Source organism: Pelophylax lessonae, assembly GCF_965119305.1.
Source record: "Pelophylax lessonae genome assembly, chromosome: 7".
Lineage (NCBI taxonomy): Eukaryota > Metazoa > Chordata > Amphibia > Anura > Ranidae > Pelophylax > Pelophylax lessonae.
The window spans coordinates 103,785,846-103,846,793 of NC_138774.1; the positions used below are offsets into that span (position 1 = coordinate 103,785,846).

At 45.2% G+C, this 60,948-nt stretch overlaps 1 protein-coding gene across 1 annotated transcript; it reads right to left on the minus strand.

Annotated features, from left to right (window-relative positions):
* Positions 1-11,920: 11,920 nt before the first annotated feature.
* Positions 11,921-52,888, minus strand: LOC309560694 (oocyte zinc finger protein XlCOF7.1-like). The gene is made up of 7 exons (XM_082264318.1): positions 52,836-52,888; positions 40,443-40,528; positions 35,305-35,364; positions 23,971-24,118; positions 20,558-20,668; positions 13,739-13,834; positions 11,921-13,639 (listed from the first exon to the last, which is right to left on the minus strand). Exons 2-7 carry the CDS (start codon positions 40,524-40,526, stop codon positions 12,912-12,914), a joined length of 1,227 nt encoding a protein of 408 aa, XP_082120444.1. The 5' UTR covers positions 40,527-40,528; positions 52,836-52,888; the 3' UTR covers positions 11,921-12,911.
* Between the last annotated feature and the right edge of the window lie 8,060 nt (positions 52,889-60,948).

Genomic DNA, 60,948 nt, shown 5'->3' on the forward strand with positions numbered 1-60,948 from the left:
CAAAAAGATTTCTGCTGCACTTAAGGTTCCTAAGAGCACAGTGGCCTCCATAATCCTAAAATGGAAGACGTTTGGGAAGACCAAAACCCTTCCTAGAGCTGGCCGTCCAGCCAAACTGAGCTATCGGGGGAGAAGAGCCTTGGTGAGAGAGGTAAAGAAGAACCCAAAGATCACTGTGGCTGAGCTCCAGAGATGCAGTCAGGAGATGGGAGAAAGTTGTAGAAAGTCAACCATCACTGCAGCCCTCCACCAGTCGGGGCTTTATGGCAGAGTGGCCCGACGGAAGCCTCTCCTCAGTGTAAGACACATGAAAGCCTGCATGGAGTTTGCTAAAAAACACCTGAAGGACTCCAAGATGGTGAGAAATAAGATTCTCTGGTCTGATGAGACCAAAATAGAACTTTTTGGCCTTAATTCTAAGCGGTATATGTGGAGAAAACCAGGCACTGCTCATCACCTGTCCAATACAGTCCCAACAGTGAAGCATGGTGGTGGCAGCATCATGCTGTGGGGGTGTTTTTCAGCTGCAGGGACAGGACGACTGGTTGCAATCGAGGGAAAGATGAATGCGGCCAAGTACAGGGATATCCTGGACAAAAACCTTCTCCAGAGTGCTCTGGACCTCAGACTGGGCCGAAGGTTTACCTTCCAACAAGACAATGACCCTAAGCACACAGCTAAAATAACGAAGGAGTGGCTTCACAACAACTCCGTGACTGTTCTTGAATGGCCCAGCCAGAGCCCTGACTTAAACCCAATTGAGCATCTCTGGAGAGACCTAAAAATGGCTGTCCACCAACGTTTACCAACCAACCTGACAGAACTGGAGAGGATCTGCAAGGAGGAATGGCAGAGGATCCCCAAATCCAGGTGTGAAAGACTTGTTGCATCTTTCCCAAAAAGACTCCTGGCTGTATTAGATCAAAAGGGGGCTTCTACTAAATACTGAGCAAAGGGTCTGAATACTTAGGACCATGTGATATTTCAGTTTTTCTTTTTTAATAAATCTGCAACAATGTCAATAATTCTGTGTTTTTCTGTCAGTATGGGGTGCTATGTGTACATTCATGAGGAAGAAGAATGAACCTAAATGATTTTAGCAAATGGCTGCAATATAACAAAGAGTGAAAAATTTAAGGGGGTCTGAATACTTTCCGTACCCCACTGTACATTTGCCAAACATAATTTCACCTAGCAAAAAAATTGATTTTTAATTCATACTTACCTGTAAAATCCATTTCTTGAAGTACATCACGTGACACAGAGCCATAAATCATAACATATGGGTTATATAACCACGTATAGGTGAAGGACACTGGCAACCAATCAGAATTGATGACCCCCTATATAACCCCTCCCATACAGGAAGTACCCCATTTTGTAGCAAGCAATAAAGACCCCATAGAATAGGGGTGGGACCTCTGTGTCCCATGATGTACTTCAAGAAATGGATTTTACAGGTAAGTATGAATTAAAAATCCATTTTTCTTTTCGTTCATCACGGGACACAGAGCCATAAATCATAACATATGGGAAGTCCCAAAGCAATGCATCTGAGGGGAGGGGGACACCAAAAATCCTGCCACCTGACCCCAAAAGAAGGATTACACCACCGCCTGCAGAACACTGCGGCCAAAGGCAGACTCCTCCTGGGTCACAACATCCACTGTGTAGAAACGAGTGAACGTATGTATCGACGACCAGGTCGCGGCCTTGCAAATCATCCACACACCGATCCTGTGTGAGGAGGAGATTGGTAACAGCTAGTTACTGATTACAGTCCACACCTAAACAGACTGATTGCACCCCCCCCCCCCCAATAAAGAGGATCTGCCACTAGCCCATTAAAGTACCTGTCACTAGCCCATCCCAGTACCTGTCACCAGCCCATCAGATTGCCCGAGTACCTGTCACCAGCCCCTCAGGTACTCTGATGACAGGTACTCAGGGCTGGAGACAGGTACTCGGGTACTCGGATGACAGGTACTCGGATGACAGGTACTCGGATGACAGGTACTCTGGTACTCTGACTTCCTGTCATAAGAGTACTTGAGTACCTGTCATCCGAGTACCCAAAGTACCTGTCACCAGCCCATCCGAGTACCTCTTTGTATCCCATAAGAGTACCCAAGTACCTGTCTCCAGCCCAGAATACCCGAGTACCTGTCTCCAGCCCAGAGTACCCAAGTACCTGTCTCTAGCTCAGAGTGCCCAAGTACCTGTCTCCAGCCCATCAGAGTACCCAAGTACCTCTCTGCAGCCCATCAGAGTACCCAAGTACCTGTTATCTGAGTACCCGAGTACCTGTCACCAGCCCATCAGAGTACCTGAGTAACTGTCTCCAGCCCATCAGGGAATCTGAGTACCTATCTGCAGCCCAATAGAGTACCTGTCTCCTGCCCAAAGTATCCGGGTACCTGTCTCCAGCCCATCGGAGTACCCGAATACCTCTCTGCAGCCCATTATAGTACCCAAGTACCTCTCTGTTGCCCATCAGAGTACCCGAGTACCTGTCTCCAGCCCAGAGTACCCGAGTACCTGTCTCCAGCCCAGAGTGCCCAAGTACCTATCTGCAGCCCACCAGATTACCCAAGTACCTGTCTCTAACCCATCAGAATACCCAAGTACCTCTCTGAAGCCCATCAGTGTACCCGAGTACCTTTCTGAAGCCCATCAGTGTACCAGAGTACCTGTCTGCAGCCCATCAGAGTACCTGAGTACCTATTTGCAGCCCATGCCTCCTAGATTATGTGTTGGGGTATTTGCTTTCCAAAACGGGGTCATTTTGTGAGGGTTTCCATTGTCCTTGTGCTCCAGGGCCTTCAAAAGTGTGATTGGTTTTAAAGAAATTATGTGTAATTTATGCTCCTAGAACATCTGACGGTGCTCCTTGCATTTTGGGTCTCTGTATGTGGTTATGCTGTGACAAAGTCTCACATATGTGGTATCGCCATACTCAGGAGGAGTAGCATAATGTATTTTGGGGTGTAATTTTTGTAATGTACATGCTTTGTGTTAAAAATATCTTATAAATTGACAACTTTGTGTAAAAGAAAAAAAACTTTTAATTTTATTTCCACATTTTCCAAAAACTTGTGGAAAAAAATGACATGTTCAAAAGACTCATTATGCCTCATAGAATATATGTTGGGGTGTTTTATTTCCAAAATTGGGTCATTTTGTGGGTAATTCCATTGTCCTGGTGCTCTAGGGCCTTCAAAAGTGTGATAGGTCGTTAGGAAATTATATGTCTAATTTATGCTCGTAGAACACCTGACGGTGCTCCTTGCACGTTGGGCCTCTGTGTGTGGCCAGGCTGTGGAAAGGTTTAACACGTGGTATCGCCATACTCAGGAGGAGTAGCAGAATGTATTTTGCAGCATATACTGTGTGTGAGAAATAACCTGTTATTATGAAAATTTTGTGTAACAAAAAAAAAAAAAAATAATCATTTCCTAATTTTCCAAAGAATTGTGGAAAAAAATTACAACTTCAAAAAACTCACCATGCCTCTTACTAAATACCCTGGAATGTCTACTTTTCAAAAAGGGGTAATTTGGGGGGTACTTGTACTGTCCTGACATTTCAGGGCCTCAATAAAGGAGATAGTTGGTACATCAGGTGTGATTAGGTGTGATCAATTTTCAATGATTGGCACCATAGCTTGTAGACTCTATAACTTTCACACAGACTAAATAATATCCACTAATTTGGGTTATTTTCTACCAAAGATATGTAGCAGTATAAATTTTGGCCCAAATTTATAAAAATAAGTTACTTAATTGCAAAATTTTATCATAGGAACTAAAACAAAATGTTTTTTTTTTTCTTCAAAATTTTCGCTCTTTTTTCACTTATATCGCAAAAAATAAAAAACCCAGTGGTGATTAAATACCACCAAAAGAAAGCTCTATTTGTGTGAAAAAAATGATAAAAATGTAATTGGGTACAGCGTTGCATGACTGAGTAGCTATCATTCAAAGTGTGAGAGCGCTGAAAGCTAAAAATTGGTCTGGGCAGGAAGGGGGTGTAACTGCCCTGTATGGAAGTGGTTAAACACCTGGGCATTATCCACAGGACAGGTTAAACTCTAGTTAATCGAAGAAATGGCTGAATCCACAGAGATAATTTTCCATCTCTTAGTACACTTTTCCTCCATAGGATATAACCATGAAAACCAAACAAAAAATCCTATCAGGATGATCCCAATCATTATACTTCTTGCACCAAGAGCGGAAGTATGGGAAATGTCCAAAGACTCTGAGGAGGTTGCAATGAGCCTAGTGAGGAAAAAGAGGCTCCATTTGTCTCTAGTAAGAGACTGAATAAACAATCTCTGGGATTAAGAGGCTGATAGAGACTCCTCTGACTCTGACTTCACGTAATGAAAACTTCAGCTTGACCCTCCATAGGGTCACCATCAGCTACATCTTCCACATCCTCTGCCCAATCCTGAACCGATTCAGGGGGTGGCTTATGAGAGGGGGATCTATCCTGTTTCTTTCCTCCATGTGGTGCTGCAATCATATCAGCAAACCTACCCTCCAGGCTGGCTAATGCCGACACCAAATCGTCCTTAGTGACATAGGCTGTGGCAGAAGTACACAGAGTAGCTACTATGCCTGACAACCGTAATGGCTCAGATTGGCTAGATGCCTCTGGCTTCTCAGGAGGAGTAGATACAGTGGAAGCATGACTAGGACCTTCAAGGCCTGACGGTTGCATTATAGTGCCTTTTACAGATGTGCTCCCTCCAGCCCTATTTCGGGCAGATATTGCATAATAGCAAGAGAAACTTGAGATACTAACTCTAAGTGTACTCAAGGCTTGTGCCAAGCTTATACAGCCTAATGCACACAGCACTGATTATCCTAAGATACAGGACCTGTTTGTGCCAGTAACATACACCGCACAGTGACTCACGCAACCCAGCTGCTGCTGCTCCGTGCCCCCTTCAGCCTCTGACAGAGGCAAGCGTGTTGGAAACAGCTCCTTTAAAATCGCGCCTCTTTATGCTGAATAGCGCATGTGCGGCATGGTATGTGGCATCCACGTGCACGCCATTGTGTTCGAACCCCCCCTCCATGCAGCGTATGCCTGTCATAAAAAGCAAAAATTCCCACGCGTGAACGAACCCTCGCCACAGACACGCCAGGAAGCAAACATGCGGACGCATATGCGCCAAGGCGAAAACAGCAAACACATGGGGTGAGAGCAGCTTAGGCTGAATCTTGTTTGTCACAGCTGAAACCCTTTTAGGTGATCAGCTCTGGGTAAGAAACAGTGTAAAAACAACATGCTTTAATCATACTTTTGCATAAACCTGCTACAACAGATGTAATTATAAGCAGAAACACATTTGGCACAAGTCTCTGTAATCTTATTAAAAGGGAACAGTGCATAACATTTTTCAATTTGCAATATTTACCTTTTAAGGTTTGTTTGCTGTGTAAATATTTAAAATGGACTCACCAGTCCCGCCGCAGGAATCTGCTATAAGCAAGAATCCAATCATCACCCATCACAGCGAGCTTTGTCTTGGAGACCTTCAAGGACTGAGTACCCTATATAAGAGGGACCAAGGCCTTGGACCTGTAGAGCACCCTGCATGGAGTACCTTTGGTATTCCAAGGGTCCGGATCCCCGGGTCCAGTGCCTAAAATGGACAGCATTAGAGGCAAAACCTTGTATCTGCTCCCTGAGGCTCAGGTACCATCTTTTTAGTCCATTGACTGTTTTAGATGGTTCTAATAGCTAACCCCTTAGATCCAGTGATCTCTGATCGGGGTATGTAGCATAATCTTCTTTCTTCTTCTTTAAAACATAACAAACATGTGGAGCGACTCTACACAGCGACCTTCACCTTTAGACACTGGCGAAAAAACTGAGGTACTTCCTGTGTGGGAGGGGTTATATAGGGGGTCATCAATTCTGATTGGTTGCCAGTGTCCTTCACCTATAGGTGGCTATATAACCCATATGTTATGATTTATGGCTCTGTGTCCCATGATGTACGAAAAGAAAATACATTTAGTGACATTTAGAAACATCTGTTCTTGCATTAGAAAATATATTTTTCTTTTAAAATAAAAAACATGTTACAAGCAGCCCTGATCCCCTTTATCTGGGGTCCCCCGCCGGCACTCCTAACTCCACCTCTTTGGCAAGTGCCTCCATCGAAAATCACTTCCTATGGGGGCACTCATGAAAGTTCGAAGCCAAGCCGAGCTGCTGCGTCTATAGACACAGACAGTGTGGCTCAGCTTCCCCCCCAAACAGAATTTGATTGACAGCAGTGAGAACCATTGTCTACCGCTGCTATCAATCTGCCCTGTAAGGGGGGAGACAGACACTGCTACAGGGCACTGCGCTGGATCAAGATTGGACTTAGACAAGAAAAAGGGGAGTGGGGGGATTCTGTGGCACCTTTTTTACCTTAACCACCAAAAGATCCACCCCCAGCCCCCCTTAATGAGCATTTTTTGCTTTTTGGCACTGCATTACTTTAATCGACAATTGCATGTTCATGCAAAACTGTACCCAAATAACATTTAGGTCATTGTTTCCCCACAAAGAACTTTCCTTTGGTGGTATTTAATAACCTCTGTGTGTTTTATTTCTTCCGGTATAAACAAAAAAAAAAAAAGACAGAAAAAAAAAAAAACCCAATATTTTTTACATTCTGCTATAAATCATACCCAATAAAAAAATGTAGAAAATCAAATTTCTTCATAAATTTAGGCCAATATGTATTCTCCTACATATTTTTGGTAAAAAAATAATAATTCTAATAAGCATATATTGATTGGTTTCCACGAATGTTATAGCATCTACATGGTATATATACTGGGATTTTTATATATATATATATATTTTTTATACTAGTATTGTTGGTGACTAGCGCCTTATAGTGGGACTGTGATAGTATGGCAGGCAATCTGACGCTTTGTGGGAACCAGTAACACTAATACAGTGATCAATGCTAAAGCAATATACACGGCCACTGTACTAATGACACTGGCTGGGAAAGGGCGATCAAAGGGTTAAATGTGTGGCTAACAGTGCTTTGTGCATTCACTGTGAGGTGCTTTCATTAAGGGATATGTAGGTTTTTGTTTCCCTGTGCTCTGTATGGTTTACAGCCCATTCAGACTGGCGCAATCCGACTTCGAGGGGCGACCTGTGAAGTCGCGGTGCACAGCGTGCACCGTGACTTCGGCGCGACTTGCAGGGACTTCACATAATGGAAGTCTATGCAAGTCGCTCCCAGGTCGCCCCAAAGTAGTACAGGACCCTTTTTCTAAGTCGGAGCAACTTGTGTCGCTCCTATTAGAACGGGTCCTGTGCTAATCAATGGCGAGCGACCGAGCGCGACTTGTCAGGCTGACAAGTCGCCTGACAAGTCGCGCTAGTCTGAATGGACCCTTACATTCACAGCTCTATCCTGTCATCCTCTTCGCCGTTCAGCAGGTGCCGGCGGGCAATCGTGATGTTGATCAGCTTGTGCCCTGACTAATGACAGCGCAGCCGGTGCAGTAGCACTTGCGTACTTGGCCCCTACCCATAATTACTGGATCACGTATGTAGTAAGTAATCCAGCACAGAAGAGCCACTTTTCTGCTAAATGAGGCAGTCGGCAAGTGATTAATGTAGAGAATGCATTAAGATGAAAAGCCTTTAGAACAGTGATGGCGAACCTTAGCACCCCAGATGTTTTGGAACTACATTTCCCATGCACTCTGCAGTGTAGTTGAGCATCATGGGAATTGTAGTTCCAAAACATCTGGGGTCCCAAGGTTCGCCATCACTGCTTTAGAACCGCAGTGTAGTTGAGCATCATGGGAATTGTAGTTCCAAAACATCTGGGGTGCCAAGATTCGCCATCACTGCTTTAGAACCACTAAGGAGTATAAGGTCAATCTTTTAAGCAGACTATATCAATTAGTGGAATAAAAAAAAAAACAAAAAAAAAAAAACAAAAAAAAAAAAACAAGAGCCTATCTTCTTAAAGAAACGGTTTAATCTGGGAAACCAATACTGATGCACTAGCTAACGCAGTTAGACCACAAAATGAATGAAACATACAAAAAAATGTGTTTATAAACAGGAAAGAAACTTAAAAGACATCTGCTCATACTTGAATTTGCTCCTAAAATTATCATGATCCTCTTTCTACATAAAAATCATAAAATCATAAAATCAATATGATCCTGTAGCTTTATTGGGATTATTTCTTGCATGACTTGGCCTATGGATAACATATATTGATGAAATTCCTACACAGATAACATACTTTGAATGGGTCTACACTAGGTTGTGATAAAATCAAAGGACAAGGAGAGCTGCACCACATAGCAAACTACAGCCACTGGGGAAGAGGTAGTGGATAAATAAAACAAATCACTAAGGCCCTGTTCACACCTGAGCGTTTTTCAGCTTGTATAACGCTCATCTCTGAAGTCTCAAAACGCCCAACAAGCAAAATCCCATTCATTTCAAAGGCCCCGTTCACATATGAGCATTTTGTCATCTGAAGCAAAACGCCTGAAGTTCAAAAAAGCACATGAGCTTATTTTTTGGCAGATTACAAGCGTTTTTGTTAGATGTCAATGCCTGCCCCCAAATACCTGCAAAAAACGCCTTAAAAAAGCCTGAAAAACGCCTGAAAATGATACACTCAGGTGTAAATGGAGCCTTAAAGCATAACTCCAGCCAAAAAAAAACCAAAAAAGTAAAATGAATAATCCATTAAAAAGATAAAATAACAAAACAAGCTTTTGCTGCAATGTTCACCTTCTACAGTACTCATTTCTGTCCCTAGCTGTCGTGGCCTGATGACCAGCGTCATTCAACTCACTTCCCCTGAGCCCAGGTCAATCTGGACCTGCCCCAGTCTGACTTACACTGCAAAAAGACAGTGGCAAAAAGACTGTGTACTATTCAGGTGCAGTTGCACTCTGCAAGGCCATCTCATCTTCTCCAGAGAATAACCACTTGGCCTCTGGAAAATTTTACCCCTTCATGACGAGGCCATTTTTTGCTATTTAGCACTGCGCTACTTGAACTGGTAATTACATGGTTATGCAACACTGTACGAAAAATAGGATTTTTGTACTCACCGTTAAATCCTTTTCTCTAAGTTCATTGACAGACACAGCTCCATATTCTTTACCATTAGGTTATGCTGCCTTTTTAGGAGTAGGACTAGGGAGACAACATGAAAGCTTGGCCCGTGGGCCATCCTCAGTCGGCATAATCCCCCTCTCTGCTTAGAGATACTCAGTTTTGTTACAAGCAGTAACAGAAGCATAAAAACTCTGTAAAGGGGTGGATGCTTTGTCTGACAATTAACTCAGAGAAAAGGATTTTACAGTGAGTACAAAAATCCTATTTTCTCTTTCGTTCTATGACAGACACAGCTCTAAATTCCGTACCATAGGGACATCCCAAAGCAGTGCCAAACATAAGGGGTGGGAATAACAAACCTAAGGCTAAACACAAGCCAATCCAGGTAATAGTAGCTCAGTTAGAACAACAGGAGCCCAACCTGAAATACACTCTCAAGAAGGAAAAACAGATCCTCTAAATTGCAGCCTGCAAAACTTTGCGGCCAAAGGAGGCATCTTCAGATGCCAAAACATCCTCTTTGAAAAAGTATGCATCGACGACCAAGTGGCTGCCGTGCACACCTACACCACTGAGGCCTGATGAAGGAAGGCCCAAGATGCACTAAGTGCCCGAGTATAATGTGCCGTCACAGGGAAAGGCGAAACCTGACTCTTAAGCGAATAAGCCTGTGTCACGGTCTGTCTGATCCATCTGGAAATGGTAGCAGAGGAAGCCCCTTCCGCGGCCCGTCCGTAATCACAAAGAGCGAGTCTGACCTCCGAAAGGACTCAGTGGCTGCCAAATAGACCTGAATAGCTTTAACAACATCCAGATTATGTAAGCCAAATTACCTGGGATGAGCGGGCTGGGGACACAAGGACGGTAGCACAATGTCCTCATTCAAAGGGAAATCAGAGCCAACCTTCGGGTAGGAATGACGGCCATGGTCCCAGGACCACCTTATCCCTGTGAACCACCAGAAAGGGAGAACGACAAAACAAAGCCGCCAACTCCGACACCCTGGTAGCAGAGGTGATAGCCACCAAAAAAAAACACCTTTTGTGACAGTGTAAGAAAAGGGATCTCCCGTATGTTTTCAAAGGGAGGTTTTTGAAGAACTGACAGAACCAGGTTCAAATCCCATGGTGGCAGAGGAGAACGTACAGGAGTAAAATGAGGAACCCCTTAAATGGTATGTATGCACCAATGAATTGGAAGCCAAAGCTCTTTGATAAAAGTAAATCAGATGGTACTGGTTCCATGGAGCCACCAGAACGTCTGTGGAGTCTGCCAGAGGACCCCACAACCTGGCCACGAACCTCGGCACCTTTCTGTTGAGCCGAGACGCCACTCGGGGGGTGCCCCACTGCAGACAATGCTGATGAAACACTTCCATATGTAAAACTGAGTATCTCTAAGCAGAAAGGGGGGATTACGTCAGCTGAGAGCGGCCCACGGGGCGTAGCCAAGCATTTATGTTGTCTGCCTAGTCCTACTCCTGCAGAGGGCAGCATAACCGATTATACAGAATATGGAGCTCTGTCTGTCAATGACCGAAACATGTTCGTTTCGTCAGTTCAGTCACGTTTCTTCTTTACATCAGTTTTTCATCCATTTTTAGATCAGTTTTTTACATCTGCCAGCTAGAGTCCTTAACTACTTGAGTCACGGAGCTATTTTTTCATGCAAAAACTGACCATTTGTTTACAACCATTTTTTGTCTGGTCCGTTTTTTCAAACATAAGAAGAATAGGGCTTTAATCCATTCCAAAAAAACAGATGTTGACAGAAGCAGATGTAAATGGATGATCATCAGATGGATGAAAAACGGTCCACATGTGTGAAAGGGACCCAAGTCAAATCCACATACACTAGTTGCAGTAGTAAAACAAATGTAATAATTTATTAAATATCAAATTGCATTACTATGGGGTTGATTTACTAAAACTGGAGAGTGCAAAATCTGGTGCAGCTGCAATAGAAACCAAGCAGCTGTGGATAGAAACCAATCAGCTTCCCGTTTTTTTTTTTTTTTGTCAAAGCCTAATCGAACAAGCTGATTAGCTACCATGGACAACTGCACCAGATTTTGCACTCTCCAGTTTTGGTAAATCCACCTCTATGTCATTTTCTATCTGCCTGGGGTTCAGCTTCATCAGCCCCCCCCCCCTCAGAAACTTCTCTAGCTGTGTTTAGTTCTCTAGCTGTGCTGGGAACTCAGCCTGCTCTCCTCCAATAATCAGACATGTCCTGACACCCCCTCCCCCTCGCACAGCCTTTCACTGGGAAGTTCAGTGTACAGCTGCTTCTCCTTCCCCAGCTCTTATGCAGCTGAGAATAGAAGGTACAGAGGAAATGTAATCACTTAGAAAAAAAAGGGGAAAAAAAAAAGGTATTTATGTTTTTTTATATCTATACAAAAGTTATATACAAATGTTTTGCCTTTCATTTCTATTTAAAACTGAATGGGTTGTTTTACAATGTTATTGTTTACAATCACTAATAAAGTGAGCAGTGCAGTAAAATTCAGCTACCCCAACTGTTGTTAGGTGTAAAATGGACCTGTAAATAAAGTTATATTATACCTAACTTACCCCATCCTCCACATTGTTAAACACAATGTCGCTTTCCTTACGGGATGATACTTGGGGAATGCATAGCAGGTGAAACCCAGTGAGAAGTCACTGCAAGACTATCTTCATGCAATATTTTGGCTGCTCTAATCAGTATCTGGCTGGAAAGAGTATGAGATATTCTTTGCCTAGGTACCAGGCGGAAGACAGGAGAAAGGCAAGTATAAACCCTTTTTTCCTTGCAGGTACATTTTACACCCACTAATAGTTGTGGATTTGTAAAGAGGGAGGGGGCCTGAATAGCAGAAGCAGAACTTGCATTTTACTTCAATGTACATTTTACATATAGGTGAGTATGTAAGAACATACAAACTACACGGGATGCCCTTGGCTCAATACAGGACTTGGGGTTGCAAAGTTATGATGCTAAAGACTAAGATGCCATGTTAACTATATCATTTAAGAAAGTGACTTTGTGCTGCTCATGGAATAGGAAATTACCTAAACTAGTTGCTTCAGTCTGGTTTCGATACTCATACTCCATTTTCACTGGTGAAAATCAAATATCTGTCACAAATGTCTTCGCGCATCACCAATGATAGAAATCATTATTGAAGCCCTAATTGTAGGTTAGAAACTGTCTTGGGACTTACTTCCAATATTACATTTTGGAAGAGACATCTATGATTTTTACAAACAGGCGTATTTCAGTTCCCTTCAATTGTCTACTTTCCACAGACTATAAAGTGATGCGTGTTTTCTGTAAATCTCTAAAAAGAACTATGTTCTTAATTACTTCTGAGATTTCTGCATTGCTCCCTGGATATTAAGAAACTACAGCAGCCTACAGAAAACTGCAAACTTGCAGTCTGTAAATGTTCAAGTCCACATTGTGATCAGATTCAGAACCACCTATTATCTCATACAGCTCTCTTGTGCTTTGGATTGCAGAGGTTGCAGCTATGACTCTCAGGTCATCATTAGTATAGTAGGACATCTTCCCAAGACCACAATCTTTTCTTCTCTTTAAATCAAATGTTTCTCTGTCAACACTTCCCACGCTGCAAAAAGCTTAAGCTGCACCAGAAACTATTGTCTTCTGTGGTATGCATGACAGCAGCATATAATGCATTTCAGTATATGCTCCATCCATTTGTCATTATGCAATCAGTGACTTGGAGACCAGTCTCCTCAATAACACTCCAGAGTGGAATAGGAAACACTCTACATTCATGTATGTGTTCTCTGATGTCTAAGCAGGTGAGATCTGTAATCAAACTGTTTGCCACACTGAATACACTTGTGAGGCTTTACCCCTGTGTGTTTCCGCTGATGTACGAGAAGACGGGACCTATAGTTAAAGTCCTTCCCACACTCCTCGCATTTATGGGGCTTTTCTCCATTGTGAGTTCTTAGGTGTACTACAAGACGGGATCTGTACTCAAACTCTCTGCCACACTGGTGGCATCTATGAGGCCTCTCAACTGAATGCTTCTTCATATGCTCTGCAAGGAATGGCTCAGAGATGAAACATTTGCCACATTCTCCACATATAAAAGGTGTGGCTGGTTCTTGAGGTAAGGTAAGACACGGTTTGTATGTCAAGTCATTGTCAAATTCATCAAGCTGGTCTTCATTGGGTATTGCTTCAAATTCGAAATGTTCTGCTTTGGAATGCAGGTCTTGCTTCCTACTTTTTCTTCTTATAAGATGCATATTGTCCCATGTTGTATTATTATCATGGAGAAAACTTTCAACTAGAGGGAATGGTTTAGGTTCATGCTGATTAGGCAAAGGATCAGGCATGACATTAACAACATCGTAAGAATCATTAGGGAAGTTACTGATAAAGTTTTCCTCCTGGAACTCCTCAGTAATGTAAGTTCTTTCAACTGGAGCTTCATCGCGAACAAGCACAGATTGAGATACCTCTACTGTTCTCACCAACACTGAATCGTCTGTGCAAAAAATAAATGGAGTATTAGACAATGACAGCTGCCATCAAAAAAGGTATTTCACTCATAGATTCCCTTTATGCATTAAAGAACAATACTCACCCGTGACATCAATGACTGTCTCCGGTTTATCCACTAAATGTCCACTTTCATGAATCTCATCCACCTGTTCAGTTCTAGCTGCAGAATCAGTGTCACCTGCACAAAATTATCATCATTACTGCCACATTTTCCAAATTTGTACACAACTAGCCAGTTCTAAGTAGGGTTTTTTATTGATGGATCGAGGGCAAGTCATCCTAGGAGGGCAAAAGACATACAGCCAGGGCAGGAAATTTAGAGAGTAACTTCACTTTTTTGGGGTGAAAACATTTCCCTCTAGTTTATCTATATACATTGCAAGGATTTTAACAAACTTTGTTGCAGATTCCTTTGTTCTAAAGAAACTGCTGTTTTCTTGTCTGTGTCCATGTGCAAAGTAAATGTGAATGGGAGTGACTTTATTATTATCAATCAGCTGTCAATCAGGGTTCTAATAAAGAAAGTGGCAGGGTCTGAATCCCTTTAGAGGTGATTTACCTTTTGGAATCTCAACAAAAATGGGATTTGACCGTAAAATCTATTTCTCTGATGTTCATTGACGGACACAGCTCCTGATCTTCTTAACCATTGGTTATACTGCCCCCTACAGTAGTAGGACCCTAGGCAGAAAAAAAAAAAAAAAAACGGACTACGCTTATGGGCAGTATGGGTACTCAGTTTTGTTACAAGCAGTGTCAGAAGATTTACAACTCAACAGAGGTGCAGTGTCCATCAATGAACATCAGAGAAATAGATTTTACAGTAAGTCAAAAATCCCATTTTCTCTTTCGATCGTTGACGGACACAGCTTCTGATCGTCTTAACTATTGGGACGCCCCAAACCAGTGTCAAACATGAGGGGTGGGAACAGCAAGAAAATATTCCTAAGGCTGAACAATAGCAAACCAGGTAATCGGAGCTCAACCAAGAAACAACTGGAGCCTACCTGAAAAACATTACACCCTCAAAGAGGACCAAATCTTCTAAACAGCAGCCTGCTAAATCTTGCGGCCAAATAAAGCATCCACAGATGCCAACACATCCACACATTAGAGTGGGTCTTTACAGGAAAAGAAGGAACCTGACCCTTAATTGAGTAGACCTGAGTCACCGTCTGTTTGATCCATCTGGAAATGGTTGCAAAGGAAGCGGACAGTCCTTTCCGAGGCCCATCTGTGAGCACAAATAATAAGTCACACTTCCTAAAAGACTCCGTAGCTGCCAGGTACACCCGAATGGCCCAAACTACATCCAGGGCACGCAAAGCAATTTCCTTGATATGTTTTGGCCTGGGACACAATGTCTTTGTTCAAATGAAAATCAGAGACAACCTTTGGATGGAACGACGGACAGGAGCGAAGCACCACCTTTATCTCTGTGAACCACCAAGTAAGGTGAACAACAAGATATCGCAACCAATTCCGACACCCTGCACGCAGATAAAAGAAAAGGAATTGGCAGCACTCTAGGTTGAGTCAAAATCCAGATTTATTGACTGGACATCCAAATTATGACAATCGTGACAAGGTAGACGCGTTTCACACACTGACTGTGTGCTTAATCACTGTCTGTTCAATTGCATCACCCTGCACGCAGAGGTGATCTCCACCAAAAATGCCACCTTCTGGGACAGCACAAGCACGGGAATCTCGCAAAGATTTTCAAAGGGAGGCTTCTAAAGAACTGAGAGCACCAAGTTGAGGTCCAAGGTGGTAACGGAGACCGCACTGTAGGAGCCAAGTGTCGAACCCCCTGAAGAAAGGTACGCACCAGGGAATGCGTGGCCAAAGGTCATTGAAAAAAGACCGCCAAGGCCGACACCTGGCCTCTGATGGTACTCAAAGCCAATTTCTGCTCAACCCCCCCCGCTGAAGGAAGCCCAAGTCCTGAGCCACGAGAAAGAGCGAGGGTGAACCCCCAGAGACTCAAACCATGAAATGTACATTTTCCACATAGATCTTCCTAGAGGTACACTTCCTGGCTTTCAACAGCGTTGGAATCACCTGACACAGATAAACCCATCCTTCAGCACCTGGCTTTCAACAGCCTAGCTGTCAAAGCCAGCAGCTGTAAAGCAGGATGGAAGATTGGCCCTTGGGACAGCAGATCCTCGAGAGGACCAGCCGCACCAAGTCGGCGTACCAAGACCGGCAATGCCAGTCCGGAGCCACAAAAATTACCGGAATCCCTGCTGCCTTGATCCTGCGCAAGAGTCTCAGCAGAAGCTTGAGAGGAGGGAAGGCATAATTCAGACGATACTGGCCCAACAGGGCCACCAGCATGTCTGTGGCATACGCCAGAAGATCCCGTGAAGGTGTCACAAACTTCTGCACTTCTATTTTAAGCTGGGACGCCAAAAGATCCACCTCGGGGGTGCCCCACCGGAGACACAACTGATGAACACCTCTGCTCTGGATGAAGGGACCACTCCCCTTGATCCAACGCCTCCCGACTGGGATAATCCGCCTGCCAGTTTTCCACCCCCAGAATGTGTACGGCGGAGAGGCCTGGAACAAAACGTTCTCCCCACCGTAGAATGCCGGCTACTTCCAGAGCCACCAAGACACTTCTTGTGCCCCTCTGGAGATTGACATAAGGCAGGGCCGTGGCGTTGTCCCATTTAATCTGCACTGGACACCCCTGAAGATGATCCATCCAATAATCCAGGCATAGTCGGATCGCACGGGGTTCCAGGACATTGATCGGTAGTCTGGACTCTTCCAGTGTCCAGACCCTATGAGCAGAGTACCAGCCTAGAACGCCTCCCCACCAAGACAGGCTGGCATCCGTGGTGACCACTGTCCAATACAAGGGGAGAAAGGAATTGCCCCGAAGCGCCGGAGAACAAAGCCACCAGATCAGGGACCCTCTTGTTCCCTAGCTCAGCCGGATCTAATTGTCCAGAGACTGCAAACACTCCAGAATCTCCCTTTGCAGGGACCTCATATGGATCTGTGCAAATGGAACCACCTCGAAGGTAGAGACAGCAGAAGATGAATTGCAGCCTGCAGTTTCTGGAGTCTGTCTAGAGGAAGGAACACTCTGGCTAGAGCAGAGTCCAGAGTCAGACCCAGATAGTCCAGTTTTGTGGAAGGAACCAGAGCAGGCTTCTGAAAATTCAGAATCCACTTGAACTCCCTCAGAGTCTGTATAGTGATGGTCACGTTGTCCATCAGAGCAGTAGGAGACTCCGCTCGCAGGAGAAGGTCATCCAGGTAGCCCAGTACTGCGATCCCCCGCTGACATAACAATGCTAGCACAGGACCAACACTTTTGTGAAGACCCAAGGAGTGGAGGCGAGAACAAAGAGTAATACCACAAACTGATAATGCCCCTCTCCCACGGAAAAGCATAGGAAGCGCTGGTGACCGACACATATTGGAATGTGTAAGTAAGCGTCCTTGATGTCGATAGGGGCAAGGAAATTCCCCTGATGCAGGGATGCCACCACCGTGCGAATGGACTCTATTCTGAACTTCTGTACCCGCACAAAGCAGTTCAGTGCCTTGAGGTCCAGGAATGGACGCACCTTGACCTCCTTCCTTGGAACTGTAAACAGGTTTGAAAAAAACCCCTGTAAACGTTCCGAAGTCTGAATCGGAACAATCACCCCTTGAAGTACCGGGTCTTGCACCACCCCAAAGAGAGCCTGTAAGCTGTCTGGGGACAGGCACACGTTGGAAGGAAAGAACCTTTCTGGAGGGTAGGGACTAAACTAGATCTTGTAGCCGGACCGTATTACTTTGTGGACCCACTTGTCTTGTACCAAGGAAGTTCACGGGTCCAGAAACAAGCAAAGATGTCCCGCCACCTCAGATACGGGAGAGGGCGCACCTTCATACTGAAGAAGCCTTGTCCGCGGGTCTGGAGAAGCCCAGTCTCGACTTGCCAGACCAAGGTCACTTGGATCCTCCTGAGGAGGCCTTGAAAGGCTTTGATCTCTTGTCATGCGACCCTGAGGGATAAAAAAACTTCTTGTGAGCCGAGGACAGGCCGCGTCTATGACAAGGATCCTTGCCCTTACTAGCCTGCAGAAGAAAAGTACTCTTCCCCCCATGTGAGACCCCTAATTATGTCATCCAGGGTAGCTCCAAACAGAAAATCTCCTTGAAAAGAAAGATCAGTTAAGGCCTTTTTAGAAGTATGGCCCGCAGTTTCAACATCTGAGCCAAAAAACACGCCTAAGGACCGCTGCCGAAAAAGATAGCCTAGCAAGTAGGGGAGCGGCATCCAAAGAGCCATCACAGACAAACTGCAGCCCCTGGACCAACTGGTCCGCTAGCTCAGCAAAGGCAGGGGGAAGCTTCTCCCCCTCCTGGTCATGGTGTAAAAGTTTAGCTCACTCGGTCAGAGTTTGCAACACAGGGGCAATAGTGAATACCGGTCCAAGTACCGAGCCAGCCATCGTGTACATATTGCGGGCCACAGACTCCGCCTTCCTGTCAGCCGGATCCTTGAAGGCCAGAGATTCTTCAACCAGAATCTTGGTTGCCTTGTTCAATTTGGAAACTGGAGGGCCCACCACCGGTGGAACAGTCCACTTGAGAAGGGGCTCCTCAAAGGGGTACCGCATAGAAAATCGCTTAGGGACCACAAGAGGACGTTTTGGCCGTCCCCACTCTTTTGCGACAACTCTGTCAAAATAGGAGGGGAAGGGAAACAACTTTGCCGCTCTAGATGGCTTGTGAGTGCCAAAGGGAACCGGTGTCTCCGCCGCAGCATCCTCCATTTTTGAAGTCTCACGCACAGACACAATCAGTGCGTCCACCAGTGTCTTCTCGTGTGTGACTACCGGTGTAGAGAAATTATCCTCACTATCTGAGAATTCAGAGTGCACGGTCTCAGACACCGCAGGGTGAGCCATGTAATCCGCGGTTGAATCAGATTTAGGATCTAAGGAGACAGATGAGGCAGGGGGGCGCTGTTTGCTAGCCTGCCACCCAAAAAACACATCCACCTGGGACACAAAGAACTCCAGGACTGCCGTAAGTACATCAATAGATGGGTGGGACCCAGAGGGCCCCGCAGCCTCTGAGAGGAGGTCAGGTGGGAAAACATGCTCCCAGGACTCCATGCGTCAATAGGGGGACCTCCACACAAAAGTTCAAACTGCTAAGGGACACCCCCACTGCGCTGGCAGCTTTACCCGGTTGCCAGCAACAGAGCACCCCACGATCCTGCAGCAGAGAGGGAGAGGACCCCACCAGACTCACCACCCCACAGAACAAGCCAGGCAGCACCAGGATAATCTTCACTCCACGTGCGGCGTCCAGGGAAGGAATAGATGGCCTATATGGACCACCATGCACAGAAGAGGGGGGTGCCTAATGGGAAGGAGGAGAACCCCGGGGGCCGACCGTCCCATGGAGGGGCCCACGTCCACCCCAAACCCATCCAGGGGGGAGAGGGTGGGACAGTTACCAACCCAGATAGAACCTCCTCTCTATTGAAATGGGGGGCAGTCGGCCAGGAGGAACCCTGCGACGCAGGCCAAAAACCCGGTCGTATGTGACCTCACGATGCATTTAACTCGCAAGCCAGCCTTAATCCGGTGGGGTTATGTCGCGGCTGACCTAGTGCAGAGCTGAGGTCTGCACACAATAGTTGGCCAGACTGGATTATCTACATTATCCAGCCCGTCACCCAGTCCGGCAGCTGACTGTAGATCTCGCAGGAAAAATTTAAAAAATCTATCTAAAGCAAAAATAATTGCCAGGACCAAAGATCCCAAATTAGGTCCCTATTCCTGATTAGGCAGAAAAAAAAAAACCTATAGCAGAGAGGGGGAGTATACCCCCTGGGACTGCCCACAAGTGTAGTCAGTCTTTTTTCTGCCTAGTGTACTACTCCTGTAGGGGGCAGTATAACCAATGGTTAAGAAGATCAGGAGCTGTGTTCACCAATGAACGAAAGAGAAATTACATTTTTGTTGCAGAGGATGCCCAAAATCTAACTTGTATCTTAGGGCAAACTTGTGGGAAAATCAGTAGGTCAATCACACAAGCAGGGAATAACATTTCTAGGGGGGCTTTCCATAACCTCATCTGTGTACAGAATGGCTCCTGGTTACCATTTTGCATTGCATTTTACAGAAAATTACAGCACTGCAGAGTGAAAAGGAAAGGTAATTTTTAATATCATTCAAATACAATATGACTTGTGTAGCAGTTTTATATACTTTATTCATTTATTTGCTATTTTTCCAACAAAAGTGGAAAAACCCTTTAAAACATGCATGTGCACTACAAAATGCACCCAGCCTGGAAGACGCTGCCAATCCACTTTAGCACAAGACAGACGTTACCTAAAGCCCTGATGCCTTACCTAAAGCTCTGATGCCCAATATCTGAAATCATAGCATAATACACACTAAAAAGTTAAGACATCCAGCAGGTTTAACACCAAGGTCAACAACTAAGTCAAGGAGCTTAATCAATTAGCTCTTGCGCTTCCACTCTCACTTTCTTTAGTAAAGGTTGCCCCTAGCCCCCAATACTGTAGTAACATGGCCGCCCTCCTGTGTGAACTACAGGTAGCTATGCTTTTATTCAATCTATTGCAATCAGTATCCCCTGCTGGTTGAATTACTGTTGTTCTGGGCATTTAGATGCTGAGACTTGTGGCTGCACAGCTTGACCTGTTACAGAAAGCTGCTGGCAGGATCAACAGGTGACAACATTATGTCAAATGGGAACTCAAACACAAATGCTCTTCTGGAAATTCTAGTAACAGGCTGTATCATATGTAAATTTTTAATCTGCCTGTATTTTAACTTTGGGTATATTGGTCCATTTGCTACATACAATTAAAATACATATTAAAAAATAAGAAGAAACTCACCAATAATAACTTCTGGTTCTATATCTAAAGGTTTACTGGTTTCTTCCTTTGTTTCTGTATCCTCCATTTCATCAGGTATTGACACACATTCTATTTCTTCTTCCTGAACATCTGCATATTACAGTTGAGATCAGATTAAAAAGCCTGATGTGAATTGCATCATCTTTAGTGTTTCGCCATCAGCAAATAAATCAAATAGCTTGTTCAAGTATTAAGATTACAAAAAAAAATCTGAACTTCCGGCAGATGATAAAAGCCTGAATTAATGCAGCTCTATAATAAGTAAATTATTATGTTTATTATCTGAATTTGAGTTGATATCAGTCTATTGTAATTTGATTTATATTAAAAAAGAATAGCGCAACCATGCAAAAGAAATGACTATTAAATATGGAGACAATCCATAAATAAAAATGGGGGTTTAGTCCCACCATATGGCCATATCGTGCTCAAGCCCACCACTGCGTCAAAGTACCCCATTATCAGTGAGTCCTACACTATCCATAAAAAAGGGGTGAATCTAGCCTCTCCAACCCTTGGAGACAACACTCCTTGCTGGGATGGATGTGCTAATGCACTACAAAGGACTCCTATATCTACTTGATGGTGGACTCTGATAGAGTACAGGTATGTGTGGGGTGTGGGATGCTCAACCTCAGAAATCTGGTCAGACCGAATACATAATAAACAAGCAAAAAATGAGCAAAAAATGAGCTGCACCGGCTTTAGATATACATGTTCAGGGTTTGCTCCCCCCATTTTTTGCTTGTTTATTGTAATTTGATGTACAGTAGTGATCAGTGTGGGAAAGTAAGGTGCAGCAATAGAAGGCATTTAGGCGTGCTTCATGCACGTGCACTGACAAGGAATGCGGAGAGAAGGAAAGCAGATCAAGCAAGAATGACCTCATCAGTCTCATTTACTGTTCATTCAGCAGACTGCTGGTGGGGAGATTACACCACTCATTTCTTTGCTGTAGAAGGGAAAAAGTGGTGTCATCCACCTCCCTGTGATGCCTGGTAGGGTTGTGTAAAACTTGGGACTGAATTGACAGACAATTAATCATTTGTCATATAAAACAGCTATTTAGCTTCCTTATATGTAATTGATTCTTGTATTTAGCTGTTTGCCTGAAGTTCGGCTTTCAATAAAAAAAGAAGTCAAAAAAACCTTTCAACACCAACCTATTTTACAATATTCGGAGCAAAGAAAAGCAATCTTATTTTTCTTATGTAAACTAGTAATCACAGAGAGGGATCCCTATTGCTCTCATTGTAGAAAGATTCCTCTCCGTGTGAACGACTTTTGATGTTTCTTATGTTTTTGGTATAAGGTATATTTGTGAAATTTTACTCTGTATTTGTCTGAATATTGACTGCATCGCTACCTGCTTATTAGGGTAGTTACAATCCTTTGTTATTTACCTATTGGGGAATACCCTGTCATTTTTTTTTTTTCAAATACATTTTTATTGAATTTTAGACAAAAGTCACATAATATACATTTTAGTGACATAAAAAAAACAGAAAAAGTAACTCAAGCATAAACGGTATACAACTCGTAGTGGTCAGCAATGTTAAATAGAGTAAAGCAACACAATGGTATCAAACATGTATATGGGATTGGGCAGGCCTACCTGCCCCCCCCCCCCCCTATAGCACCCCAACTGGGAACATCCTGTGCCAGGGAGGGGGAACGGGCCGACGCACCCCCAGCTATTTAGCTATGACGTGTCAAAAATTAGATTTATCATAAGCACAAGTGTATGCTCAAGAAAAGAAAGGAGTTTGTGTAGCTATGTTGTGGTCAATCACTAGGCACTGGAAGGAACCACATGTTCCATATGCACTGGTTCTTCACAGAATCGAGGATGTCAGATCAATGGAATTTTATCATCATACTGTTACCAACTCTAAAAAAATATATGACCAAAAATGGACCCCCTGGTTCCTCTAGTTTCCTAAGCTATGACGATCATTTAAATCTCTCTAAACTAACATATTCGACATTACACTATTTCGTAAGGTAAACTATTGCTATACTCATCTCAGGAGATGGATGCAATGGGCGCCCCCTTAAGAGGCGCCCATCATAACGATTCATCATTCTGTTCTTTGTTTTTTTCCGTTTTTGTTATTTGAGTTTTAATTCTGTTACATATATTATTGATATGTAAGTCAATATTCCATTAATGGTCTCCAGACCAGTAAAGTTCTCTATCTCAAGATGATAAAACAAGTGATAGAAATGACTAACTCTGGTGGTCATTATCTGTATATCCTACTGTCAAAAGGTGTATAATTCTTACATTGTACTTACATTGTACTTTCAATACTCACACTGTAATCCTTAATTTTTGTTCCTGTTTATGTGAATAACTTCAATAAAAGTTTATAATAAAAAAAGAAAAAAGAAAAAAAGAAAAACAAGGAGTAAAATTGTAACAAAAAGAGTATATGGAGTCTTCCAAGACCTATAAAAGGTAAACCATAAAGACCGTGCCTTTTCATACTTTAGACCTGACCCGTCTTTATAAGTCATTATCCGTTCATATTCTGCTATCACCTGCACGTGGGCTATGACTTCCCTTACCGTAGGAATTTCAGTTGATTTCCATTTACCCTGTCATCTTTTCATATGTGTATGTACCAGCATATATATCCTACTTTCACTGAGATGGTGTATTGTAATGTATATGAATATATGTCTGAGCATTATGTTCCCTTTTTTCCTCCCTTTATTCATGTTAACTTGTTACAACAAAAAAATATATAAAAAACAAGGATTAAACATAAACTATTAATTACATCATCCCCAATGTAATGGAGATAAACAAAAGGCAGATGTGGTTGAAATCCAGCCTGCCTGACAACCATGGCTGACTGCATAAATACAGTCAAGTAAGTGAACGCAGCCACCCATTGACAGAAAGTATGTTATTCACAAGATTACTAGATTAAAAAAAAAAGGAAAAAGGCCTAAAAAAGGAAAACCAATGCAGCCACCTCACCTACCGTACGTACTGTTAAAAGCGGCAAAATAAGAAATTAGGATTTTTGGGCTAGATACACTTTGAGGCTCAATTTTAAATTCTGTCTGGAGCGTACCTTGATTATCAGTAAGAAGCTTGCAACATTTCAGAGAGTGAAAGCAAGTTTTCCTCATTGACTTTTACACAAAAGGAAAAATCTATATTATAATTCATTAATTTGTGTCAAAGTTTAAACGAGTAAATTGAAAACCTAATTTTAGATGATAAAAATTTACAGAAAATGCATAGCAATGAAAAGGCTGCAACAAATTTAGTAAACTTCACCCCTGAGTCGTTTTTTTTTTCACTAAAGAAGGGTGGTATGCTTCAGCTAGCCACAAAAATGTGTCACATTAGCTGTGTTCAGTAAGAAAATAATCACCTAAGCTCATTTTGGTTTCCATTCTCATTTCATTGAAGGATTGGCTATTATTAACTGTCACATCTTTATAAAGGTTCTTGTTTTCCTCTATGTAATCCCATTCCTCCATGGAGAAATATATGGATATGTCACCACATTTTACTGGTACCTTAAAAACAAAAGAAAGACAGTGCAATCAAACAAAAGTTGGCCTGTATAAAAGAGCTATATATAAAATTTAGAGTTATATAAAAGATTCAAGAGCTTATTGGGATCAAATCTAGTCATGCAATTTTTTTTCTTGAGTAATTCAACTGTATGAACCTTTTTTTTTTTTTACATTCTATATTTCTTTTGCAGTCAAATTGGGATAACAGATACTTTATATTTATATATGTGTCTATGTATACTACTGTGTATGTAGGGTTCAGTGGCTATTAAACTATGCAATATAGATTACCCAGAACACAGACTCAACTGTTGTTAGTAATCTGGCATTATTTTAATGGTCTTAGTTTTTTTTTTTTCTTGTTACATAGTTACATAGTAGTTGAGGTTGAATAAAGTCAATAGTCCATCCAGTTCTACCTGTGTAGGTGTGTGTGGACGTTTTCATTTTCCATACCCCTAGATGTTTTGATCTTTGAGATCTACATCCAAGAGTCTTTTAAAAATAGCCATACTCCCCGCAGTTACCACCATTTGTGGTAGAGAGTTCCACAATCTTATAGCCCTTACTGTAAAAATCCACCTGCGTAACCTTAGGTTAAATCGCTTCTCCTCTAATCGCATTGTATGGCCTCGTGTCCTCTTACATTCCTGGTGACTGAATCATTTTTTTTCTATGCTGAGATCACCATTGAGGTATTTGTAAATCGCTATCATGTCGCCTCTCAGGCGTCTCTTCTCCAGGTAGAATAACTGGATTTTTGACTTACCGTAAAATCCTTTTCTCCTAAGTTCATTGACGGACGCAGTTCTCTCTGATTCATATCAGTAGGGTAATAATGCCCCCTACAGAAGTAGGACACTAGGCATAAAAAAGTTCTGGCTACGCCTATGGGCAGTCCTGGAGGGTACATCCTCTCTGTTCCTGCATAGGATGCCAGTTTTGTATCAAAGCAGCGTCAGAAACGTAACACCAACCCAACTCAAAATAGAGGGGAGGGTACTGCGTCCGTCAATGAACTTAAGAGAAAAGGATTTTACAGTAAGTCAAAAATCCAGTTTTCTCTATCGTTCATTGACGGATGCAGTTCTCTCCGATTCATATCAGTAGGGACGTCCCAAAGCAGTGCCATAAAATGAGGGGTGGGAACAGCAAAAAAGAACAAGTCCCCAAGGCCAAACATAGCCAACCAGGCAACATAGGACTCATCAGCACAAAAGGTGGTCCACCTGAAAACAACAGTCCACCTGAAAACAACAGTAAACACCCTCAAGGAAGGCCAAAAGCCCTCCAAACAGCAGCCAGCAAAAAACCTTGCGGCCGAAAAGAGGCATCCGCAGATGCCAGCACATCCACCTTATAAAACATGGTAAAGGTGTGAACAGACTACCAGGTAGCCGACTTGCAAACTGGAGCACACAAGGTGAAAAGCCCAGGAAGCACTAGGCGCCCGAGTAGAACGCACCAAAACAGGGAAAGGCAGGACCTAATTGAATAAACCTGCACCACCGTCTGTCCGATCCATCCGGAAATAGACGCAGCAGACGTAGGCAGTCCCGTTCACGGGCCAACCCTAAGTACAGAGAGCGAGCCTGACTCACGAAAAGACTCAGTAGTCGCCAAGTACACCTGGAGTGCCCGCACTCTAAACAGAGTAAGCAATGCACATTCCTTAGGATGATATAAGAATACAATCTAATCAATATACATAAGCAGCGCTATGACCATAGTTAAAACTAAGTCTGAATAAATATCTCTAAAATACATTAAATAAATAGAGATAAAAAGAATAAAGTCCAATAGTGGAAAAGTCCATCAAATGTAAACTCTTAAGGGGTCCCAGTGAGGAATGTATCGCCAGTGTATTTGATTGTGTTTGAAGTGTAAGTACTGCTCTATGTGCCTTTCTTTACTCCCTCCCATGCACAACGATTGAGAGATTGTTACAGCTGTGAACAGGGCTGGAGGACTCTGTGTACTTTGGATGGTCCGGACGAGATTGGAAATTATCTTTACAGGCTCATGTTGTAGTGGGATCTGGTAAGTGTGTTTCCCTTGGGGAGATTCACACGTGGTGAGGTGAAGGGATACAGTATCAGCTTCCTGTTCCACACTGGCGATACATTCCTCACTGGGACCCCTTAAGAGTTTACATTATTGGACTTTATTCTTTTTATCTCTATTTATTTCATGTATTTTAGAGATATGTATTCAGACTTAGTTTTAACTATGGTCATAGCGCTGCTTATGTATACAGGGAGTGCAGAATTATTAGGCAAATGAGTATTTTTGAGGATTAATTTTATTATTGAACAACAACCATGTTCTCAATGAACCCAAAAAACTCATTAATATCAAAGCTGACTATTTTTGGAAGTAGTTTTAGTTTGTTTTTAGCTATTTTAGGGGGATATCTGTGTGTGCAGGTGACTATTACTGTGCATAATTATTAGGCAACTTAACAAAAATCAAATATACAGTTAGCCAATTTCAATTATTTATTTTTACCAGTGAAACCAAAATAACATCTCAACATATACATTTCTGACATTCAAAAACAAAACAAAAACAAATCAGTGACCAATATAGCCACCTTTCTTTGCAAGGACACTCAAAAGCCTGCCATCCATGGATTCTGTCAGTGTTTTGATCTGTTCACCATCATCATTGCGTGCAGCAGCAACCACAGCCTCCCAGACACTGTTCAGAGAGGTGTACTGTTTTCCCTCCTTGTAAATCTCACATTTGATGATGGACCACAGGTTCTCAATGGGGTTCAGATCAGGTGAACAAGGAGGCCATGTCATTAGCTTTTCTTCTTTTATACCCTTTCTTGCCAGCCACGCTGTGGAGTACTTGGACGCGTGTGATGGAGCATTGTCCGGCATGAAAATCATGTTTTTCTTGAAGGATGCAGACTTCTTCCTGTACCACTGCTTGAAGAAGGTGTCTTCCAGAAACTGGCAGTAGGACTGGGAGTTGAGCTTGACTCCATCCTCAACCCGAAAAGGCCCCACAAGCTCATCTGTGATGATACCAGCCCAAACCAGTTCTCCATCTCCACCTTGCTGGCGTCTGAGTTGGACTGGAGCTCTCTGCCCTTTACCAATCCAGCCACGGGCCCATCCATCTGGCCCATCAAGACTCACTCTCATTTCATCAGTCCATAAAACCTTTGAAAAATCAGTCTTGAGATATTTCTTGGCCCAGTCTTGACGTTTCAGCTTGTGTGTCTTGTTCAGTGGTGGTCGTCTTTCAGCCTTTCTTACCTTGGCCATGTCTCTGAGTATTGCACACCTTGTGCTTTTGGGCACTCCAGTGATGTTGCAGCTCTGAAATATGGCCAAACTGGTGGCAAGTGGCATCTTAGCAGCTGCACGCTTGACTTTTCTCAGTTCATGGGCTGTTTTTTTGCGCCTTGGTTTTTCCACACGCTTCTTGCGACCCTGTTGACTATTTTGAATGAAATGCTTGATTGTTCGATGATCACGCTTCAGAAGCTTTGCAATTTTAAGAGTGCTGCATCCCTCTGCAAGATATCTCACTATTTTTGACTTTTCTGAGCATGTCAAGTCCTTCTTTTGACCCATTTTGCCCAAGGAAAGGAAGTTGCCTAATAATTATGCACACCTGATATAAGGTGTTGATGTCATTAGACCACACCCCTTCTCATTACAGAGATGCACATCACCTAATATGCTTAATTGGTAGTAGGCTTTCGAGCCTATACAGCTTGGAGTAAGACAACATGCATAAAGAGGATGATGTGGTCAAAAAAAAAAAGTGCCTAATAATTCTGCACTCCCTGTATTGATTAGATTGTGTTCAATTGATATGCATCTTGGTTTTAATTGTGTACATTCAGGCGGCAGCTTTTATAGTCAAATTTATCTTATTTTGAGACAGTGTACGCCATTTTATTGGAGTGCAGAGCGCTGGGTGATTGAGATCTAGGCTTTTAGTTTGTTTCTCAGTCCTTTTTATGATATAAGAATAGCTGCGCTATGCACCACAAGTAGATCTTAGTAAATAGTTGAAAAAGCAGCTACACAAAAACGATTCTGAAATAATCTAAATGCATGTAAATTAAGGGATGTAGCGCTTCTCATTAAAATAAACAAATAAAGTCCATATAAATTGTTATTATCCACTTGACAATGTGAAGCCACACCGACAATCCTGGGAGTGTTAGAGGTGCAATAGATCCCTCACCAACAGAGGTATCCAAAATACCCTTACCAGATCAACAGATCAGAGGGGCCATATACAGCAGATGATATAAATCTGTGAAGCATCGATCTAAAACACCAAACTTTTCCACGTCCTGTCTTCCATCCCAAGCCACTGGACTGCTTTAGTAATCTCTCAGAAAAAAGCAAAAGATGCCTCTCACGGTGTGGTATATCAAACATATATTTATTAAGATAAAAGACAGAGACTCACATTGTAGCAGAGTGGCAGCAGCGTGTATGTACGGTCAGTTCACTAGCGTGGTTCCGTTTCTAACCAAGAAAATGGCCGCCATCTTCCTCAACTGAGCATGTGTCCGGACATCCACCAATGAGGGTCCACCCTTAGGATGTGAGGGCTCAGGACACAAGATGGGAATACAATGTCCCCATGCAAGTTAACACCAGAAACCACCTTCGGAGGGAAGGAAGGATCCGGACGAAGTACCACTTGGCCCCATGATCAACATATAGGGAGAACGACAGGACAATGTCGCCAGTGCCGACACCTGCACGCAGAGTGACAGCAACCAAGAAGGCCACCTTCTGTAATAAGGTAGGCAGGGGATACCCTTGAATACTTGCAAACAAAGGGTCTAAAAAAACCGACTGCACCAAATCAAGGTCCCCAGTGGGTGACGGAGGTCGCACCGGAAGCACCAAGTGTCGCATCCCCTGGAAGAAGTCACGCACCAGCGCACAGGCGGCCAACAGCCTTAGGAAGAAATTTGCCAAAACCGAAACGCGACCCTTGACAATACTCAAGGCCAACTTGTGATCAACTCCCCATTGAATGAAGCCAAGATCCGGGCCACCGAGTAAGAGCGAGGGGGAGCCCACGCAATATACGATTGTCTCGTATGATGAACAAAAATCACCCTAGAAGTCGCTTCCTACGCTTCAAGCAGGGTGGGAATCACTGAAACAGCCAAACCCCTGTCCTTCAGCACCTGGCATTCAACAGCCAAGTCGGCAAAGTCAGCAACCGCAAAGTCGGACGGGTGATGGGCCCTGGAGACAATAACTCCTCCCTGAGGGGAATTCTCCAAGGAGCGTCTGCGGCCAGCCAGACCAGGCCGGCGTACCAAGCTTTGCGAGGCCTGTCCTGAGCTATGAGAAAGACCGGAATCCCTTCTGCCTCGATCCTGCAAAAAATTCTTGGCAGCAACTTGGGAGGAGGAAAGGCAGACCGCAGCTGAGACTGACCTTGGCCCATCCGTGAGCACACACACACGACCATGCCGGTGGCAGCCATGCGCAGTTGACCATGCAAAACTCCACGGCATCGTTCAAGTTGAACCTAGCGAATGTTCTTGCCCATGACAGAACCCATGGTGCCACCATTGCACCCGCCAGAAGGTCCTGGGAGCGGGCCAAAAACCGCAGCACTATCCTGTAGATGCGACGCCAACAGGTCCACGTCTGGAGTGCCCCCAACGAAGGCACAACTGCAGAAACACCTCCGGATGAAGGGACCATTCCCCTGCATTCAAGGCCTGTCGACTGAGGCAATCCGCCCACCAAGGTTTCCACACTTGAAAAGGGAACAGCGGAAGAGCTGGAACAAGGCGCACTGCCCAACGAAGAATTGACACATCCAAGGCTGCAAGGACACCCTTGGTGCCCCCTTGGTGAATGACATAAGCCACGGTCGTGGCGTAGTCGATTGAACGTGCACCGGGAAGCTGCACGTGCCCGATCCAGTGAACCAGGTAAAGCCAGATCGCTCTCAGCCCCAGGACATTGATCTGTAACCTGGATCCTCCAGGGACCATACTCCCGAAGCAGAGAACCTGCCGAGGACTCCTTCCCACCCAGACAGGCTTGCATCCGCGGTGATAAGTGTTAAGGAAAAAAAGGGAGGGAGGATTCCAGCTCAAGATTCCCTGGTCAGCCAGCTCAGCCGGATCCGAAAGTCCAGAGAGTTTGGATTCTAGTCCCATTGAAGAAGGATCGCCTTCTGGGGGATCCCCAAGAGGGATTGAGAGAAAGAATCCGTCTCGAAAGACGGCACCAACAGTCCCAGAACTCGCATACAGGTCTGAAGGGACGACCATGTGCAGGACATGAACCGCAGTCTGAAGTGCCAAAAGTCTTTTCCCCGGAGGGAGAAAACACCCTGACTGAGAGAGAGTCCAAAGTCAGGCCCAGATAGTCCAGTCTCATGGAAAGGACCATGGATGACTTCTGAACGTTTAGAACCTACTTGAACTCCTCCAGAGTTCTTGTGGTGACTTCCAAATCGGTTTGTCAGCACCGTAGGAGACTCCACGCGGAGAAGCAGATCGGCCAGGAACCCCGGGCTGATACGCCCTGCTGCCGCAACAGCGCCAGGACCGGAGCCACACCTTTGTGAAGACCCTAGTAGTATAAGCGAGACCCAAGGGCAACCTCACAAACAGATAGAGATCCTTCCCCACGGCAAAAAAAAAGAGAACCCGTAGGTGTCCCAAACATAACAGGATGTGAGGGTAGACAGCTTGATGTTTATGGAGGCCAGGAATCGCCCTGATGCAGGGAACCCCCTGCCCTGCTAACCGATACCAACCAATTTCTAATTTGCACAGAACCATCAAAGGACCAGTTAGTCAAGCTTGTTGAACCAGAGCCTGAACTGCCCTACAGAGCGCCAGTAAGTGATCCGGGGACAGCCATACATTGGAAAGGAAAAAACCTTACTGGAAATAAACGGATCGGGACTCGATCTTGCAACTGGACCGCATGACCACCTGAACCCAGCAGCCTGGGATCTGGGCCAGCCGCTGGTCCTCGACTGGCAAGGACCTCCCCCCCACCCCCTAGATGGGTGAGGAGGCACCTTCAGGCCGAGTAGGCCTAGTCCGCAGGTCTGGAAAAAAAACAATCTCATGTTCTCCAGACCAGGGTCGTTTGGAACCCCACGTGGAAATCTGGAAGGCCTTTGCAACATTGACCGTCCCCGAGGGACGAAGAAACTGTTTGTGTGCCGAAAGGGAAGAACCCCGACAGCGACAAAGGCCCTTACCCTTGTTAGCCTGTGGAAGAAAACACTATTCCCCGTGAGACCCTTATATAATGTCATCCAGGGAAGCGCCAAACAGGTGATCCCCCTGAACAGGGAGATCCATTAAGACCGTCGTAGAAGTTTGATCCGAAGACCAACACTACGGGCAAGTAGACGCTGGATAACCACAGTCGAAAACAACAAGGTAACCCATACAAGGGAGCCTCAACCAGTGCGGCATCGCAAACAAATTGCAGCCCCTGCGCCAGCTGGTCCAACAGCTCACCCAGGGAAAGAGGGACATGCCCCACACCAAGTCACGGCGGTGGATCTCCGCCCATCAGGCAGAGTCTGCGTGGCAAGGGAAAGCATAAACACTGTTCCCAGTGCAGACTACGCCAGGGAGTACAGATCGCAGGCCACAGCCCGCGCCATCCTATCCCCCAAGTCCTTACAGGACGGGGATTCCTCCACTGGAACAACGGTAGTCCCAGTCAGCTAGAGACCGTACATCCACCAAAGGCGGAACAGTCCTCTGTACCAGAGACTCCTCAAAAGGGCAACATCTAACGGCCGCTTAGACACCCCAGGGGAACGTCCCAGGATGGTCCCCTCCTACATGAGCAGCCAGCAAAAAGAGCAGCTTCAGATGGCATGTGAGCCAGCTGCGTCCCAGGCGCAGCCGCCGCTGTGACCCCCAAATTGCAGGGTGTCACGCATCGAAACAGCCAGTGCATCCACCAGTGCCTGTCATGGCAGGGGAGGTAGAAATGTGATCTTCATCATCCAAGGAGACAGGGTGCGAGGTAACAGACCTGGCAGGGAGGCCCCACGTCTGCGGCGGCTGAGCCAGACTCAGACTCCGAGACATCAGATGAGGCAGGGGTAGGCGGAGAAATGTCTCAGCGCACCTACCACCTTCACCGGGCCCAAATGCTACCCGAACTGCCGAAAAGGCATTGACGGAGAGTGGAGATCTGGGAGCTCCATACTGAACCTAAAGAACCCGCCAGCAACTTTTTAAAAAAAATGACAAAAATCTAATTATTATTTTTTTTTTTAAGCGGCCCCACAGCGCTACAGCGCCCCCCGGAGGTCAGGCACGTGCTAACAGACCCCCCACAGAGAGGGAGAGACCACCCTCATGACACACTGTCCTCCAGGCACTCCCACCGTCCTCCACAGCAAAAAATCTACCGCAAAATGGCCGAAAACTGGTGTACCAAGATGGCCGCTCCCATAGAAGCAGACAGAGGCTACAACAAAATGGCGGCCCCCACGAATCATGGTAATCAGGGCCCACAGGGGGACCCCCCAAACGCCCATCCACAGCAGAAAACCCCACCAAGGGCCCCCCTGCAGAATCGGTTGAGCGCCGCGGACAGCGCACTCCCCCGGCCCCCCATGCGGCCTGCACACTAGGCCCCAGCCTCAGGTAGGCCCAAACATTATTTGCCATTTGTTCGGCCCCCTCCAGAGTTGACTCCATGGTTAGCTACAATCGATTTGATTGGACCACACACACGCAACTAACCTAGGCCCCCACACATCATGACACGACCACCAACCTATATCTCTGTATGAGCCAAATTTATCAAGCGGTCTTGATGACCTCTATAGACGTCTCTTTACAGTGGTCGATGCCTCTTACACACATATAGTACCCCCTTTATAGATTAGGTGCAGTACCTATGTGTCTGAGGGCCGCGTCCCCCTTGTTGTCTTACTGTGATGGTTTTCATGTTGTATTTTCACATCCTTTCTTTTTATCATCCTATGCTGACCCACATGTTTCTCAGCACCTCTCTTATTTTCCATGATAATGACCCCCTACCACTTTAAGGATGTCTCCTGTATCATCTTGTTGCTGCTACATGAGGAATCCATCTAATGTCCTTTTTAAATGCAAAGAATGCTTTTACCCCTACCTGCTGAATCATCCAGACATGCCCCAAGCATTTATTGGAAAAAAACCACTGCAGAAACTTCCCCACCCACTTGATTACTTGTGTTCGTGCAGCTGTGAAGACTACTTATAAGGTACCAGCTGCCGACCTCATGAACGTCCAGACGAAGCTACGCCACGCCCAGCGAAACTAGTTGACGTCATCAGCCCGGCTGTACACACACTACACTCCTGTAGTGGATGGCGGATGCGAGGGAAAGGAGCGCACTGTTCTCACAGACTGAGACAGCCGAGTCAGGAGGACACCGACCGTAAGAAAGGGAAGGAGAGCGGCAGACAGCAGCAGCTCAGGAAGCAGACAAGCACAGGACATCCGACAGGACAGGTACTTTTTGCGGGGCGAAGACACAGCCAGAACTTACAGTTACATACACTGAGTATAAGCTACACTGTCAGCAAGACCATTGTACCTTACAAAGTCCCCCAGAAACCCTGGCACCATACCAGTGCAATTGCATACACACCAGCCACTTGGCTGCTCACTGTCGCTGCAATGCATGCATACATCCTCTAGGCATTCCCCACATTCCAGGACACCCAACCGCTATACAGCCCAGCCCTGGTAGGCAATGCAGAGGAATATGCAAAAGGATTAACTATCCCTCCAGCATATCCTCCATCCGGATCAAACTCCTCTCCAATTAACCCCCGTCTTACCGGATCAGCCCCTCTGCGCCATACATTGAGTGATATCGCTCCACCCGTCGCACCCGAGCTTCCACAAGGAACTTATCAGGCCATACACAATTATGTGAGAGGAACAAGCTCAAGATTGAGACACTCCATGTGAACTTCCCACATCCCCTATTTTTCACCCTGATAAGTCATTTTTTGTACTGGCCGGTTTTTGAATTTTTGTTACATGTTGTCCGTCTTGTTTTCTGTTTATCGTTGAAACATCATGACTTGTACTGCACAGTGTGCATTTCACACAAAATTATCATAATAAATTGACCTATTATCACATAATTTATGTGTTACCTTGTGCATCATTCACCCTCCATATAACCAACTTTTTTCTGCGACCTATGCAGAACACTTTTCCCATGTATGCTATTTTGGTTTAGACGGTGAATACAATACTTACTGAATACACTTAGGTGTATACACAGACACAGGTATTTTATCCTAGGTCCGCACCAACCCCAACAACCACAATTTTTGACAGGCCCAAACAGTCCCCCACGAGGGAGGGGGGGTAAGGGGGGGGTGGTGGAGAGGAGGGGGGTCACAACAGGAGTGTGAGGGTCCAACCATCCCAGAGAGAGGGACCGCGTCCACCCCAAAATCCGCCAGGGAAGGGGGAAAACGTTTACTCACCATACAGGGAACACAGGCGGGTGCCATCTCATGACAGGACCCCACGCCACCAGAGTAGGGGGGCTGTAGGCCAAATATCGAACGCTTCGACATCAGCCTAGACCCTGTCGTGCGCGTCCTGGTGAGACGTTTAACTCGCGGGGCCAGTCCCCGTCCAGCGGGACCATGTCGCGCCCGACCCAGCGCGGAGCTACGGCCTGCACTTGATGGCCAGACTGGGGTGACCACTGGATATGGGGGTCCAATCTGCGCCCAGCCCGGCATAATTGCTAGAAGATCTCACAGGAAAAACGATCCGGAGAAAAAAAGACTAGCTAAAAAAATCTACATAAAAAAATTACTTCTATGCCAGGACCAAAGATCCCAACAAGAAACTAGGTCCTTACTCCTGACTAGGCAGATTAAAACTGGCATTCTATGCAGGAAGAGAGAGGGTGTACCCTCCGGGACTGCCCATAGGCGTAGCCAGAACTTTTTTCTGCCTAGTGTCCTACTCCTGTAGGGGGCAGTATTACCCTACTGATATGAATCAGAGAGAACTGCGTCCGTCAATGAATGATAGAGAAAACATTTTTGTAAGCTAATCAATGTGCAATAAAATCTTAAAAGGAATGCCACATATACTGTGGTCAGATGCTTATTTGTCAGAAACCATCCAGTAAATCTCACATCCTGCAACAAAACTTACATCTCCAGTAAGTAAATGTGTGCTGTTGTGCGGTGAATTCTTCTTTACAACCACATATTCCTGTAGGACAAAAAAATAATAATTACTGCAGAGAAAGCCCTCTGTATCTAAATGTGCATTGCAATAATACACGGTATGTCATGAGTTTACATGCACTGCGTTAAGGCAGCTCATTCAGTTAAAAAAGGTGCACATAGTATTTTTGGCAGCACACTGCAAAATGTTGCATAATTCTCAACATCTCCTAGTAATACAGGGAAAAACTGTATAGGAATACTAGGTTATCTTTCACACTACTGCCAACAATTTGCGTTTTCAGGCATACAAACTTTTGTTTTTCTACTCTAAATGCAGCCCATTGTTTTCAATGTGCCCCTATACACAGACAAGTAAAACGTGCACAGCCCATAGTTGAGTAAAAAGAAAATGAAGAATCCACAGTTGTCGGTCAGTATACATGCATAAAGTGAGGATTTGAAGGCGTTAGATTTTACATGCGTTTAGGCGTACATAAGTAAATGCCTGAAATTTTGTCCAGGAATACTGATTTTCAAACATCAGTACTGTGTGCAAGTACCCTAATGCTGCTTTTTACATATACTACGGTCTGTGGGAATAGTGTAAAAAGTTGACTGATAGGCATACAGTGTAAATCCTAACTGGAGGCTATTTGGTTTGCTAAAGCACTGTGTATCAATTCATTGCAATTTTTAAAAAAAATAAAATTTCCTAAAGGCTCCTTGCAGCCACTTTCCGTCTACATACATTCACTCCAGTGACGGCTGCATGGCATTTCTCACAGTGCTGCTCTCGAAGGTGACAACATTGTTCCATGCCTGTGTGATGTGCACCGGCAAGTCTGTTTCTAGTATCGAATAGGAGAGTGCTTAACAGGGTTACAAAGCAGTAGAACAATTAAGAGAGATTTAAAATAACAGAATGAATAAGGGCCTTCATGGCAGGAACACCAGGTATTATTTTATTGAAAGCTGCAGATTTGAAATTAATAAAAATAACTTTTCCAGTTACTTTACCCACTTAAGAACCAAGCCTATTTCTGACACATGTTTACAAGTTAAAATAAGTATTTGTTAGCTATAATATTACTTAGAACCCCCAATATATATATATTTTTAGCAAAGACTCTGGAGAATAAAATGGCGGTCGTTGCAATATTTTTTGTCACGCAGTATTTGCGCAGTGGTCTTTCAAACGCAATTTTTTGGGAAAAAATACATTTCACTGAATTTGAAAAAAATAAATAAACAGTAAAGTTAGCCCAATTTTTTTGTATATTGTGAAAGATGTCACGCCGAGTAAAAAGATACCTAACTTGTTACGGTTTAAAAGTGCGTGATCTCATGGAATAGCAAAAAACTAACTTAAAAGTCTCCATAGGCGACACTTTAAAAACTTTTAACCGTTACCAGCTTATAGTTACAGAGGAGGTCTTTTTCTATAACTATTGCTCTCGCTCTGATGATCGCAGCGATACCTTACATGTGTGATTTGAACACATTTTTCATTTGCGGGCGCGACTTACATATGTGTTTTCTGTCGTGCGTGAGCTCAATGGGACAGGGGCGCAAAAGAAAAAAAATAAATTCCCTATTTTTTTTTTTAACACTTTAAAAATCTGATCACTTTTATTGCTGTTACAAGGAATGTTAACATCCCTTGTGACAGTAATAGACAGTGACAGGTACTCTTTATGGACCCCAAAACCCTCTACTGCACTTCAAATTTTTAAAAACGCAGAAATAAGCATTTTTAAATACTGACAGTTTTTTAAATCGGCGCCATTGTGACGTTGCTTCCGGGTTACATGATCAGAGATCTGATCAAAGCCAAATCTGGCTTAGTTCGGGACTCCAAACGTGCTGGCTGGTTGTTCGGGTCTCCCGGTGAGAAGGGAGACCCGGGCAGAGCCGCGGAAGGGGGGGGGGGGGGGGAGACGCTCGCTGGGATAACAGCTGAGCAGCTGCTGAGTCACATCGGTTGTTATCTACTGAAAGCCAACCGCCGGCTCTAAAAACGGTACTAGGTTGATGCCTGCAACAGCAGGCATCGCCCTGGTTGAATCAATTCTGCAAACTGTTGTACGGGTACATCGGTTTGCGGGAAGTGGTTAACAAGTTAAAGTGGTTCTAAAGGCAGGAGGTTTTTATCTTAATGCATTCCCTGCATTAAGGTAAAAAAAATCTTCAGCATGCAGCCACTCCCCCCCCCTCCTCCCCTAAAAACTAACCTAAACCTGATCTCAATCCAGCAATGTGCACAAAAGCAGATGCTCTCTCCCTCCTCATTGGTTCAAACACAGCAGCATTGTTAACATTAGGTCCTGTTGCTGTCAAATACCGCCAGTGACGAGGGAACAGTACAAACAGAGTCGCTCAGGTGCAAGCATGCATGAGTGCCCCCATAGCAAATGGTTTACTATGGGGAACTTGACGGGCAGGAGGAGCCAGAAGCGGCGGCAGGGGACCCGAGAAGAGAAGGATCAAGGCTGCTTTGTGCAAAACCACAGCACAGAGCAAGCAAGTATGACACGTTTATTATTTTTAAAGGGGAAAAAAAAAAAGAAAGCCTTTAGAACCACTTTAAAATGAATGGACTGTATTTTAGCTCTGTAAAAAAAAAAGCTGTACTGAGCTCTTTCAAGCTGCAGTGTGCAAGAGGCCTAAAGCTTATTTGAGATTTTTTATTATTTGTTGGGTTTACATACTAAAGAATATATTGATAGCAATCCTGCATCAATGATCATGTTACCACTTTCACAGTGGTCATATATGAACGGAAGCCGGCCCCACAAGCTACCCAATCTTTACCACAGACCAAGAGCTCTGTAAAAGATCAGTCTTTGTTCTGAGAGACATCAGCCACCTGCTCTCAGCACATTTGTGCAGCATGTGGGTGTTAAAGCCCACCCTTTTGCCACTGCACATATGTGTTGGGTGGATGTAAAGGGGTTAAAACAGAAGTATGGGTTTCCTTTTTTTTAGCTTACACCTATTCTATGTAAGCTGTGCTAATACCTAAATTCTTTTCCAGCCCTCTGAGAACTGCACCCTTTCTGTTAAAATAGAGTTAAAGCGGAGTTCCGGGCACAAAATCGATCTTTTTTTTTGTGCCCGTCCGCTTGTTCTCCTTCACCTGAAACAGAATTGGATAGTTAGGTTTTTTTTTTTTTTTGTACTCACCTTGTAATTGTAGATCGAATATACTCACCTATTCTTCACTTCCTCCCTCTGCGCCGCGGCTCCGCCGTCACTTCCTGGCTTGCACTGATTCCTGGGAGCTGAACGTCATCGCTCCCAGGAATCAATGCGACGGCACCGGCCCCGCTCGTCACTTCCGGGGCGACGCCGCATTCTCTGCTAAACAGCTTCTGGGCATGCCCAGAAGCTGTGGAGGAATGAGGCGCCGCACCAGAAGTGACGAGAGGGGCCGGTGCAGGCGCATTCTGGGAAAAAGAGGACGCGGAAGAAGACGCGGAAGAGGATCGCGCTGGCTTCAGCTGCCCACAAGAGAGATGGCAATGCTGTGGAAGAAATTTTATAAGTGAGTATTTCTTCTTGCAGGTAAGTGCGAACCGGGACAGATCAGAGGCTAGCCATTGTGGAATGTACTAGCCCTGACTGTCCCAGGGGTATGTTTACTGAAAAATGTTTTCTGTGCCCGGAACTCCGCTTTAATACCTGTGGGAGGGGCTACAGACTTTATTGGAGTGACATGCAGACAATGTAGTCTGGATCCAGCCCCCCTCCTCTGATTGATGTCGGCTCTCTGCTTGCTCTCGAAAGTTCAGACAACCCACTCTGCCCCTCCCCCTTCTCCCCCCCTCCCTCTTCATCAGGCTGTTCCCATCTGAGTACACAGAAGCCAGCAGGAATAGGAGCACTTCAGTTACTGTAAGTTAAGAGAAGTCACTAAAAGTGCTGTGTATGAGGTTTTTACAGATGCAGCCTCAATCTGTGTGCAACTGCCTGCTATGCAGCACAGCCGTTCTAATCTGAGAACTTCAAAAGGTCAGAGCTGCAGCATAGCAGGCAGCTATACACTGTACAGATCGAGGTTGTATCTGTACACACTATGCACATGCATGCTCTCTGCCGGACCTCTGAGGTGTGTCCTGTGTGCAGTGTCATGATGGGAGGAGTAGCTCAGCAGACACAGTATCCACAGAAGGAAGAGGGGATGGGGGAAGCCCCCCCAACAACCCCCAGATTCAAGCATGCCTATGACACTTCTGTCCAAACAATTAATTAGACTGCACAATGTTTACTATCTTGCCATTCAGCCTCTGTTTTCTGTGTGGGGTCATATTACCATGGAAACCATGGCCATGGTTCTAGTTTGCTGCTCAGATGTGTGCCCATGCAGGAAGCTCGGCCACATCTCCTAGGGAAGGAGGGACAGAGAGGCGGTGGTTTGCTAAAGTTGTATCCAACCCCTCTAAAAGCTTCAAACACCTAATGGACCATTACTGGGAAGTACATTAAAGATGAAGTGCACCTGGTGGAAAAGAAAAGGAGTTAGGGCTCTTTCACACGGTCCGCCTCTGTAGGCGGATCCGTGCTGCTCAGCAGGGATCGATCCGCCGATCCCCGCTGAGCCGGCGGATGACAGCTCCGTCTCCGCTTGCAGTGCCGAGAGGGAGGTGTCACAGCTCCCGCTGCTCTCTATGGGGGATCGGATGAGAGCGGACCGCCTGTCCGCTCTCATCCGATCCGATACCTGAACGGATGGAAAAATAGGGTTTGCATCCATCCAGATTTCACGGACAGGATCGGATACGGATGGCAGTGGGTGTCAGTGGAGGTGTCTCCGCTGACATCCGCTGCCCCATAGAGCTGCATGGAGGATCTGATCAGATCCGCCTAAAAAAATGACAGGCGGATCTGATCGGATCGCCCGTGTGAAAGAGCCCTTAGGAAAGAAAGAGCAGCTGATTTGTGGTGATGGTAATATTTGCTAATTTTTAACCCATTTCATACTTCTCCTTTAAATGCATTTTACATTATCATTTGTATGCCATGCATATGTGAGAGAAGGTCAGCACTCCATTTTTATGTCCTTCCTTTTTTTTTTTTTTGTGTGTGTTACTTATACAAAAGAAAATATTTGGTTGCACTTACCTCCCCAGTCAGGAGGTAGATGATCCCCAAGGCATGATTCAAGATCTTCTCAGTCAATTGCTTCTTGTTCATTCTGGCAATCATGTCTGACACAAAAACACAGCAGTACAATAAGAAAAGTAAAATAATGAGAATGAGGCATTTGCAACAATGTTGTGGTTGGTAATACATCATATAACTAATAGAAATAAATGAGTACATGTCATACGACAATAGTGGCCGTATATATGAAAGGGCTTGTTACCTAAACACTATTTAACTGCACAGGAATGTCTAATCATGTTACATTTCTAAAATATATATATATAAAAAAAAAAAAATACACAGTGGGGAAAATATTTATTATTTGATCCCCTGCAGATTTAGTAAATTTCCCCCATTGCAAAGAAATGAAGGGTCTATCATTTTTTTTTAGGAGTATTTTAAATGATAGAGACAGAATATAAAAAAAATCCAGAAAAAACACAAGATACAAATGTTTTAAAATTAATTGCAGTTTAGTGAGTAAAATAAGTGTTTGATCCCCAAGCAAAACATGACTTAGTAGTTGGCTGAGAAACTCTTGTTGGCAAGAACAGAGGTAAGACGTTTCTTGTTGTTGGTTACCAAGTTTTCACACATCTCAGAAGGGATTTTGGTCCAGTCTCCTATACAGATCTTCTCTAAATCCTTAAGGTTTCTTTGCTGTAGCTTGGCAACTCAAAATTTCAGCCCACTCCATACATTTTCTATAGGATTAATTGTCTGGAGACTCCATGACCTTAAAGCGGAGTTCCACTCAAAAGTGGAACTTCCGCTTTAAGGCCTCCTGACATGTCATTTTTTTTGGGGGGGAGAGGGGGAACAGGTACCTAGTTTTGAAAGGTACCAGCTCCCACTTCCACTCAGGTCGCCTAGGCGGCTCGAGCAGAAGTTCTTCTCTCCCCCTCCCTCCCTACAATTATCTGGGACGCGTCACAGGCCCCTGAAGATTGCCCGTCCGCTCAGGACGCGCAGCGCGACTCACGCATGCGCAGTGCGCACACGGCTGTGAAGCCGCAAGCTGCCACAGCCAGGTGCCCACAGTAGTGATGCCGGCGCCGTGAGGAGAAGAGGGAGAGAACCAAGGCTCCCGTCGGCTGCATCGATAAAGCGTGGGACAGGGGAGTGTGTATTTATTAAAAGTCAGCAGCTACAATTTTTAATTACTTTTAATAAACACAAAAAACAGTGTAACTCCACTTTAATGTGCTTCTTCTTGAGCCACTCCTTTGTTGCCTTGGCGGTATGTTTTGGGTCATTGTCATGCTGGAAACCCATCCACAACCCATTTCCAGTGTTCTGGCTGAGGGAAAAAGGTTCTCATCCAAGATTTACAATACATGGCCCCATCCATTGGCCCCCTCAATTCAGCAAAGTCGACCAGTAGCTTTATCAGAGAAACAGCCCCAAAGCATAATGTTTTCAACTCCGTGCTTGACTGTAGAGATGGTGTTCTTAGGGTCATAGTCAGCATTTTTCCTTCTCCAAACACGGCGAGTCAAGTTAATTCCAAAGAGCCTAATTTTGGTCTCATCTGACCACAGCACTTTCTTCTAATCCTTTTCTAAATCACTTAGATGTTCATTGGCAAACTTCAGACGGGCCTGTACATGTGCCTTCTTAAGGAGGGGGACCTTGCGGGCACTGCAGGATTTCAACTTATGGCGCGTATAGTGTAATCAAAGGTTTGTTCTGTGACTGTGGTCCCAACTGCCTTGAGATCATGAACAAGCTCCTCCTGTGTAGTTCTGAGCTGATGCCTCACTTTTCTCATGATCATCTTTACCCCATGAGGCAAAATCTTGCATGGAGCGTCAGATCCAGGGTGATTGATGATTATTTTGTATTTCTTCCATTTGCGAATAATCGCTCCAACAATTGTCTTCTCACCAAGCTTCTTGCTGATGGTCTTGTAGCCCATTCCAGCCTTGTGCAGGTCTACAATCTTGTCCCTGACGTCATGTGACAGCTCTTTGGTCTTGCCCATGATGATGAGATTTGAATGGAAGAAAGAGATCCAGCATACAAGTGTCTTTTATAGTTGTAGCTAGGAGCATCTTCTTAGGCCCCTTTCACACGGGCTCTCTGATCCTCCATGCACCCCTATAGAGCAGGGGATGTCAGCGATGACATGTCCACTGACACCCGCTGCTATCCGATCCAATCCTGTCCATGAAATCCACACGGATGGTAACCTTATTTTACATCCATCTGGAGGATCGTATCGGATGGGATCAGATGAAAACGGACAGGCGGTCCATTTTCATCCAATCTCCCATAGAGGAGAGCGGGGCTCTGACAGGTCCATCTCTGCACAGTGAGCAGAGACAGACTTGTCATCTGCCTGCTCAGCGGGGATCCAGGGATCGATCTCTCACTGAGCAAAGCGGAGTCCGAACAGGCGGAAAGCCAGTGTTAAAGAGGTTGTAAACTTAAAAAAATAAAACCCCTGTAGACAAAGACCTAATGAGGTAGTACGTATCTATGATTGGCAGGAGCCGCAATGATGTCACTCCTGTGAATGCTCGCGAGAGTTGCTGTTCTCGGCATGGGGCTTGGAAGGAACGGCACCCGTGATGTCACTGGCTGCATGTCATGCAAATTTCTCCTAAACGGTACACATTTAGGAGATATATTTTACCTACCTATAGGTAAGCCTTATCATAGGCTTACCCATAGGTAAATGCAGAGGAAGTTTACAGGGCTAATCTGTGTACCACGTAAGCACATACTGTAGCCTGTCTGTGGGAGCCAGAATTATTGTTGGTTGGTAGGGGATCAAATACTTATTTTACTCACTGAACTGAAACTCAATTTATAAAATTTGCATCATGTGTTTTTTTCTGTATTTTTGGTTGATATTCTGTCTCTATCATTTAAAATAAACCTATGATAAAAATTATAGACCCTTAATTTCTTTGTAAGTGGTCAAACTTACAAAATCTGCAGGGGATCAAAAAATGATTTTCCCCACCGTGCACACAAACACACATTCAATTATAGTCTGCTTCTTGCCTTGCTTGTGTCCAAGGGTCAATTCCCACCAATGACAGTACATGTATTTTACCCTATTTGTGTGAGCTCACGCCAGGTGGTCTGGTGTCCTCTCAAACTCTAAAAAAATACCTATAGGATATAGGGCTGCAACTAACGATTAATTTGTCTGTCGACTAATCTATCGATTTTTTTTTTTACGATTAGTCGACTAATCTAACGATTATTTTTATTTTATTTTTTTGCTTAATTGAGTGTTTTTTTGATTAGCTAATTAATCCTGTAATTAATACAGACCCCTCAGTAAGCCCCCCTCCCAGTACAGACCCCTCCCAGTACAGACCCCTCAATAAGCCCTCCCACCTAGTACAGACCCCTCAGTAAGCCCTCCCATCTAGTACAGACCCCTCAGTAAGCCCTCCCACCTAGTACAGACCACTTAGTAAGCCCCCCTCCCAGTGTAGACCCCTCAGTAAGCCCTCCCACCTAGTACAGACCCCTCAGTAAGCCCTCCCACCTAGTACAGACCACTTAGTAAGCCCCCCTCCAAGTGTAGACCCCTCAGGCTCACCTGCGATCACATGATGCTGCTGGAGTGGGGAGGGATCATCGGCGTTGGCGGCAGTCTGCAGCCACAGAGAATCAGCTCAGTTGATGCGCAGGCGCAGCCACCCCGGGACGTCATGCCGCTCACAGCGGCTGACGTAGAATAGGGTAGGAATAGGGCCCTATAGGGGTATCCTAAGCCAGGCACTGGGGAGGGATGGGGCCCTATAGGGGTATCCTAGGCCAGGCACTGGGGAGGGATGGGGCCCTATAGGGGTATACTAGGCCAGGCACTGGGGAGGGATGGGGCCCTATAGGGGTATACTAGGCCAGGCACTGGGGGGATGGGGCCCTATAGGGGTATCCTAGGCCAGGCACTGGGGAGGAATGGGGCCCTATAGGGGTATCCTAAGCCAGGTACTGGGAGGGGGTGGTGCCCTATAGGGGTATCCTAGGCTAGGCAATGGGAGGGATGGGGCCCTATAGGGGTATACTAGGCCAGGCACTGGGGGAGGGATAGGGCCCTATAGGGGTATACTAGGCCAGGCACTGGGGAGGGATGGGGCCCTATAGGGGTATACTAGGCCAGGCACTGGGGGAGGGATGGGGCCCTTTAGGGGTATACTAGGCCAGGCACTGGGGAGGGATGGGGCCCTATAGGGGTATACTAGGCCAGGCATTGGGGAGGAATGGGGCCCCTTCACACACAGTGAGTGGGAGGTGATCACAGTGTACTTAGAACCGAAGGAACTGCTTTTAATACATTCATTACACGGCCGCAGGTCTCCTAATCCTCCCCGCCCTGCCCCCTGTAAGAACTCGATATCTGCATCCGTCCCACCCCCTGTAAGAACTCGATATTTGCATCCGTCCCGCCCCCTGTAAGAACTCGATATTTGCATCCGTCCCGCCTGCTCTCAGGTCTCCTGATCCTCCCCGCCCCGCCCCCTGTAAGAACTCGATGACGCCGTCCCACCTCAGCCCCGCAGAACTCAATATTTGCACCCGTCCCACCTGCTCTCAGGTCTTGCAGCGGCCCCAATCAATGGAGCAGCCCGGCCGGCAATGCGAGCACGGGGCGTGTGACGTCACGAGTGACGCGTCAACGCTTTTCACACACGTCAACGAATTTTAGTAGTCGACGAGTCGTGGCAGCCCTAATAGGATAGCGAAAGGCCCCTGTACATGAATGTGGCACAGGGACATTAGATTGTGATCTCCTTTAGATATAAAGAACTGATGTGAAAATTTTAATAGTATCTGCAAGGTACTCTGAAACCTTGTCATTTAAAAAGAAATTAGGGGACAGCTTCCAGCTTATCAATAGAAGTGATTCTTTATAGCTACTTGATCATTTTTATGTGGCAGAACAGATGACACCTCCCCCCAATCACATTTCCAAGGATCACCCTTAAAATCACTTAAGATGACCAAAATGTCTTCTGTTACTGGATTTCCTCCGCAATACTTGAACCTGGAAGGGCACTGCATTGAGCATTTTCAAGCTGCTAAGTCCCATCTGGCTGAAGTGATCAGAGATTCTCTGCCAAAAATCTGCTTTGGCTGAGTGCAAGGGAGACACTAGGGGCTCTGATGTCTCTATAAGAACCTATTACTTCATATGTGCTATCACATAGTAGCTTTACAGCCTCCTTTAAATAACCATAAGGCCAAAAAAAAAAAAAAATTACAAAAATTAGAAGACAAACATTTTAATTTTTTTTTCAGATTCTCACCCAGTGTATTCAGTGTTGTCCTGCTGAGATCCCCTCCTCATTTGGTCCCACACCACCATCTTTTTGTGTGACGTCATGGGGAGCCGCAGGTTCTTCCAGGTTCAGAAGGTGAGCCTCCTGATGACGTGCCGTTAGGCCTGCCTCCCTCCTCCTTTGCCAGTGAAGGGCTATGCCTCCTAGGATATGTGACTTGCATATCCCCGGAGGCACAGCGAGCATACAGCACGTCATTCACCTAGATGAGTGATCCACACTGGGTGGTGGGGCAGAACCCTTTTACTAAAAAAATAAAAATAAAAATAACCTAGAAAAAAAAGTGTCCTATTTGTGTAGCGGAGGGGAGGATAGGAGAGAACTTTAATTTCAGGGTGAAGATTTGCTTTAACCAGTTGACCTCCGGAAGGTTTTACCCCTTTCATAACCAGAGCATTTTTTGCTACTCTGCACTGTTCTGATTTAACTGTGCAGTCATGCAACACTGTACGCAAATTCAATTATATAATTTTTTTATTTGTTTAATCACAGTTGGGTTTTTTTAATTTTCGATATATAAATGAACAAATACCGAAAAGTTTCTGGTTTAAAATTTTGCAAATAAATAATCTTTGTTCATAAATGTAGGCTAAAATGTAGTTTACTCCATTTCTTTGGTAAAAAAATAACCCAAATCAGTGTGTATTATTTAGGTCCGGTTCACACTTATGCGAGTGCGGGAAGGCTGCGAATCCGCAGCCTGTTCCCGCATCGCACACGCACCCCCGGCAGTTCACACTGCCATATGCGATACGCTGAGGGTGTCAATGTAATCTTAACGACACCCCCAGTTTGATCGCATATCGCAGTGCGATCGTGCAGTTCGCACAGGATCGGATCGCACAAGTGTGAACCGCTGTGCGATCCGATCCTGATGCGGCTGCCAAAAAGGGTCCCTGTGCGTGTTTGGTGCGGCTGCGGTGCGAATTTAGCCATACAAACTGTATGGCTAAACTCGCACCGCACAGCCGATCGCACAGCAGATCGCAGTGCGCTCCGACATTACATGCGAACCCCGCACACGCACAAGTGTGAACCGGGGCTGAGTCTGTAGGAAAATGATTGAGTCTACAAACTATGGAATATATATCTAAATATTTATCTATCCTGATGTACCGACGGCCTATCTAATTTCTTAAGGCTCTAAAATGCCAGGACAGTACAAATAGCCCCCAAATGACCCCCTTTTGAAAAGTGGACAGTTCAAGGTATTTAGAAAGAAGTATTGTAAGTTTTTTGAAGTTGAAATTTTTTGGAAAATGAAGAAAATAAATTAAATTTGTGTTTTTTTTACCTACTGTCAACAGTGCAGTATAGCATCATATGACAATTTTATTTACATAATTTCATCAGAGTCATATAGTGACACCATAGTGACACTGTACTACTCTGAAGCGTGACCGGGATTTTTTTCCCATACTGTTATTATTGCTCATAACAGAGATGATTACTGTTATAAGCAATAGTTAACTGTCATGAATGGCTTTCCATTCATGACAGCTTGCATTCTGTTGACATGTTGTGATTGGCTACAGCTACTCATATGGTAAAGGGTGTCGGGTATCATGTGATTGCTGTGGGCTAATCACAGCTTCACTGCATAAATAGTTTCCATTCATTGTAATCATGTGATCGCTATGAACAATCATAGTGATCACATGATACCCCAGGATTGCCATTAAAGTTCACGTGTGTGTAAAGGCAGGCATCCCAATACTTTTGACAACATATTGCAAATAAATATACGAGGATGTGCATATTACTCGTAGCAGCTGAACCGAGAGCAGAAGCAGTCTCTGCCTGGTTCTAGATACATTGAGGCTTCCTGTTTAGGGGTTAAAGCCCGGTGCTCTAGATGGAGAGCTGCATACTGCTTACACACTAGATGGGGATGCTAGCAGCTATTTATATGTGTCATGAGCGAGTTTCGTTCTGTATTCTGTGAGTTAATACTTGTCATTTTAATAAATTAACATGGTTTAATACTACACTTAGTTTGTGTTCCCCTCCTTCCCTATGTAGCAAGGTTTCCAGGCCTGTGGCCTGATGTTGGCACTGCCATTGTTACCGATTACCTCTCCAGCCCATGTGAGCTGGGTGTGAGAACTGACACATTGACAACTCTGGCATCTTTGTTTGGTTGTTTTATTGTAGTTTTAGGGGATAGGAGATGAGGAATGAGTGGGATACTCCTTTGGCTCGACTATGTACAATTCCGGGACTTTTGTAACAAAAATGCCCATTAGCGCTGTCTTGACGCCAGCCGACGATAGCCAACGCTTACTGACGCTTTGAACATACTGTATCTCTGAAAGCTGTGCTGGAACTCCGACTTAAGTCTAGCAGATCCAGGACTGTAGAACAATGAACATCTGACTCTGCTTGCACTGCAAAGTCACTGACTTTACAGCTAGCTGACTCTTGGATCCTAAAACCTTCTCCAGAGTGGTCCCCACTGACTATGGGCAGACCCCCAGGGGCAATCCTCAGTACTCACGACCTGTGTAGGCTTTCCAGGGACTGGACCCCTCTCACTCTCTGCAGGTTCTCGGCACACTGGATCCCCCTCAGCTCAATTCAGCACTCTCTGGATTCTCAGGCAGCACCTGAGACATCCGCTTCCTCTGACAGGAAGACAGACAGCCGCACTCTCCCTCCTGGGACTCTGCTTCCCACCAAAGACCATGAGTCATGCCCTCCCTCAAACTTATATCCACTCCCAGAATCCTTTGCGGCAGAATCTGCCTTCTGGGGTAGTTACAAGCCTGAATGTATCCTTGATTGAGTTTCCTCCACTGCCCTATAAAGAGCCTCTCACAGAGCCAGTGGGGAGACTCCCCCTTCAGCAGACACACCTGGAAGCCATGATACCCTACCAAAAAGAAATCATGGCCCTGCTGTTAGGCAGACAAGGCCCACAATACATTTACCAAGCACCTACCTGTAGGGTACTACACCTATATTGTCAATCAGCTGCTGCACCTGCAGGGCTTTAATGAGGAACGTATCAGGGTCTGCATTACTTTAGATGCCATTTGCCTTTGGGAGTGTCTCACCAAAAATGACATTTTTTTTGCAGGGGATGCCCAAAATCTGACTTGAATATTAGTGCAGACTGGGAAAATCAGTAAACCAATCACACAAGCAGGACATGACATTTTTTTGGGGGGGGGGGGGGGGGGGTGTTCCATTACACCATCTGTATACAGAACACCTCCAGGTAGCCATATTACATTGCACACTACAAGAAATTACAGCATTGAAGATTGAAAAGGATAGGTCATTTTTAATAACATTTAGTTACGATATGACTTGTGTCACAATTGTATACACTATATTATATTTTGCTATTTTTTTTCCCACGAAAGTGGAGTTACCCTTTAACCACTTCATGTCTGCTCTATAGCCGAAAGACAGCTACAGCATGGCTCTCTCGTTCTGAGAGGGCATTCCTCGAGAAGCAGGCCCCCCCCCCCCACGGGTGGGCATTTGGCACACTTTGTGACCACTGTGTCCTTCCAATCACAGTGACTTTTACCATGCAATCAGCAGTGTCCAATCACAACTGATTACATGTAAACAAAAGTGATGGTTATCGGCAGTCCTTTCCTCACGTACCGTCAAAGCATGAGAAAAAGGAGAGCCAGTAACCAGCAAGAATGACAAGGGACATTTACACAGATAATCATAGCACTATGTGTACAGAACGCTGCCAGGTTGTCATATTACAATGCATATTACATAAAATGACAATCCTGCAGATTGAAAAGGAAAGGTCATTTTTATAATATTCAATTGCAATATGACTTGTGTAGAAATCAGGGTGGTAAAAAATCAATGATTTTTTTTTTTTTTTTTTTAATAAAAATCAGATTTTTTAAATTTAACCACTTCCATACCAGGCGATTTTTGGCACTTCGCTCCTACATGTAAAAATCATAATTTTTTTTTTGCTAGAAGGTTACTCAGAACCCCCAAACATTTTATATATATATATATATATATATATATATATATATTTTTTTTTTTTTTTCTAGCAGATACCCTAGGCAATAAAATGGCGGTAATTGCAACTTTTAATGTCACACGATATTTGCGCAGTAATTTTTCAAACGCGTTTTTTTGGGGAAAAAAAAAGTTTTATGAATTAAAAAAAAAAAAAACACTAAAGTTAGCCCAATTTTTTTGTATAAGGTAAAAGATGATGTTACACCGACCAAATAGATACCCAACATGTCACTCTTTTTAATTGCGCACACTTGGAATAATGCCAAACTTCGGTACCTAAAAATCTCCATAGGCAACGCTTTAAACATTTTTACAGGTTACCAGTTTAGAGTTACAGTGGAGGTCTAGAATTGTTTCTCTCGCTCTAATGTTTGCAGCGATACCTCACAGGTATGGATTGAATGCCGTTTCATGTATGTGGCCGTTACGTATGCATGCATTCGTTCTGCCTGTGAGCACACGGGGATGGAGACACTTAATATTTTTTATTTTTGCACTTTCCCTTTAATTTTTTTTTTGATCATTTTTATTTCTATTACAAGGAATGTAAACATTCCTTGTAATAGGAATAGTGAATGACAGGTCCTCTTTATGGAGAGATCTGCGACCTCGACCTCAGATTTCTCCTACAGGCTGGAAATAAAAAAAAAAAAAAAAACGATTTTGGCTATCCAGCCGAGATCTGGGCAGTATTGAGAACTACCAGGTCGGGCGTGATGTCATCACATTGCGCCCAGGCCTCCCAGAGTCATAGAGACTCCCGGGGACCATCTGGTCATCGTCAGTCTCTATGGTGAACTTCCACTGGTGGTCGATTCCTTCTCCGGCTCGCAGATCGCACCGGTAGAAGCACCGGAGGACGGTGGGAGGGGCCGATGTCCCCTCCCGCCGCCTGTCAGAACTATCAAACCACTATGATTGTTCATCTAGTGCAGGAAATCGCTGGCTGAACAAAATTATATCTGAATGATGTCTGAAGCTGCACCCATCATTCAGATATCCACACTTAAAGTCCAGGATGTCATATGACGTACTGCGGTATGGAAGTGGTTAAATCTGATTTTTCTGATTTTTATCAATGCCTTTGGAGTAAGAATCTATCTAAAGATAGTTTTCCATTAAGGATACATTAATAATTTTGTTTATTCAGCATGAAATAGAGCTTAGTTATGTAGCATGAGGCTGTATATTCTGCACCAGCTACCAGCAAGAATAAGTTCTTACATTTAAAGAGCACCTGTCATTTTATATTTATCATGGCAGCGCCTGTTAGTGGGCATCCACTAACCTGCTGCGGCCACGTCCCTCACCTTGTTGTGTCACTGCTGCATTACCAGCTGTCCCATTAAAGCGAATGGGGCTGTCGGTGAGTCAACAGCAGTTCAGAGGAGGAGCCACTGCGGTACAGAGATGACAGTTGTTCTTTAAAAATTATGATTTAAATCAAGTCTTTTTACTAGTGATTTAAATCAAATCCACCCTGGTGGCAATCGTCATAGACCAGGGTTCTTCAAACTATGACCCTCCAGTTGTTCAGGAACTACAATTCCCATCATGCCTAGTCATGTCTGTGAATGTCAGAGTTTTACAATGCCTCATGGGATGTGTAGTTCCGCAAACAGCTGGAGGGCCGTAGTTTGAGGATCACAAAAGTGGTGTTACCCTTTAAGGACAACATGCCTTTAGTCGTAGGGTTGGATTTGTGGAGTGACACCCAGAAACTTGTGACTTTAACCACTTGCCAAGTGCCAGTAGCACATATACTGGGGCACGTTAGCTCTATTGCGCGAAACAACGTACCTGTACTTTGTTTTGTGCAATAGCCGGGGGGGGGGGGGGCGCATCCGAGGAGACAGAACAGCAGTCTGAAGATGTAAACAAGGCAGACTGCAGTGCTGTCAGAGATGAACACAGTGATCTTGTGTTCCTGCTATTAGGGAACACGGATCTCTATGTTCATCTAATAGGTCCACCCCACACAGTTAGAAAGCACCCCCTAAGGACACACTTAACCCTTTGCTCACCCCTGGTGTTAAGCCCTTCTCTGCCAGTGTCATGAGTACAGTAACAGTGCATATTTTTAGCACTGACTACTGTAGTAATGTCACTGGTCCCCTCAAAAGTGTCAGGTGTCCGATCTGTCTGCCGCAATCCCACTAAAAATCACTGATCACTCCATTACTAGTAAAAAAAAATAAAATAAATAAAAATGGCATAAATCTATCCTCTAGTTTGTAGATGCTATAACTTTTGCACAAACCAATCAAAATACACCTATTGGGATTTTGTTTACCAAAAATATGTAGCAGAATACAAATTGGCCTAAAATAATGAAAACATTAGATTTTTTTACATTATTTTTTTATTGGCTGTGTTTTATAGCAGAAAGTAAAAAATGTTTTTTTTTCAAAATTGTCGCTTTTTTTGTTTATAGCGAAAAAAAAATAAAAACATGATCAAATACCACCAAAAGAAAGCTCTATTTGTGGGAAAAAAAGGACAGCAATATTTTTTTGGGTACAGCGTTGCACGACTGTGCAATTGTCAGTAAAAGTAACGCAGTGCAGTATCACAAACAAAAAATGGCCTGGTCATTAAGGGGATAAAACCTTCCAGTCCAGAAGTGGTTAATGATTAGTGTATACATTTGAATGAATTGTTTTCGCACTTTTTGTTTTTAAAATACACGCTTCATAAAGTTTTAGAACACACCGCCTGGCATTACTGATACCAGCCTGCCCAGTGCCCACTATAATAGAACATTGCAGAGTGAACTGGGAGACTGACACCCAGAAGCTGGCAAACATCTGTACACAGCAGGCTCCAGCCCTGACATGGGGGATAAAACCCAAGGAAGGTGTCACCTGCTCACAGGTAACATGGCACCCCAGGACTGCCCCTTCCTGAGCTCTCCTGCCACACCAGCCTGCTACTCAGAGGACATGCTGGGACTTGTGGTTCCTTATAAGCTGCAGAGCCTCGCCCTCTCTCCCCTCTGCTCATAGGACGATACCCAGCTGGTGACACACACGGAAGACACTGTGCCCTCACCTACCTTGCCACACTCACGTTGTGTTTGGAGGAAGTGAAGACTTAGGGAAGTGCTGGTGCTGTTCCTGGCCGGAAGTGACGAGGGGTAGGTAATTCTCACGGGGTAGGTAATTCTCACGCTACACTGGCATAAGCACCAGGCTGAGTTTTCCCCCTAGGGATGCTGGGAGTTGTGGTTTGCAGGGACTCGCACCACAGTCGTTCTCAGGTGGGTGTGACTACAACTCCCACAATCCTTCGGGGGGAACCCACTTGACTGGCAATACCCAATGAGAAGAAGAAGTGGAGAGACTTTCAGAGAAGCGTCATAGCTATGATGTGTGTGATCTGCAGGAATGCTGACTGAGGAAAAAAGGCCATTTGTTGCTGGACTGGTGTAGATATAGATATACAGTGCTTCTAGAGCTCCTCACAGTGTTCTATACCTTGTCATTGCTTTCTTATAGAACATTAGCACTAAAGTAGAAGTTATGGCAAAACTTTTTTTCAGTTTGGATGGAGTTTCCACCTCAATCTCTGCTTTCACCGTACATTTCTGCAAGCGCATTATCAGGTGTTTTCAGTGAAATTAGAAGTGTTTTTTTTTTTTTAAATAAATGTTTTATTTTTTTCATTTATTACAATTTATTAAGTTGCATTTACGAGGGCTTGCACGCATTCATGCTAGGGTTGTTGTCACCCTCTCCCCCCCAAAAAAATGTTTTTGCAACCTGCTGGAGAGAGACGGCAGAGAGACAGAGAGAAAGTGGGGGGGGGGGGGGACGCAAGGACAGAGAGAGGGGGGCATAGACAGAGAGGGGAGCATGGAAAGAGAGGGGACAGGGAGAGAGAGCAAGAGGGAAGCAGGGAGAGAGGGAAAGGAGAGAGAGTGGGGGGGGGGGGGGGGCAGGAAGAGAGTGAGAGGGGAGCAGGGAAATGGGGGGGCAGAAAGAGTGAGTAAGAAGGGAGTGGGGGGGGGGGGACAGAAATAGAGAGTAAGAGGGGAGCAGGGAGAGAGTGAGGGGGGGGGGCAGAAAGAGAGAGTAAGTAGGGAGAGAGGGGGAAGAGAGTGGGGGGGGGCAGAAAAAGAGAGTAAGAGGGGAGCAGGAAGAGAGTGAGGGGGGCAGAAAGAGAGAGTAAGAATGGAGAAAGGGGGAAGAGAGTGGGGGGGGGCAGAAAAAGAGGGGAGAGAGGGGGAAGAGAGTGGGGGGCAGAAATAGAGAGTAAGAGGGGAGCAGGGAGAGAGTGAGGGGGGGGGGCAGAAAGAGAGAGTAAGAAGGGAGAGAGGGGGAAGAGAGTGGGGGGGGGCAGAAAAAGAGAGTAAGAGGGGAGCAGGGAGAGAGTGGGGGGCAGAAATAGAGAGTAAGAGGGGAGCAGGGAGAGAGTGGGGGGGGCATAAATAGAGAGTAAGAGGGGAGCAGGGAGAGAGTGGGGGGGGGCAGAAAGAGAGAGTAAGAAGGGAGAGAGGGGGGAAGGGAGTGGGGGGGCAGAAAAAGAGAGTAAGAGGGGAGCAGGGAGAGGGGGAAGAGAGTGGGGGCAGAAATAGAGAGTAAGAGGGTAGCAGGAAGAGAGTGAGGGGGGGATAGAAAGAGAGAGTAAGAAGGGAGAGAGGGGGAAGAGAGTGGGGGGGGGGCAGAAAAAGAGAGTAAGAGGGGAGAAGGGAGAGGGGGAAGAGAGTGGGGGGCAGAAATAGAGAGTAAGAGGGAAGCAGGAAGAGAGTGAGGGGGGATAGAAAGAGAGAGTAAGAAGGGAGAGAGGGGGAAGAGAGTGGGGGGGGCAGAAAAAGAGAGTAAGAGGGGAGAGAGGGGGAAGAGAGTGGGGGGCAGAAATAGAGAGTAAGAGGGGAGCAGGGAGAGAGTGGGGGGGGCATAAATAGAGAGTAAGAGGGGAGCAGGGAGAGAGTGGGGGGGGGGGGCAGAAAGAGAGAGTAAGAAGGGAGAGAGGGGGAAGAGAGTGGGGGGGGCAGAAAAAGAGAGTAAGAGGGGAGCAAGGAGAGGGGGAAGAGAGTGGGGGCAGAAATAGAGAGTAAGAGGGAAGCAGGAAGAGAGTGAGGGGGGGATAGAAAGAGAGAGTAAGAAGGGAGAGAGGGGGAAGAGAGTGGGGGGGGGCAGAAAAAGAGAGTAAGAGGGGAGAGAGGGGGAAGAGAGTGGGGGGCAGAAATAGAGAGTAAGAGGGGAGCAGGGAGAGAGTGGGGGGGGCATAAATAGAGAGTAAGAGGGGAGCAGGGAGAGAGTGAGGGGGGGCAGAAAGAGAGAGTAAGAAGGGAGAGAGGGGGAAGAGAGTGGGGGGGCAGAAAAAGAGAGTAAGAGGGGAGCAGGGAGAGGGGGAAGAGAGTGGGGGGCAGAAATAGAGAGTAAGGGGGGAGCAGAAAGAGAGTGAGGGGGGATAGAAAGAGAGAGTAAGAAGGGAGAGAGGGGGAAGAGAGTGGGGGGGCAGAAAAAGAGAGTAAGAGGGGGAAGAGAGTGGGGGGCAGAAATGGAGAGTAAGAGGGGAGCAGGGAGAGAGTGAGGGGGGGGGGCAGAAAGAGAGTAAGAAGGGAGAGTGTGGGGGGGGGCAGAAAAAGAGAGTAAGAGGGGAGCAGGGAGAGAGGGGGAAGAGAGTGGGGGGGGCAGAAATAGAGAGTAAGAGGGAGCAGGGAGAGAGTGGGGGGGGGCAGAAAGAGGGAGTAAGAAGGGAGAGAGGGGGAAGAGAGTGGGGGGCAGAAAAAGAGAGTAAGGGGGGGAGCAGGGAGAGAGAGAGGGAAGAGAGCGAGGGGGGGGGGCAGGGAGAGAGAGCGGGACAGGGTCTGGTCAGTGCTCACTGGCTGAGTCAGCGGCTTCTCTTTCAATGAGGCTGTTGGCTTCACAGACGGAGCACACAGGCAGGGAGAGAGGGATGGGAGAAGAGATGTGAGTCATGCTCAGGCATGCTGGAGGTGGATGGAGCAGTGTGGGGATCCCCTCCTTCCAGGACAGCTGCAGTTCCCGAGCTGGCTGTCACCTGCATTGGCAGAGGACGGAGTGGTCATCAGAAGAGGGGCAGGGGAGGAGCAGGTGGATGGAGCAGGGGGATTTCCCCCAGCTGTTCATGTCTGTGCAGGCTTTTAGGGGGCATCAGAGCAGCCTGGCTCAGTCAGCCGCTGGTGTCACTCCTCTAGCGGGTGTCATCCGGGTGCAGTCCACACCCCCTTAGCGATGGTGATGCGTACGCAGTAAGTTTGCACCTGTTTACTGCACTGTCCTTTTTTTAACACCTTCCTGCCACTGTGATTGACTGTCACAGCAGTCACATGATTGGAAAGCTCCCGATTGCAAGTATGCATTGCCCCTAACATGCACCTGATGACGTCAGTTACGCGCTGACGAAACACGTCAGGACGTCTGAACCGCAATCACGCCATCTCGTTACTTCCGGGTCCCGGTGAAGCGCAGGTGGAACGCGGAAGCTGCGCTTTCACTCGGAGACCGCGGCTTCTTATCTGATATGCCTGACACAAGTCTTTTAATGTAAGTGCATCTGATTAAAAATAAAATTTGGGTTCCTAATGCATACTTCACTATGAGAGTCCTTATTGTTTCCCCTGGGTATGGTGATTGAGCAATCATCATTGGCGATAAGGAGGTCGATCTGGAGGTGTATGGAACTACCAATCTTTAAGCCTGGTACTGTTAGTCTGTGGTTTTCCTGCCTGTATTGACCCCCTATAATCAAGGGGTCTGCGACATCTGGTAAAATAATTCCTGGTGATCCTGCAATAAAGTTTCAGGTATCTGAGGTGAAAACGCTCTGTCCCATTTCCCAGATGTGCTCTTGCCTTGCTACCCAGGCTTCTGATGGACACTACAAGTGCCTATTGTAGCAGAAATTGTAGGTGTGATCCACTGTTGTCACCATCAGGAAAATCATCCTAAGTAACGTCTTGTAGGCATCACTGGAGGAAGTGCCAGTTGAAGGGAAATGGCTGCAAAAAGGCTACAGGAGATCAGCAGCACAGAGATGTAACAAAGGAGGGAATCAAATAGGAAAATTTGTTTTTTATTTAAAATTGGCAGTTGTTTATGATGCACTTAAAATACACTTTAAGTTTTCTTTAGCAAATTAAATATTTAGTCTAGGTTTATATCTACATATAGCATGACGCCTACTCAAAAAAAAAAAAATAATAATAATAATAATTTACCTTTTCTTTTGTATTTTGATGCTGTCCACACCCCCTGCCGACATTCTTGCATAGGCAACAATTCATTCATCTCCTGCTTCCTCCTGGGATACTGACATCACCTATCTAAGGCCTCTTTCACACGGGCAATTCAATAAAGTCCGTCTGTCAGTTTTTCAGGCAGATCAGATTGGAAAGTCCATGCATTCCTATGGACACGCGGGTGTACACAGACGCAGGTTCATTTACACCCATCTACCTCTGGGCTCGATCCGTTCTGCTAAAAACAAACGGAAGGGATCCATTCCTTTCCATTTAGGTGGATCAAAGGGTAGTCAGGTGTAAACAGACAGCAAAGTCAGTTTACTCCCAGCCGCCTACAGAGCAGATCAGGCTCTGTCTGTGTCTGCTCTGCTTAAACCTACTAACAGGGGATCTGTGGAACATAATTATCGCCATGTAAAAGGGGCCGTAGCTGGCATGACTTTCCATTCATGATAACAGAAGAGGCCCCAGATCTCACGCAGATAGAGATCTGACACTGTGTCTGTTCACATAAAGTATACATATTGTCCAAAACACTGGTATTTTATGGTATGTGTATCAATTAAGAGCACTAAGTGTCATTTCTATCTGCTGCTTTGTTCCTCTGCTATCAGCATGAATCACTTCTGACAATTTTTCCTGACATCAAGACAAAAAAGGTGACAGAGGAGGGACCTCCGTCAGATTAACAGCCTCAGCTGTGTGCTGTGTGCTGTGTGGAGGGTGGTGTGTCTCTTCCCTCCAATCAGCTCTCAGAGCTCTCCTCACTGAGATCTGCAGAGTGTAACTCCAGCTCTCCGCCCCCTTCTATCTGAACTCGGACAAGCTTTAAAGTGGTTCCAAAGGCAGAAGGTTTTTTTTTTATCCTAAAGTGATTGTAAAGTCTTGTTTAAAAAAAAAAAATAACAAGCATGTTATACTTACCTCTTCCTGTGCAGTTGGTTTTGCTCAGAGCAGCCCAGATCCTCCTCTTTTCAGGTCCCTCGTTGCTGCTCCCAGCCCCTCCCTCCTGGTGAGTGCCCCCACAGCAAGCAGCTTGCTATAGGGGCACCCGAGCCAAGCTGCAGGTCCATGTGTCCATTCAGACACGGAGCTGCCGTTCGCGCCCCCCCGATTGGCAAACTGCGCCATTGACACCAGCCACTGGTGCCAATGGCGCAGCGGCTGTGTCCCAGCCAATCAGGAGGGAGAGTCCCCGACGGCCAAGGGATTTGTGGACATCGCTGGACAGAGAAGGACCTCAGGAAAGTATTAGGGGGTGCTGGGGAAGCTGCTACACCCAGAATGTTTTTTTATCCTAATGCAAAGAATGCATTAAAATAAAAAACCTTCAGACTTTACTTTTAATGCATTTTTATCTATTTTTTGTATGTAGTTTGTGATGCCTCAGGTCAGGTTGGGGATTTTAAGGGCAGGAGTAAAGGATATAGATGGTAGTAGATAATAATAATTTATTAAAACAACATAGTATATACAAACACTTGAGTGTGAATGGGTAAAGGCCCATTGGGTGCTGGTGAAGAGAAGGTAAGGTGTGTTTACACGTGAAAATTAAGTGACTTTCACATTCTTGAGGGGGACAATCCTGCTCTGCTATTCCCTGTATCAAATGACGGGGATTGGTTCAGAGGAGGTGTCCAATCGGTAATCCGACGCGTTTCGGCCAAGGTTAGGCCTTTGTCAAGGATATGTCACCGATTCTATAAGTATTAAGGTATGATATAATCAGTAACTTAATGTATATACAGGAAAAAATTATTTTCGCTAGAATTGTTTACATACATGTTCAGTATCCACTTTCTTGTGAGTGTGCCTTCCCAGTATTCCTTCAGGTGCTACAGGAACTATATGCTGTGTGAGATAAATGCGTGAATTGGTGGATATTCGGACAAAGGACATGCCAAAGAAAAATTGAATAAATGTTATTTACTATATGGATTTGGAGATTCAGTCCAAGAATCCGATGTGGTTCAAAATATTAGCGTATTCACAGCAGTTGAACCCATCTGTAAAACATTTTTCATGGTAGTGGTTTGAGAAAGTCCGTATCAATAGGTTTAATGGTGAAATTTTATTGCAGAAATAGGTGACTTTCTTAAGAAAAAACGGCTAAGTTCGCCGTGGGTTCTTTGGTAGGAGATAATTGCAAAAATCTCCTCCAAGGAAACTTAGTTTGTGGTAGTAGTTGGTGTTAGCGGCAATCCGACAGCATGGAAACTCCAAGGTGCTTCTCCTCCCTCGGTTGGAGAGAGACTGAATGGCTTGGATCGTTCCCCGGCCTTAAATAGGCTGTCGCGCATGCGCAGATTGCGCTGCGTGAAGCCGTGTGACCTGGTCCGTGCGGCACTCCGTGGTGCGCCTGCGTGAGGAGAGCGGCGCATCCCTTGATGCCGTACGGTCGTGCCACATAGGCCGCCGACACAGAAGAAGAAGCCGAATGATCCCGTTGGGATCAAGGAGGATGCAGAGCATCGACCCTCGGTTCTATGTGCCCCGATCTCAAGGGATTCGGGGCTTTCCATGCCGGGAGCTTCTGAAGTCCTGGGTTAGAGGGCACCAATGAAAGTGGATTAACAAAAATTAATACATAAGCAATATAGAAGAAGATTATGTATTAAGATAAAAAACCTTCTGTGTGCAGCAGCCCCCCTAATACTTACCTGAGCCCCATCTCGATCCAGCGACGTTGCACGAGAGCCACAAAGTCTGGGGACTCTCTCTCCTGATTGGCTGAAACACAGCAGTGGGCGCCATTGGCTCCTGCTGCTGTCAATCAAAGGGAAACCAAAAAAATGCTATTGCATAAGATATGGACTTTACTGGCACAACATCATGACAATAAGTCGTAAAAATACATAATTTTATTTCAAAACAGCTTAAAAATGTTTTTCCTTTTGTTCACAAAATACATGTACAGACGAGCATTGTTTAAAATTAATAAGCAACAAACAATACGTTCAGTAGATCATGGGTGAACCCCACCAAACCACATGGTACCAATATATTGAAACCAATATGAGCCCTTTGACCTAATACTAGGGTCATACAATATTGCAGGCTTTTAGTCCCCGTTCACACTAAGGCGACCTGTGAGGCGACCTGGTCGCCTCACAGGTCGCCGTAGGTCGCCTCCCATAGGGAAGCTGCGGACCCGTTCTAATAGGAGCGACACAAGTTGCTCCGACTTAGAAAAAGGGTCCGGAGCTTCTTTGGGGCGACCAGGAGGCGACCGCCATAGACTTCAATGTTATGAAGTCCGTGGCGGCCGCTCCGAGGTCGCGGCGCGCTGCTCGCACCGCGACCTCGGAGGTCGCGGTGCGAAGTAGCGTCGCCCCTATGTGAACGGGGCCTTAGAGATGTAATTCCTGTGGTGGCGGAAGATTCACTGAAAAAACGGCAGGATTCTCTACATGTTTCGCGCTCTAGCACTTCTTCTGGAGAGTGTCTTAGGGTATAACACTATATCATAAGATCTATAAGGAGAACAAGGAGGAATACATGCATGGAAATTCATACAATATACAACCTTATTTCACAGAAAACAGTGCTCTAAGAATATGCAAAATATATACCCGATAAACGTGTACCATTATGCATACATATATATCAATATATATCAAAGTTCTTACCAATGAACAATGTGTTGCTGAGTACAATGAAAAGGTCCATTTAGGACTATATCAAGATTAATAGCTACAGCAGTGGATCACTGAGTGCCAAAACCCAATGAACAGGGCTGGGTTAAATCGAGAATCTGATAATATAGATATACACTTCTCTAAGCTCAGACGTCTCTTAAAAAAGAAGTCAAACCTGTATTGGCATACAGAATTTTTTTGTCAATATATACGCAAAGAAATTAGCCCCCTTGGCTTAAGAGTCCAACTCTTCCCCACAATAGCAAATGTCTCATCAGACTTCAAGACTGCATGGGAGAACAAGCTTTCTCATTACA

Coding starts and splice junctions, on each gene's coding strand:
- LOC309560694 (XM_082264318.1), bottom strand. CDS start 40,526: ATGATTGCCAGAATGAACAAGAAGCAATTGACTGAGAAGATCTTGAAT. Junction 24,119..35,304: donor CACATTTACTTACTGGAGAT/GTAAGTTTTGTT, acceptor TTTGTTTTTAAG/GTACCAGTAAAATGTGGTGA. Junction 13,835..20,557: donor AGAACCAGAAGTTATTATTG/GTGAGTTTCTTC, acceptor AATTTTGTGCAG/GTGACACTGATTCTGCAGCT.